The sequence below is a fragment of the Quercus suber genome, unplaced genomic scaffold (genome assembly GCF_002906115.3).
Source record: "Quercus suber isolate HL8 unplaced genomic scaffold, Cork oak 2.0 scaffold_1052, whole genome shotgun sequence".
In the NCBI taxonomy this organism is placed as follows: Eukaryota; Viridiplantae; Streptophyta; class Magnoliopsida; order Fagales; family Fagaceae; genus Quercus; species Quercus suber.
Window position 1 is genome coordinate 42,558 of NW_027070462.1, and position 72,089 is coordinate 114,646.

The following is a 72,089-nucleotide window of genomic DNA, read 5'->3' on the forward strand; positions in this document are numbered from 1 at the left end:
TAAGGGTCATCAAATAGCCCATGGCCTACGGGCCGACCCAAAAACCCGGTAGCCCATCGGGCTAATGGGCAGCCCAGCCCGTTGTTATTGAGGCCCATGGGTAGCCCACTAGCCCAGTGGGTTAAGCCGTGGGCTAGTTTTTATGCCCATGGGCACCCGATGGGCTAGCCCAGTAGCCCAGCCCGTTGGCCCAACCCGTTGCCCAGTCCAATAACTTAGAATTTTTAACAAAAATATATAAGAAGTGTATGAATGATTGATCTTGAGATATTGTAATAGAATTTCTTAAGAAAACTCTTCCAACCACTAAGATACTTAAAGTAATTGTGCTAAACTTAGTTTACTAAATATATATTTTTCTAGTAGTCTAGCAAATTTGAATTAACCATTTGATTTTTTATTATTAAAGATAAAAATAAAAAACTATTTGAAGCTTTATTTAAAAAAAATTAAATAGATTTGACGATAAAAAAAAATTGTAATTAAGTATTAAACTCTTTGATCCTTTCCTTTTACAAAAACTAGATTGATTATTCCCTTATTAAAAATTGATTATTTATTTTTAAAAATAATAAAATAATATGTTAACACAATCTCATGGGTAGCTCATTAGGCTCAACTTAGTAACCTAGCCCGTTAAAGACAAAATGGGCATTGCCCATGGGCAGGGTCATGGGTTGGGGTTTTCTCGTTCGGCCCAGCCTGACCCGGCCCGTTAACTAGTTAATAGCCCATTATGCCCAGCCCATTGTGCCCTTGGGCCAAGTAAAAATGGGCCGGACCAGCCCGACCCGGCCCATTGACGACCCTTACTATTGATTTGTATTAGGTCTAAAGGTGAAAAAAACACTCATAGTCATGTATTTATTGTTCACTAAAAACTAGTAACTATGTCATTAATTCTTCTTATTAAAAATAGAAAAATAAAAAACAGCATTAACTCTCCGCTCTCCATCATCATCTTCATCTTCTCTCCCTCTCTCACATGGTCTTGTGTTCTATCTTCAATGTACTTTCACCCTCAACAATGGAAAAACTTAGAGCCTTAAGTCAAGATGTGCCAAATTTTGGAAGGCTACTCAGAATCACATAGTTGGGTGAAGCTTGAAATAGTCTTGAGCTAACAAGAGTCCTTCCAAAGGTCATAAAGGGAACCAAAAACCTTCATACTGGTAGAGGTCAACTATCCAATTACGTCTATTACTTCTTGGGAGGGTTGCAATGATCTCTTTGTATTTTGATATGGGTTTCTGTATCAACCCTATCGTCCTTTTCTTATTACTTTATATACCATGGTTCATTTTGGAAGGATAGGACTCCATTGACAGAAAGCAAAACCATCTTAAAATATATTGGGAAATGGGAATGCATACAACTCATGGGTGGCGCTACACTATTCTCAGGGGTTCAAATGAACACCCTGACTTCAAAAAAAAAAATATATATATATATATATTATATATATATATATTAATTTTGTTAGTTTAATACCATAATTTTTTCTTAAAAATATTTTTGCACACCTTGAATTAAATTTTGCACACCTTTATTTTAAGTATTTCCAACTCTAAGAATAAAGAGTAAGTGTTTGTGAATGGTAAGTGTCACTATTTTTTATAAATATATATTATGTGTGTGAGTGTATCTAATATTGATTGTGTGCATTACTTTTTGTTATAATGTTATTTGTGTGAATTATAATGTGTGTGGATGTTTGTGTATACAATATAAGTATAATTTAAATTTATATAATTTAATAATTAGGAAATAGAGATGGTTTGTTACATATTTGTGTATTGTTATCATGTTATAATAACTTTTTGTTATAAAATTAGTAAAATTCAAGAAAAAAATCGTAAAGTTAGTGATTGTCCAAGCATTTGATTGGTTAAGTAGACACTGGTGTATAATTTTATGTATGAATGAGTGTGGTTGTATATATCAATAATTAATACAAAGTCAATGACTTTAGTTTAGTCATTTAGTTTAAAATATTTTTATAAAAACAATAACAAATAGATAATAAAAACTGCATAAAAATAAAAATGTTAGATAAACTTAACAAAATAAAATGATTGTAGGCTTATACCTACCCACATTGGCAATAGATACTCATAATTCAAAATTTGAATACTTGTAGAAGGAAATTGTAAAACTTCATGTATTAATTTTTTTTTTTTTTTGGTCGATAACTCGATATATTCAAGTTCTTTTTTTATTAAAATTTTTTAATGACCCTCCTAAACAAAATTCCTGGAGCCGCCCTAACAACTGGATGGGAAGGAGAACTATTATATAAACAAGAAGTTGAGTTCATTGCGCATTTCTTGTCAATCTACTTTTATGATGTTGTTGACCACTTGCTGATAATGTGCTATGCATTTATAGGGAACAATAAATATATGACTATCAGTTTTTTTTCTCCTTAAATCTAATACAAACCAATGGTCCAAAAATGTGTAACTCAAAAGAGTTACACCAGGTGTAACTAAATCATTAATTCTTTTTATTAAAAATAGAAAAATAAAAAACAGCATTAACTCTCTGCTTTCCATCATCTGCATCTTCTCTCCCTCTCTCACATGGTCTTTTTCCCTCAAAAAAAGGAAAATCAGCATGTTCATAATTTTGATAGTAATGATCAAAGTAAACTTCTTTAACAGTCTGAATATATAAATTATAAATATAAATACAAAGACACAACAACACTACCACCGGCCAGAAAAGAATGGCTCTGATACCATAAAGGGGGAAGGGGACACACAGCTGAAGGAAGAGATGGAGACGAAAGCACAGTAATATATATGTTGAAAGTAATGTAAGCAAAATAGATGAAAGCAATAATGTAAGGCGGTAGAACCAGCCAAGCAATATATAGCAAGATAATTCAAGTAAATAAAAGCAATTTAGAATCGTCCGGTATGGCAGTAATCCGTCCAAGGTGGCGGTAGCAACAAGTAGTATAATGAAATAAAATTAACTGAAAATACNTGTTTTAGAAGTCTTTGTTGAGTTGTGTGTTGAATCTTTTGTGAGATCTGAGAGGTGTTTACCTTCAAACACACATATAGAGCTATCAAGATCAAGATTCACATCAAGAACTTGATGATTGTTTCAGTTGCTGCATAAAGAACATTCAAGAAGATCCTAAACCTTTGAGTAGAGTCTCAAAGTCACAAGTAGGAGAACTTGTGCTGGTGCAGATTCAAGGAAAGAAGTAGTCCATGGACTCAGAGCTATCACGTGGTCGTGGTAGTGAGTTTTCTACACGGAGTAGCATTAGGATGTTAGGGGTCTAAGTCCTATTGTACAAATTTCAATTCTTTCATAGTGGATTAGTTTTTACCTTAAGGATAGCTAGGTTAAATTTTCCCTAAGTTTTTTACTAGTTTGATTTTCCTGAGTCATTAGATCTAAGCGTTCTTTACTTTCTACATTATATTTGTTTTGCTCACAATAGTTTTACCTAGACTTGAATAGAAAACTTGTTAATCAACTTGGCTTAATATCAAGTTAAACATATTGTGTTAAGGGGTTTAAGAACCTAACAAGTGGTATCAGAGCAGGTTAGCTCTTGTTTTAGCTCTTGTGTTAGATCTCTTGATCTAAGAGTTGATCTTTGGCCCCTGTTGTCATGGACCACAGTCACTCTTTTGTGATCCCTCCACACTTTCATGGAAATAATTATGCCTATTAAAAGGTTAGGATGAAAGCCTTCCTGAAATCTATAGATGAGAGAGTGTGGAATTCCATTGAATATGGAAGAGAAACACTCACTACTTCTGTTAGTAAGTAGTCAACTTCCCAAAAAGAAGCAGCCGCTTTTAATAGTAAAGTTATGAATGCTATTTTTAATACTGTTTCTATGGAAGAGTTTAGAGAATCTCAAATATTGAGGTTGCTTATACTGCTTGGAAAATTCTCCAAACTGTGCATGAAAGCACAAAGACAATTAAAATAAACAAGTTGCAGCAGTTGGCGACTAGGTTTATAAGCATTAGAATGTTTGAGGATGAAAGTTTTGATATTGTTAATTTTTCATATAATTTGGATGAAATTTATGATCAACCTAGGATAGTTAGGAAGATTCTTGGATCCTTAACTAAGGACTTTAGACCCGAAATAACTACCATTACTAAAAGCAAGGCCATCCTTGTTGATGAGCTTGTAGGATCTCTACAATCCTATGAGTTAGACCTACCCAAAACTAACAAATTCAAATCAATGGCTCTTAAGTCAGTTGATGATGTTGATGATAATGAATTTGATGATGAACTTTCTTTTACAAAGATTACATATTTTACCAAAAACTTTAGAAACTTTTTCAGAAATAACAATAGAAGGGCAAGAGGTAGAAACAATGCTGAACTTAACTCTAAGAAAAATGAATCAACTGAAATCAATAATACTAAAAAATCAAAAGAAAAAGTTGGTCAATCTTCTAGTAATTCTCTAGGTCAACAATGTTTTGGTTGTCAAGGGTATGGTCATGTGAAATCAGAATATCCAACATTTTTGAGATCAAAGGGTAAAGCAATGGCTATAACCCTTAGTAATAGTGAAGTTTTTTATCATGAGTCTGGAAGTGATGAAGATGAAAACTTCTTTGCTTTCATAGCTACTGCTGTAGTTAATGAAAGTGATTTGCTTGAAGAAAACCCTTTTGATGTGGAACTCTCTAAGAGTGCTGACTTGCAAGAAGCTTATAACAAGTTATGCAAGGTTGCTGTAATGGATGCAATGAGTGTGGATTTAGGGCTAAAGAAGATAGTCGTTCTTGAACAAGAAAAGAAAAACTTGTTGCTAAATTTTCTTGATGCTAATGAACTGGTAAATAAAGTGAAGGCTAAAAATATTAAGTTGGTTGAAAATGTTAAGAACTTAGAACTAGAGTTGTTTGTTGCTATAGAACAGTCAAATAGGTCTGCTAGTTTTAAACTTGATCATATGTTGAGTATTCAGAAGTCTTCCTTAGAAAAATCAAGTTTAGGTTTCGTTGATAGCATCTCTGTGTCTGAAACTCACTCCACAAACTTTGTTCCTTCTTCTAAACCATCTAAGATAGAAGTTGTTAAGCTAAAAGAAGAAGTTCCTGGTCCTAGGAAGATTAGGGTAGATCTTAAAAAGTCTAAGTCTAAGAGTCCTAACTTCCCTAAGGATAAGAAGCATGATAGACCTTTGTAGGTTTGTCATTTTTGTGGAAAAGCTAGGCATATTCACCCAAACTGTTTCAAGTTGCAAGCTACTAAGAGAGCAAATGAGCAAAAAGTACTTGTGCCTCAAGCACAAGATCCTATGGTACTTATTGGTGAATTGGTAAAGGTTTTAAACCTTTATACCAATGCTAGAGTTACTCATCATTCTAATCTGAATAATAACTCCAAAACCAAAGTTGCATCTAAGAGGTTATGGATGCAAAAGTCTCAATCTAATTGAGTCTTTCTGACATAGTCCTTGTGCTTCATCTCAAAATCCTTTGTGACCATTTTCCTGATTTCTTGTTTTCTTTTGTTTCTAAGATTTGCATTGCATTATATTCATGCATTTAATATTAGGTTGTTTTTTGTTTTCATAAAAAAAAAATGTAATAGATATATATATATATATATATATATACATATTTATATATAATGGAAAGAGGAATGTGGAAAGATGTGTTTTGTATTACCTATCATGGATGTGTAGTTAAGGTTGGCCATATTATCTTTGCATAACATGTGCCTATGTACCTTGGTTAGCTTGGATGAGCTATGTAGTGCATGTTGTGTGTGAGTTGTTTATAGTTTTTTATCACATAATCTTGATTTTGAAATCACATGCTTTTGATTGTAAGGATTTAAAAATCCTAAGAGAATGGCATAAATAACCATCTTGCCACTATTTACTAGCCAATCATGAACACCTTAGTGCATATCATAAGATTTTGTGCTTGAGAAAGTGTAGCACATGCACAAAAAGAAAAATAAGGTGTAGCCTTAAAGTAAAAAAAAATTATGATTGCAAGCTTGTTTTCTAGGAGATGTGGGAATTATATAATGTAACTCTTTAGATGATAGTCACTTTCAAATTTATATGATGAATAATGTAGAAATTGTGATTGATTACTACCTACACATCACCTCACATGTATCTCATACTGTTACTAGTTGTACACAGTTCACAAGTTATTCTTTTCTAAATTTAGTACATGAATTTTTGTGTGAATTTGGTTTGGCCATCCAAGATTATATATTCTATAATTTTGATACAAAATATGTTTAAGGGTTGAAAATTTGGGGGTAAAATGTTTGAAAATCTTGTTTTGAAGTTCTGGGTTAAAAACAAATGTTTTTGAAAAGCTTTTAAACTCATTCTTGATAGGCAAAAAATGTATTGACCCCTTGTGATGAATTAATTGATTAATTACCCAAGTTTATTAATTAATCAAATTAACATGCAAAGCGTGTGGTAGCACAAACAAATCACCAATAACTAAAGTATGCAGTAGAAAATAAATTGACACGGTGATTTGTTTACGAATGGGAAAAATCTACACGGCAAAAACCCCATCGAATGATTTTAAGGTCACCACTCTCGAAATTTCACTATTATCACAACAAACAATTACAAGTAAAGGAATCCTAGTACGGTACCTTATACCAAATTACAATTGAACCCTTATCCCAATACCCAATTGGACTTGTTTTGTAGTGACAATTTCTCCTTTTGATGCACAGCTTCCAAGTACATGACTAACTAATTACACGGATCCCAGTACGCGACTTCAATCACCAACTAAAGAGAGTTGTTGACTGCAAAGTTCTTCAATTCATCCACAATGAAGATCAAGAAGATGCTTGGTTAAAAAGTCCTACAGTGCACAAACACAGTAACTTTTTCAGAAGAGATGAACTAGGACAAAACTCTGTCTCCGGTCACAATTTGCTTAAGCAAATTTTTCTCGATGCTTGTGCAACTTGTGAACTCTTTGACGACCCTTGAAATAATCCTTTTATATATCTAGGATTAGGAGAAAAGAAGGCCCAAAGACATATCCACGAATCCTAAGAAAATCATATCAGAATTCTGAAATTCTTAAACCTCGACAGATAGGAGTTGTCGAGCAACTATCGAGAAGGTGTCAAGCACACAGGGCTAAAATAGCTTTCTCAAGCTTGATAGATGCAGCTATCGAGCCAACTGTCGAGCTTTAATGAATTTGCACTATTCAGCTTGTTTCATGGATAGATTTGAATTACTTTAACACTTGATCTTGAAACCTTGTTTCTTGAAGTATTAAGAACACCTAGATCTACCCAAATACAAGTAAAGTGCATTTTCTCAAATGATTAGCTAATTAAATAAAAGAATGACATGTGTTCTTAACAAGTAAAACACATATGTCCTAACAATTCTGTTTGTTTTTAGACCCTTTAAAACACAACCAGATTAACTTAGTTAATTAGCCAAGAGATTACTTAGTCAAATTATCAGATCTAGGTTAACACAAACATATCATATCAATGTAAAGTGTGCAAAATAAAGAACACAAAGATATGATGACTCAAGAAAACAAAACCGGTAAAAAACCTGAGGAGGATTTAATCTAGCTATCCTCAAGGTAAACAATAAACCCACTATAAAAGATTTGAAGTTTGTACAATAACAATTTAGACCACTAACATCCTATTGCTACCTTGAGTAGAAAATTTACCACCACGACCCCATGATAACTCTGAGTCCACAGACTACTTCTTTCTTTGGCCTTTGCAAAACGCAAACACCCATGTTTATGACTTTGAGATCTCACTCAAAGGTTTAGCAACACAAACTCGCTTGTTTGTGACTTCAAGACCATCCTTGAAGGTTGAGATCATCAGCACCTTTGATGACTAGAGAAGGTAGCAACTTCTACGACACTGGATCTTGAGATTCATCCAGTAACAACACCAGTAGAAAATATGAGAGAGCTTTTTAGGTACAAAACCCTAAATACAAAAGAGGCACACTCTTCTCTCTCTGAAAAATCTTATAAAAATGTGCTGAAGGTTTCCTTTATATACTGGGAGAAGTAAATCTGAAACCCTAATCCTTAATGGGCTTGAATTGCTGTTTGGGCTTAATTAAAATTTTGCAGATATGACTTTCAATTGGTTGAGCCTGTTCTTCGATCGGTCGAATCAGGCAAATTCTGAAATCTTCTTTTTGTAGCTTGTTTGTTCTTGCCTGTTCATGATTTGCCAATTGTTCTAAACTTTTAGAACCTAAAAATCACCCCATTTGGCAATTCCTGACAAAACTTTCATACAAAATGAAATGCTCAAATACAAGAACAATCCAATACAATAAAATGCCCAATTACATCACAAATCCCAATCTAAGACTCCTAACTTAGAAGTTACAAGAAGACGTAGAAGGTCTTGATCAGAATGTACCTGTCTTTCCTGAAACACTCAACAAACACATCACTGCATGTGTGGAAAGAAAGACATATAAACAATAATACGAAACAGAATATAAAAAACGAAAGTAAATTCTAACTCTCCCCCTAAGTTAGATACATCAAAAAGTTTTTATATTCTCCCCCTTTGAAAAACAATTTTATCTCACCCTAAACAAAACAAACAGGATTCCCACATATTCCTACATTTCATCTAAATCTCCCCTTTTTTGTCACGTATTGACAAAGACAACTCATTGTTGGCCCATTTAAAAATACATACGCAACAAAAGTTAAAAGAAGATAGAGAATTAAGGGAACAATTCTATTCTATAGAAAATAGAGACAACTCCCCCTATGAACAACAAAGGTTAGAAAACAAGCTTCTCTCCCTATAAAAATAGGAAAAACAAAATAAGTTTTGGGAAAAATAGTTTTGGGGAAAACATAGGAGGTGGGGAAAAATACACAAACCAAACTTAAAAACTAAGTTGAGGATACACATGAAGAAAAATATTCTCTCTTTCAATAAATGCAAGCTTGACACTATGTGACCCATAAACAGTTGTATGAGTAGAAAAAATATTTTCATATTGATTATCCATCATATCTCTTAAGAAAGATATTTTTTGCAGTTCACACATAAAAATAGCATATACTAAACTACATAACTTAAAAATTAATTAATCAATTTTTAGATCAAGTTAAGTACCAAATTTAGTAAAGTGTAGGCATGTTATATGTGAAAACAATGAGAGATATGACTGCAAAACTACAAGATGGATATAGAAAAACAATGTAATGCATGTGAATCCTAAACACAAATGATGCATAAAAAAATTTGGTCAAACACTTAAAAACTGAAAATTTTCAGTTTCGATCGGTCGAGCATCGATCGAATACCAATCGACTCAAGCAGATTCAAACCAAAAATTTTTATTGCAATTTCGATCGGTTGAGAGACAGATTCAATTGATTGAAAATTTAGAAAAATCAAAATTTTGAAAAACAGACCAGTTTAATGCAAAAACTCCTCAAAGCATAGTGTTTCATGAATGAAATGCATGTGTATGAGATTAAAAGTTTTTCAAAAACACTAGAATTCAACCCAGATCTTCCAATAACAAGTTTTTCAATCAATTTGTCCTCAAAGCTCAAACATTAAACACATTTTGCATTAAGATCAAGGGACATATAATCTTGGATGGCCAAAACAAATTCATACACAATATCATGTATCAAGTTTAGCAAATAGTAACTTGTGTAATGTGTGTAACTAGCAAAAACTTGAGATACATGTAAGGTAATATGTAGATAGTAATCAATCACAATTTCTACAAAATTTATCACATAAGTTTGAAAGAGACTATCACATAAAGAGTTATATCATATAACTCCCACATCTCCTAGAATAAATACTTGTAATCATGTAAGTTTCTTGATTTGCCTTATATTGTACACACCAATTTTATTTGATTAGAAACTTATTAAAATAACCAGGACAATATACACACCAATTTTATTTGATTGATTTAACTTAAAGTCAAATAATGTATACACTAATTTTAGTATTTAAATTGAGGCTACACTTTATATTCCTTTTGCACATGTGCTACACTTTAACGAGCACAGAATCTTACAATACGCATTAAGGTGTTTATGATTGGCTAGTAAATAGTGATAAGATAGTTATTTATGCTTTTCTCAATAGGATCAAGTCCGACAATTAAAGACATGTGACTTCAAAATCAAGACAAAGTGATCAAAAACTATAAACATCTTCCCACACAACTAGTAAGGTGCAATAAATAAGCTCATCCAAGCTAAACAAGGTACATAAACATGTTATGTAAAGATAAATTGGCCAACCTTGATTTCAAATCCAAGATATGTAATACAAAACGCAAAAATCTTTTTGGTTTTTTTTTTAAAAAAAAATTTATGACCAAAAACAAAAAGCACACATTATGCTAAATGAACAATGCAAAGCGATGCATGATAGTGCTTACTAACAAGGTTTTGAAACCCGTACCGGACCGGGCGGTCCAACTGGGAAAACCTTGAACCGTTCATTTCTACGGTTCTTTTAGCTTCAAGAACCGCTCTATGTGCAAACAGCAAGGACCCGTGCGAACCGCGGTCGGACCTCACTGTTCTAAGAACCGTGATCAGACTACTTCTCACAGTTCCCTACTTCCCTTTGAATTTGAACTAAAAATAAAAAATAAAATAAAAAACATTATCTACAACCTTAGAAAAGTAGATCTCCATTATTGTAGCTTCAAACATGCTGTTAGACGTTGAGACTTGAGATCACATCATAGTTTCTTCTCATTCTTCTTCTCTATATCACTCTCTCTTGTTCTTTATCTGTCTCATTATTCTTCATTTTCTCTTCTCTCTTGTTATTTCTGCATTTTTGCCTTCGCTGTCTTCCTCTCTTCTCTTGTTATTTCTTGTTTTTGCCTTCTCATTTACTCAACTTGACTGTCAACCACAACCTATATTATTGTGCTTCGATTTTAATCCAGTGGACAAAACAATGTTTCCCTTTCTCACTCTTCTAGGTTTCTAGCTTTAGTTTATATTTTATTTTAAAATTTTCATGGGGGAATGGGTCAAGTACCAGAGCCTTGGGTCTCTCAACAAAAGTTATTGGGAGACAAACTAGTAACCAAACTGGCAGAACTATTTGGAACTATTTTAGGTAATTTGGACTATTTGACTATTTCATGAGGGAATGTCTATTAACTTTCTTTTTTCCAATTAATTTTATGGGAAATGTCTATTAACTTTTATATTGGGTTCCATAAAAATAAAATAAAAAAGTTTATTGGATTGAATAGTCAAATATTTGGAACTATTTTAGGTAATTTTTCAATTTTTATTAATTTAATATATTTATTTATATTTTAATTAACTATTAAATTAACTATGACATCATCACGGTTCGACCTCGGTCCGACCTTAAAAACTTTAAACCTTTCCCTTTTACAATTCATTGAACGGTCCGGATCTGAAAACCTTGGTTACTAAGCTACAAAGGGTACACAAACAAGAAATATCAATATCTTAATTAACCCTTGAGTACATGTACAAACTAGTACATACTCGCACAAAATCAGAAAAAGCTTAGCACTTATATAACACATGCTATTCAAGTTTCTCCACAATGTCAAGCATGTTCTAAATCAAGAGAGAGATATCATAATTCATGTAATCCTCAAGAAAAATAAAACTAGACACAAAATAAAATATTTTTGTCATTTTGAAAATTTTCAATGTTTTTGGATTTAGAAAAATAAAAATAAAAACAACCTAAAAAAAACAAACAACCAAAAACAAAAACAAAACATGTCCATAAACAATTGAAAGAATTAAATCAGGGACAAGTAAATAACACTCACCTTAAGAGAATCTTTTCTCACCCATATAGCACGAGTCTTTGGCTTTGTAGGTGAAAATCCATGAGAAGCGGTGTTTATTTGAGGGTTTACACCAATCTTCTGAGAAAGACTAAAATCTTGCAAATTCCTTTCACAAACCAATAAGCTCAAATTTTTCAAAAGAATGTGAAACAATTTATATGGACTTATGGCAGGAGAAATATCATCACATATCCTAGACTGAAACACAAAATGCTTAAATTTCAATTTATGACAATTAGAATGAATGTGATCAAAGACACCACAAAAGTGACAAATATGAACAAATTTAGGAATATCAATATTCCTACCAGCAAATTTAGTCTCAGATTTTGGTTTTTGCCTGAACAAAGAACAATTTGGTCTAATATGACCAGCAACACCACAACAGTGACAAGTAGGCACAAAAACAGATTTATTATACTCTCTAACAATAGGTTTAGACGTAGGTTTAGAAACTTCAGCGTCTACATCAGAACTTTTACCTTTGTCTAACCTAGCAAAATAAGCTTTTTCTTTATTATTCTTCTTGAAATGAGGGATTTAAACTTTCTCAGTTTTAGGCTCAAAAGAAACAGAAACACTTCTGTTATCAACAGCAGGCTTGGTACTAGTCAAATTTTCAATTTTAGCTTTAGAATCAACTAACTCTTGTTCCAAGCTTTTCATCTTCTCATCTTGAGAGAAAATTTGATTTCTTAAAAATTCATTCTTTTTATTAGATTCATCTAATCTAACAACCAATTCTTCTTTTTCAAGATTAGCCAATTTTAACTCTTCCTTGAATTTCTTCGAAATTTTCTTAGAATTCAATAATTCCTTACGGAGAGTTTCATAGGCATCAATAAGATCAACAGAAACAACAGTGTCTTTTTTATTCAAATCATCAAAATCAAAAACAGTAAGACACTTAAAATTATCCATGAAAATATGGGTCAATGAGCAGCTCTTACATCAAAAGATCTAAAACCTGCTCTAATACCACTGGTTCGTTTTTAGACCCTTTTAACCTAGTTAATAAGCCAAGTGATTCCTTAGTCAAATTATCAGATCTAGGTTAACACAAACATATCATATCAATGTAAAGTGTGGAAAATAAAGAACACAGAGATATGATGACCTAGGAAAACCAAACCGGTAAAAAACTTAAGGAGGATTTAACCTAGCTATGATGACTACAACCTAGATATGATGACTACAACCACTATGAAAGAATTGAAGTTTGTACAATAGCGACTTAGACCACTAACATCCTATTGCTACCTCGAGTAGACAACTTACTACCACAACCCCATGATAGCTCTGAGTCTATGGACTACTTCTTTCTTTGGCCTCTGCAAAACACAAACACCCACATTTGTGACTTTGAGATCCCACTCAAAGATTTAGCAACACAAACTCTCTTGTTTGTGACTCCAAGACCACCCTTGAAGGTTTAGATTATCAGCACCTTTGATGACTAGAGAAGGTAGCAACTTCTACAACACCGAATCTTGAGATTCATCAAGTAACAACACCAATAGAAAATATGAGAGTGCCTTTTAGGTACAAAACCCTAAATACAAAAGAGGCACACTCTTCTCTCTTTAAAAAGTCTTATAAAAACGTGTTGGGTTTCCTTTATATAGTGGGAGAAGTAGATCTGAAACCCTAATCCTTAATGGGCTTGAATTGCTGTTTGGGCTTAATTAAAATTCTGCAGATACAACTTTCAATCGGTTGAGCTTGTTCTTTGATCGATCGAACCAAACAAATTCTGAAATCTTCTTTCTACAACTTGTATTTCCTTGCGTGTTCATGATTTGCCAATTGTTCTAAACTTTTAAAACCTAACAAATTCTGATGCATTTCATTCATGAAATTATTTGGGTTGAGTGGATTCTGCATAATCTTTTGCAATTTTTTAGAAAAATTCAATTTTTAAGAATTTCGATCTATCAAATGTGTTTTTTGATCGATTGAAAATCCCTTGTTTTTTAAAGCTTGGCCTCAGGTTGGTTAGATTAATCCTCGATTGGTACTCGATCAATCGAATCTAATTTATTTAGATTTCAATTGATCGAAGCCATTTTTCGAATGATCAAAATTTTAAGTGGTTTAAAAGGATACATTCTGTCTAGTTCTATTGGTACTCGATCAGTACTCGACTGATCGAGTTTCAAAAAGAAAGAAAAATAAAAAGCTTTTAACATCACGTATTCTTCACAATTTCAAAAAGTTCTCTTGTTTTCATCTTTTTCTTACCAATCCAATCCAAGACTTTCTTGTCATTTTCCTCCTCAAATATTCAAGGGATTTTGTCCTCAAGTGTAGGTAAGACCTAAATACCCTTTCTTTTTCATTTATTTTCAATTTTCATGCAATCTTCATGCATTTTTCACATAAATTTTCGAACTAAGGATTTTTGGGGATACACACAGCTCTCTAAAAGACTTCTAAAACATAGCTAGGAGTAAAACACAAAACCCTACATGTCATACGGGCTTGGGTTGAATTGAAAATTCTGTAAAAAATTAAATCTGCATGAGTTTCGATTGATAGAATCTAATTTTTGATTGATCGAGCCTTGCAGATTTTGTGCAATACTTTTTGCAATCACTCGATTCCAATTTTACAATTAAACACACTTTGAGCAAGCCTAAAACTAGACTCAATGTTCTGATCATGGTTTGCCAACGTAAGACAAATTGAAGTTCTAATAAATTAGTTCCTAAAGTCTTAGAACCTAACAAGATAGGTCACTTGACTTCATGCTATTTGTGTATTACTTGATTAAAATAATCATTAAAACTTCATACTAGACTATAGACTAATTCATACTTGATTCCCACACTTAACACACAACTCTAATGTTCAATAAATGCCAATTTCATTTGTGTGATTGTACGTGTTAAAATGTAATATGTGTATGCTCAATTGCTTGATAATCAAATGCAAAAAGATTTTTGAGTGTTTCGTGTGTTTCTAGAAGTGATTTTTGTCCCTTTGGTTCTTAAATTTTTTCCCAAAATGTTAATTTTTTAGTGTTGAGAAACTTTGTTTTTGGCCATTTTGCGACTGCTTTCGCAAGTGGCCTCTAGCCACGAAATTCATAAAAATTTCAATTTCTTAAAAATTTCAGGCAGAGAAATTCGCAAAGTCCCTCGCGAGTACCTTGTGACTCAAACTTGACTTGTGAGATTCTGCTCTATGCATTTGCATATTTTGCGAGTAAGCTCATGAGTCACTGACTAACAAAATGCAAAAGAAGACAGTTTTTAAAGGGCTCGAAGTGTCAATTTTCAAAATCCATGTCCTTTTGCACTCCATAACTCCTAGACACAAAAACTCACATTTTTCTTCAAAACTCAACCAAAATTCCTTGGATTTCATCTCTAAGACTTCTCTAAGGTAATTTCTAACCTTTTTCATCTTTCAAATCCTTTGATTTTGTCATAGATTTCTTAAAATCTAGGGTTGGGTTCATTTTTGTGTTTGGTTTGTAAAAACTTAATTTTTGCAAATTTTTTCAATTTTGTTGAATGGGCTTAGTCCCATTTTGTCTCTTGTTGATTGTGTTGGCCCTATGTGGCATTTTAACATGTATTTAGGCAAGTTTTTCACATGTTCATGCATTGTTCATCACATGTGTATAGTGTGTGCACACTAAATTTTTGATAAAATGTTTAAGGTATTTTTTCACTCTTTTGGACTTTAATGAGTACCAAATTTTGGGGTTTACCATATTTATTTATGTTTAACATTTTTTGATCATTGGTTGTGTGTTTTACATACTTTGCCCCATGAGTGCTTGTTCATGCATTGATCATGCATTGTGCATGCACCCTTTATGCACACACCCTATCTTTTGACATGTTTTGCATATATTCATGCTTGTTAAGTCTTTCTAGACCTAATAGCACATATAACATGTTCATGTGTCTTTGTTATGATCATTTGATCATATTTTAGAGCATTTTTTCTTATTTTGCTTTTTTTTTTTTGACTAACTTATGTCTAATCAAGTTTGTTACCATTTTTGTGTATGGTTTGTGCTTGTATGGCTATTTAGTAGATGCCTTATTGATCTTCAAGCAGTAAAGAACCCCTGATTGATCACACGTCATCCCCAATATCAAAGAGGACTTGCCAATTGTCGGCAAATTTCGATAACAAGAGATTCAAGTCTCTTCTGAATGCCTAATCCTTCAACAACAACTTCAAGAATTCAACTGTGGTAGAAAGGATTGTGAGGTTTGATACAATAGGATCAACTTTTATCCCTAAAGTCTTTGCTAACAAAGATTGGGCTAGCTTGCTTGGTGGCTCTGAAGATCCTATTGAAGAGTTGGTCAACGAATTTTACTCCAACGCATGGTTCATTGGAGCTGAACTGAAATGTTGGGTTCGACTTCGCCATCACTCTAGACTATCTAGCAAAGATCATTCACATAAATCGTCTGGCAAATGTGGATACATCCCCTTATGATGACAGATTGGCTCCTTTTGTTGAAATTCTTGATACATTAGGAGTGAACCATGAAGTCTCCTCCACAAGTACATCAATTGGCACTTCAAGGTTCTAGCTGTAAATGAAGACTCTTACCTTGATTATGCATTTAAACTTGTACCCTCTGACCAACACGGGCTTCATTAATCTTAGAAATAGCCCAATTCCTTTATGATCTCATTAATGGAGCTCAAATCGACATTTGTGCTCACATCTTTTAGATTTTGGGAAGGACTACAAGGCGATCAGCTGCAAGGACTTGTCTACCTTTCTATAGCCTTATCATGAAGATCATGACTCTCCAGGGCATCCATCCTCCTAAAGATGGAACAATCTTGCCTCGTCAAGGTCCAATTCCCCTGCATTCTCTCTAAAGCAGCAAGGTTCACTCCTTTGTTGAAAGGGCAAAGAAGAGTCTCTTCAAGCCTTTGAAGAGTGGATCCTCCTCTCATGTCTCTCTCATTGGGAAAAGCTCACCTGCTCCTACTATCTCCAAACATTCTGAGACATCTCCTCCTCACAGCCTAGATCATCTATCCCTAACGTGGATAGGATAATGAGTTTCATGGAGGGTTTACATGAACGCATTTCTGGACCTGCAAATATCATGTTTTCTCACAATATGTTCTTATATCTTTTATTTATCTTGATTGCATTTTACTTGCTCTTTATACATGCCTTGTCTTCTATTTGTCTCTTGCCTAATGAAGTTATTTGTTATGTAGAAGTGTTTTAGAATACAAGTGTATATGGTTCAAGTGCTTCACAAATTTTAGATTTAGGTGTGAGTGAGTTTTGTCTCAGTTCCTATGCTCATGTCTTAAGTCTAGAGTTTGTTTAAGGTTTTTGTCACAGAATAGTTAAAGGGGAAGATTGTGAATTTGTGATTTACAACTATGCATATGTTAGCTCTAATTCTGTGTCAAATTTGATTATATTACTATTCAATCATTTCCTTATATTTTTTGTGGGATTTTATGTAAGGGTTGTGTGTGAGAGTTTGGTGAAGAATCTGTGAAGAAGTGGTTTTCTTGACTTGCTCAAGACTACTGACCTGCGAAACAAGCCATGTGAGAAGCACATGTTGGAATTTGAAGAGTCCTTGATAGGTTGTATTTAAAGAGTGACCCGTGAAACTCACAACTTATTGCTTTTTGGAGTGTGACTTTTCCTATTCTTTACGAACACTATATAAACCCTTAATACCCACGAAATGTAAGTAAAAAGGAGTATTTTATGAACTTTGGAGAGAGAAACCCTAGCCAAACACTTGAGAGTTAGAGATTTTTTTTACCCACAATCATCTACATCATTTCTCTAAAGTTTCCATCTACACCCACCTCTCCATCTACACATCCTTCAGAGGTTCATAGCCCAAAAACTTACCTCACCCACTCTGAGTGTTGAGAGAAGTTTTGGTATCTTTGAGAAGTATTAAAAGAATTCATTGAGTGGCAGATGCAATTAGGCAGAATCGCGAGATCTAAATAGTTAGTGAAAACAAGACTCCAAGAAGTTTGTTGGTAGCAAGAGCTTGGAGGGCTTAAGTACACTAAGTAGATTAGGCTTGGAGGGTCTTTTTTATATTCTTGTATTCCAACTTATTCACTAGTGGATCGATTTCGGCTTAGAGGGTCACAGAGAGGTTTTTCACCGAGTACTTCAGTTTTCTCTTCAATAACACGTCTCAGTGTTATCTTGTATTTGCATCTCTCTTTCCTGCTCTTTAAGTTTTACATTTATTGCTTATTGTACTTGTTTATGGCTTAGAATAGTGTTCTGGTTTTTTGCGCTTGTTTTGTTCTTATTTCGCACTTAGATAATTCAGAGTAAAGCAATTAAGTCGTAATTTAAAATTGGAGGTCTAAACAAGTATTAGTGTTTTCACACTAATTGAGTTTTCACATATAATTCTTTTCCAGTATAATCAACATTAATTTAGTCGTCGAAAAAATACATTAATGATGACCTTAGTTTATCACAAAATGTATTTGGTCATCCAACTTCCTCATATGAAGAAGTATTTTCGACGGAAAAAATTGAGTGCTTACAACAACTTTTTACGGTTGAAAATGAGTGTTAGCGATAGCCTTGTCGGTAATAAATTATTACAAACAAGGCTTTTGCCGTCGGACATCGACGACCTTTTGCTATTGGCACTACTAATCTGCGATGACTTTTTGTGTTTTTGTGACGAACTCTAGCATTGCTAATAGAAATCTTTTTGTAGTGAAGTGTTATACATAATATGTAATTGTTGAGATTTGTTGTCACAGAAGTTTTGTTAGAATAATAAATTCATCACTTAATAAAAAGTATCTTGTCAAATAATCTATATATATATATATATATCTAAAAGTTGAAGTGTAACATTTATTATTGTTATGCTTCTGTTACACTACATTAGTAGCCACATTATCTACCTATTTCCCATTTCTCTCCACTACTTCCAACCATAACTTCCATTTTACCCTTTCCTCTCTCCATTATTCTCAACCTTATTGTCACTCTTTATATATCTCTTCCTCTTCCTTTTATTTTGACTCTTCTTATCTACGTTCTATTGCTATAAATATGACATTCTGTATCACATTCTATACATATTTTCTCATATGAAAAAGATTATTACTCTCTTTCTCTCTCTCATGTTTTATTTTTGTGTGAATTTTTTATTTTTTGTATCTCTACTTTAGGTTGATGTATTATGAGTTCTTTAGAATTTTACTTCGAGTTGCAATATGGTTTTTTGTTTTTAAGTTATTATCTTTTTTTTTCTTTTCTATGGTTGTTAAATGTTATTCTATTGCATATAAATATAGTTTACAAAAATATAATGTTATTCTATTATATATCATGGCTTGGATAATGTAGTGTTTGACTTATGACTATATTTTTTTTATTTTTTTTATGCTTCTTTTTCTCATTTTATTTTCTATTTCTCTCCCAAAAAGGTGATTACTCTCTCTCTCTCTCTCTCTAATATATGGGATAAATTTTTGTTTAGATGAAAGTTTAAGGGTTTTTATTTTTTTATGTTGTGATGGTATGACTTTTTATTTTTTTTTTATAAAATTATGTTAACCTAAGCAAACGTTTTCTAGTTTCTAGTTTACTTGTAATCAAAATGAAGGAATGCTTCATCAGTTCTAAATGAAGAATTTGATATTGGTTTTGCTGTCTTTTAAACTATAATGTTGTTAAATTTGTTTGATCAATATACTAATCTGTGTTATAATATTACTATAATATTTTTTTTATATATAATTTTATTAGTTATGCTTGTACCTGTATATTGATTGATTGATTTTTTTAAGCATGCTCTTTAATTGTTGCTAAGTGGTATAACTTGAATAGTTGAGTATAAAATTGTATCTTGATGTCTTTTGCAGCTCTAGTATACAAATATACAATTTCTATATAGATGATGAAATGGCTGATGATGATTAAGAATTTAAGACGATAGTTATAAGAACCTTAGAATGAGAATAATTAAATGTTCACTTCACCTTAATATTCATCTTACTTTTGGAATTCATATTTGTAAAGTTGTTATTTACAACTATGTATTTTGTTGATTTTTATTCCGTGCCAAATTTGATTGTAATCATTATCAATCGTTATACCCTGTATCTATTGTGGGATTTGTTGTAAGTGATGTGTGATAGAGAGAGAGTGTGAAGACTCAAGCATTTGAAGGCTGAAGAATTCTCGTGTGTATGTCGCGACCTAGCTTCCCGCGAAATGAATCATGTGCCATGCATATGCTGGAATGCGAAGAGTCAGGCCAGGTGGAGACAGCTATGTCTCGCGAGTATCTCGCGGGTAAGGCCTTCTCGTGAAACACCCGTGAGGCAATCTATTCTGCCAGCCTATACTGAATGACTCACTCTTTTTGTACCTATCCTATATATACCCTCATTACCCACAAATGTTGAAGAATACTTCAGAGAGAAAACCCTAGCCAAACACATTGGGAATTAGAGATTGGCATCCCCACCTTTCTCTATATACTTGCTTGTGATATTTCCTCAACTCTTCCCTCTCCATTTCCATACCATTGAGAGGTTGATAGGTTAAACACTTACCACATCCTTTGAGAGTATTGAGTGACGTTTTGGTGCTGCTGGGAAACATTGGAAGAAGCCTGGAATGGCAAATGCAACATGGAGCTTGTTGCGGGATCCGGAGAGCTAGACAAGACACGGTTCCGAGAAGCCTTGTTGGAGTAGGAGCTTGGAAGGCTTAGGTGCATCGGGTAGATTAGGCTTGGAGGGTCTCTTGCTAACCCATGTATCCCAACTAATTGTCTAGTAGATCGATTTCCGCTTGGAGGGCGGCGGAGAGGTTTTTTGCCGAGTTCTTCGGTTTCCTCTTCGAAAACACGTCTTGGTGTTTTCTGTGTTTGCATCTTTCTTCCCTACTCTTTTATATTCCATTACTGTTGTGTTGCTTAGTTTATGGATTAGAGTAGCTTATTTGTTCATCTGCTCACATTTACACTATTCCGTACTTTGTATTAAGTTAGTGTAAAATCTATCAAGCAGTAACTTTAATTGGGGGTCTAAATTGCTCTTGTATTTTTAACACATTTTGAGCTTTCAATTGGTATCAGAGTGGGTACACTTGCTGTGGTTTTAATACCTAAGTGTGATCCTAGACCCCTTGGTGTGTTTTGAAAAGTGATTTAGTAAAAACCACCATGAAGGACTGTAAGAGTGTTTGTGAAAATGACTCAATGAGCATATTTGAAGACTGTTCCAGTAATGCGCTCTTAGAGTTATTTAAATCAAAGAAACATGCTAGAATTTTTTGTCACATGCTGAAATCCTTAGTTCATAGGAATCATGATATACATAACAGCCTATGTGAGTCAAAGTCCTTAGTCTATGAATATGAGAGAAGAAATAGACAGTTATGTGATAAACTTGATTGTTTAAAAAGGAAACTTCACTCATCCTTGAATGAAATAAGGAAAAATGATTCTTGCTTTAATGGTCAAGAATGTCTCTCCCATGCATGTCTTTTTGTTCATACCGCACTGAAAGTGTTTAACTCATGTTTGTGGTATCTCGACAGCGGGTGCTCAAGGCATATGACTGGAGAAAAATCTTTGTTCAAAACTCTTAAAGAGAAGGAAGATGAATTTGTGACATTTGGAGATGGTAGTCATTCACAAGTTCTTGGAAAGGGAACGGTGGATATTCCGGGACTGCCTTTGTTGACTAATGTGTTGTATATTAAGGGATTAAAAGTGAACTTGCTGAGTATCACTCAGATTTGTGATGAGGATTTCTTAGTCCAATTTTCAAAGAAAGGTTGTCTAATCTTAAATGAAGGAGGTGTTCAAGTTCTGAAGGGACTAAGGACCACCGATAATTGTTATGGAGTTATTCCCAAACCCAGCAGCATGTAGTGCAAAAAAAAAAAAAAAAAAAAAAAAAAAAAACAAGAAGAAACCAAAAATTTATGTTTTTGGTAAGATCGATAGGATTCCATACAATCCTATGTATGACCTTACCATTTTTACAATCCTAGTGCGATCCTAAACGTTTTGGTGAGGTGAGATCATAAAATCGTGTGATCCTACGATTTAGATCGCAATTTTGACAACCATGCTCCTATCAAAAAATATAAATAAATAAATAAATAAAGGGTTCTTGTTTAGTTCCCATAAAGGATCAAGCTACACAAGTTCAAACATGCAGCTTAGGTCTAATGTTTGAGGGCAAAGAGATCTCTTCAATTCCTCCATATATTATGGGTATAAATACATGGAAAGGTGCACCGGATGATTCACTTTACATACACTCCAATACCTTCCTCCCCATCCTCTTTACCTGCACATTGGTACTCTTGCTTGCTTGATATAAGAGAATCTCTGGCTAGCTAATTAGCTCCCCAAGTTGATATATGGGAAATGAAAGACTATGACAAAAAACAGAATATATATATATATATATTCAGCTTCCTGAATCAAGAAACCAAATTTAAGCAATGCAAGCTTTGCTAGGAGCATAATGGTGTTCAGTCTATTGATGCTTGCAAACATGGATTTTATATTAATACAGGTGTAATGATCTTTTGCACAATTTCTTCTTTATTTTTCACAATCTCATAAGTTCTAGAAATTAGGGTAAATTCCTAACTGAATTTAGTTTCCCCAATTAACTTCAGCCATGTGACTACATTGACCAATAAAGCACATTAAATTTATTGTCATAAGGAGAAGATAATATCATTTGAGCTGCAATTGTCAATATAGTCACAGGGTTGAATTTAATTGGAGAACCTAACCCTATGTTTGAATATTCCAGCCACCTCCCCACTCCTCCGCTCTCCTCTCCCTCCATTCCAAATATACCATTAGACACTGCAAATGACACATGCATGCCATTATCTAAGTTTTGCACTAAAAACAGCAGTTCCTGTGGTTGATTCAACGAAGATTTGAACCTCGCCAGAGTCCTGGAATAATTGGATATGCTCGGTAGGGGGTAAGTTTTTTTAGACTTTTAGTAGCCAGTAATTGATTTGCAATTATATTTTAGATCTTGAAATAGTCCCCAACCTTTACTGCAAACAGTGGAACACCAGCCTATCTGGTTAATTTGATTTAGTTGTTTGGCTATATATATATATATATAGAATAGTCGTTTGGTTAATATTGATCCAGCCTTCATGTAATCATCCATCTTGAATTTCCTTATAAATAGACTTACTTTCCTTTTTTAATTTCCTCACATTTTATGTTCTATGTTCTGATGTTCTCATTAAAATTTCAAATTCTTAACCCCGTCCATCCCACCCAAAATGAAAGGTCCCCCCACCCCAATACATAATATATAAAGAAAGCAAAGAGAGAGTGAACACTTGACTCATCAGAGTGAACTCTGATTTTCTCCGAAAGGAAAGAGTAGCATGGAATGATTTTTGATGATGCCGAAAATCTCACCAGTGAATTGCACGATGCTTGCACGCTCAAAACGATTCCTGCACAACAAAAAAGAAAAGACCTAACAGAGGACACCGGTGTGGTGCCGGCCAAATACCCTCCGAAGGTCAAGTTAGAACTTCTTTCAACTCTAGAGTGCTAGAGAGGGGTTAATTATGCGTATCTCGGCTTATGAGGGTATTGGGGCTTTTATAGTAGTAGAGGGTGGACCTCTCTTCCTTGGAGCAGAAGTCTTTTCCTTATAGGAATCCTTATGCGCGTAGATTGCAGAATCCTTTCCTTATAGGACTCTGATACTGGGCGTGGAATACAAGCAACTTCCTTAAAACCCATGCGTGGTGACCAAGTCATGGTTTTCATAGAACCGTCGGCCTTGAAACCGTCAGCTTGCACTCTTCCCTTCAGCTAAGTTGGCGTCAGCTTCTCGCAACGTTGAGTAGCCCAGGGGCTTCAAATTACCGTCAGTTATACTTGGAGCCTTCAGTCCGTCGGCTTGTTTTAATCTAGTCAGCATGCCTTTCTCCACGTTTAGCCTATAATATCCATCACAATTGACCCGTCAGCTAAAACAGAAGCTGACGGGTTAAGCTCATGGTACTTGCTATAATTCTTCCATATCAGTTGCCCCCTACTCCATATCTCCGTCGGCTGTTCCTGGTGGGTTATGGAGTTTTCATTCATCACTACCCGTCACTTTGATCAGGAGAGAGAAAATAATTACAGCTGACACCCTAGCATTAAATGCTAGAACACGTGGCGTGCCTGGATTGGTTCCGTGTCTGAATGTGGGCGTCGCTTCGTCTTCCGTGCGTTTTCTTATATATATATATGGCCCACTTCTCCCTATTTTCACTATTTCACTTGCTGATTCCTGGAGAGCGCATCCGTCGCCAATATTCCGTCAACTTCTAGCAACATTCCTGTCGTCACTTCTTCAACCGTTACTCACTGAAAACTTGTAAGTTTCCTTTCTTTCCTCTCGTACTTTCAATTATCTTCTTTAAGTGAGGTCGTCAACCTAGGTGCTTAGTTTACGCCCGTCACTTGTAAGTAGATGTCGAGTGACGCGTCGAGTGACCAGTCGTCGGTCCGCGAAGGAGCGGGCTACGACGAGGTGTTTGGTTCAGGCTCAGATAGTGAGTCCGAGAGTTCCTCCTGGTCGTCAGAGAGGGAGACGTCAGCCCATGTTCCCGTCGAGGAAATAGGGAGTCAGGGGGACGGCGGCCAGGAGGAGGAAGTAGTTGAAGAGGGTGAGGCTGGATTAGGAGAGGGGAACAATGACAGGGATGAAGGCGACGAGGAGTCTAGTGAAGGGGATTCTGAAGGTCCTGAAGGTAGTCGTCCCTTCATCCTTCCCAAGGACTGGGCTGTGAATAAATTTCTTCCAAAGATGACGCTTAAAATTTTTAATGAACTACGTACCCGTTTTCAAATCCCTGATCATATTCCCATCCGTCTACCTATGGAGGGTGAAAAGTGTTATACGGGAAGAACTGCAGACGTTGGCATGTATGACGCCATGTTTGCTGCCGGGTTGAGATTGCCCCTGACGGCTTTGCACCGTCAGCTGGCTGATTATCTATTGTGATAGAACCACCAGTTATGGTGATAAACACAGTGCTATCAGTCATGGCTTATGACTATCCAGCTGAGAAGATAAGCGTTTATCTATCAGATGATGGTGGTTCAGATTTGACGTTCTATGCCATGCTGGAGGCCTCACGTTTCTCAAAGATTTGGCTGCCATTTTGCAAGAAGTTCAAAGTAGAACCAAGATCGCCGGAGGCTTATTTCCGCACAGCTGTTGAGCCACTTGGGGAGCCTGTCTTGGCCAAGGAGTGGTCAACTGTCAAGGTAAATCTGTCGCTATCATTCTCTCATTAATTTGCGAAACACCATTCATTGTTCGATGGAATAAGACGACCCTTCTCACGCTTGATAACTTTTTTTTTTTAATTATTTTTTTTTAGACTAATTTTTTTTTTTTGGCAATTCAAAATAAACAGAAAATAAAAATTGTTCTCAAAATTCAATTTATAAAAGAAATTGAAAATATAATAATTATTTTCAATTTCTAATTTTCAAAAGTTAATGAAAACACGTTTTAATTTAAAAAATCTATCTCATTTAATAAGTTAACATTAAATTTCAAATCCTAGTAACAACATATTTTAGTATTTTCTATTTTTTTCTTCAAAATACTATATTTTTAATTTCAATTAACCAAACATGTTTTTAATTTAAAAAATACAAAAAAATTTTTTTTCTTTATATTCTCCAAAAAAGGTTTTTGAAAATAGAAAATAAAAACTGTTACCAAATATAATCTAATGTTTTATTATTTCTTAGATCACAAATATATATATATCTATATATATATATATATATTATGAGAAATACTTCTTTTTTACAATGTAAATTTATATTGTATAGACAAAAAAAGTAGCAAATGTTGTATACCTTTGCAAAAATTGTACAATATTTACCACTTTTTGCAAAGGTGTATAAAATTTGTCACCTTTTGTGATTGACAATGTAAATTTACATTAAAAGTACAATGTAAATATATATAAAGGTCCTACATTTATATACTTTAATAGTTATTAAGAGTTTTGCAATTTAACTGATAGTTATCTTTCTTTTAAAAACAAAAAACAAAAAAAAAAAACTGATAGTTATCTTTTACTATTTTCAAAAAAAACATCCATACTTTAAATTCATTCACCTTAACTTAAAAAAAATAAATAAATAAATAAATAAATAAATAATAAAACTTAAAAATAAAAAATAAAACCTTACTAGCTAGGCCGACATGACCAAGAAGAATTAAAGTGAATAACTGTCCCAAAAAAAAAAAAAAAAAAAACTGTAGTGAAATTTATTACTTGTAGACGGGTGAAATACCATGCATAGAAGCAAGGATATGCAACTTGAGCAATATGCTATAAATACTTGTAGGTTGTGTTTAGGAACTTAGATTTGGATTTGGATTTAGATTTTAAATTAATAGATTTGAAATCCTTGATTTCAAATCCATTGATTTTCGGAGTTATTTCAAATCGAAAAATTTTAAAAGTTTAAAATTCTTTATGAATTTATCAAATCCAAGCCCTTGGCCTATTTTGAACTTCCCAAAAAAATTATTCGGATTTTAATCACTCAAAACCAAATCCAAATGCTCAAATCATATCATCCAAACACATTAGTAAAGAATTTTGTTGCTGTAGTCTCTCCAAGGTGTACATCTCTCTTGCTTCTTTAAACTCAATTTTAATTTTATAAGTATTATGCTCTTTTTATCAAGAGAAATTATCTTATTAGTTTGGCATACGAGACTCATGTGAATCTAACATGTGAGCTCCACAAACTTATTTCACATGAGTTTATGGAGCCTACATATCAGCCTCACATAAGTATTATACCTCAGTTATATACAAGATTTTTTTTCTCTTAATTAATGATGGTCTGGGTTGGTGAGAAGTGTAGACAAACATTAGGAGAAAAGTATTATTGTAGGGTACATGGAGTGTAATATTTTTTTTTGCGCTATAATTTGGCATCTGATTATTCATTCCAGTGATTGAGATAGAAGATGCCCCATTAGCTCCACCAAAATCAAACTTTGCGTATTTTATCTGGATAAGCACAGCCACACACACACACAAGTACAAAAGTTGTCTTCCGGGGTCAAAAATCTGATCATTTCATCTCATGTTCATTCTATATTCTTGGTCCGTTTTGGAAAAAAATGTTACAAAAACAGTGTCACTAGTTAACAAGAAACGTCGGTCAAAAAAAAGTTAACAAGAAACGACATCACTCAATGGACCCTCCAAAATTAACACTGTCCAAGTCCTCAGGTCAGTAGGTAAAGTCCACTAACAAGGATTGGGCTAATACAAAGCACCGAATGATGTCTAAGATATTTCAAATTTGATCCTTTTTGTTCCAAAAGTCAACTTAGCCCTCAAAAGAGTTAAAGAAAAATGTTAACTGACTTACTAGTATTTAGGGAATTAAGTTGGACTAATACTTTTACCATTATAAAATGGATATCTCTTGCAATATGTGAGTACGTTGCAAGTTCATATAAAATATAATTCATGTACAATACTTATTCATTATATAATATTTGATAATTAGTTATATCACATGTCATTAAAGAGAAGAAATATGAATTTTTGTGATTAATATAATTCATTTATGAACATGTTTTTGAATGAATTTCCAAATATTTAATTACTTTGACTAACTTATTTGCAAAACATTTTCTATATTTTACTTTTGTGCTTTTCTATTTAAAATTATTAAATTTGAACATGTGTGTCATATTTCAAATAAATTGTTTTTTGATATAAATCTTAAATAATAACCATATACTTTCCAAGAATAACCTAAATTTAAATCCCCCTCCCCACGTTTTGTGTGAAAAAGAAAACATATAAATTATCTTTTATATTAATAATTAATGGAATGCACATGTATCTCTAAAACACATAACTGAAAAAAATTAATATTAAAGAAAACACTATTATTTTTTTGCCGAATCGAAAAAAACTATAAATAATTTAAAAAATGGATAAAATTTTTGTTATCTCTTATTTTCTTGCTAATTAAGTAGTTGTCCAAATTTTTTGTAATTAAAAATATTAAACTAAAGAAATAAAATTATTTATCTTTGAATACAAATAAATAATAAAGATTAAATATTTTATTAAACCATTTTCTTAGTTAAAAGGTTAATAAATTAATTCATTAAAACCTTTACTTAATGGAAGAGGTTAAATGGATAATAACTATATCCCTTTCAAAGATGATTGATATATGGAATTAATTAAAAAGTGAGGTGGAATGTCAAATGAGAGAATTATAAAAATAAAAATAATAAAAATGTCAAATGATTTAAACCAAAAATGAAAGAATCCCAAAAATGAAGTCATTTATCTACTTTACTTAATTTCCATAATATCTGTCAATTATAACCAACCATTATAAACCCATCAAAAGGCTTCTAGCTAGGAAGGTTGTAATATTTATCTTGTATCTTTTTGATACGTGACATTTGCAAAGTCGTCTATGTAATTTGTATCTATTTTACGATTAGGTTGGAAATTAGTAGACAGGTATTTCTTAATTTTCCTCTTTGCTTTATTTTTCAATTCACATGTGATAATTAAAAAAAAAAAATCATGTTTCATGTATGTAGATGTTATATGAAGACATGAAGAAACGGATTGAAAACACCACAAACCTAGGTCAAATATCCGAAGAAATAAGCAAAGAACACAAGGGATTCAATGAGTGGATATTGGTTGCAAGCCGACATGATCATCAAACAATTCTTCAAGTACATACCATATATTCTCTTTTCTCATGAGCTGAATATACTTAATTGAATAATTAAATTTATTCGATTTCATGGCTTAGATAATTAATAATAAATAATTTATAGATACTTATTGATGGGAGAGATTCTGAGGCTATGGACATTCAAGGACAACCTTTGCCTACTTTGGTATACTTGGCACGTGAAAAGAGAACCCAATACCACCACCATTTTAAGGCAGGAGCCATGAATGCATTGGTAAGCCATAAGGACAACCTTTCTCCAAACTAGTTCTATTTTTTGTAGTCTCAACTCTCAATAGCCATAAAATTTATATGTTATAAGTTTTTTAAATATTTTGTACTCATAATTATTTTTCATACTCAAACATATTAGATAAGGGTGTCATCGAGGATAAGCAATAGTCCAATAATACTTAACGTGGATTGCGATATGTATTCAAACAATTCAAAGTCAGTGAGAGATGCTTTATGCTTTTTTATGGATGAAGAAAAGGAAAATGAAGTTGGTTTCGTACAGTTTCCACAAGCATTTGAGAACCTAACAAAAAATGATGTTTACAGTAGTTCCTTGAATGTAGCAACGAAGGTAAGCATCAAAAAATTACTTATACTAATTCCAATATGTTCAAATGAAAATGTGTTAGAGAAGACATTTTAACAAAATTTATACCCATGGTATACATTGAAATAAAGATGGAGATGCCAGGATTTGATGGGAATGGAGGGCCTTGCTATATTGGTACTGGGTGCTTCCACAGAAGGGAGACTCTTTCTGGGAAAAAGTACAACAAGAATTATAAGGAAGATTGGAAGAGATGGAGCAATAGAAGTGTAAAGGAGAGTTCAAGGGTACTAGAAGACACAAGCAAAGTCCTTGCAAGTTGTAGCTATGAAGAGAACACTCAGTGGGGAAAAGAGGTTTGTGTGTGTACAATTCATTTGAACCTCTCTTATATTCTTATTTGTGATGTTTGTGTACAATTCATTTGAACCTCCTATACATTTATTTGCAGATAGGTTTGAAGTATGACAGTGCAGTGGAAGATGTATTAACAGGATTAGCCATACAATGTCGAGGTTGGAGATCCATATATTTCAATCCAGAAAGGAAAGGCTTTCTTGGAGTTGCTACCACAACACTACTACAGTCACTTGTACAATACAGGAGATGGTCTAACGGTGATTTTCAAATATTTGCCTCTAGACATTGTCCCTTTGTGCTTGGGTATAAAAAGATTCCCTTAAAACTTCAACTTTCGTATTGTATCTATCTACTATGGGCTCCAACCAGCTTGACTACATTGTACTATGTTATTGTGCCATCTCTATGCTTGCTTAGAGGCATATCCTTGTTTCCACAAGTAAGAGACTTATTTTTTAAATTGAAGTTGTGTATTATTGTTGCTAAACTATCTTCTAAGAATAGAATCATCTTGCACTAACAGATTTCAGATCCACGGGTTCTCGCATTTGTATTTGTCATCTTTCTCCACCGTGCATACAGCCTTGGAGAATGTATTTGGCTTGGGGGCACATTCAAGGGTTGGTGGAATGATCAAAGGATGTGGCTATATAGAAGAACAACTTCCTACTTCTTTGGCTTGTTGGACTATATCCTAAAACGACTGGGGTTTACAAAGTCGGCCTTTGTCATCACAACAAAGGTGGCTGATGATGATGTGTCACAGAGATATGAGCAAGAGGTCATGGAGTTTGGTACTTCGTCTCCAATGTTTACCATTTTAGCAACACTTGCATTGCTAAATGCCTTTTGTTTCTTCGGAGGACTGAAGAGGGTGATTGCCGATTTGGAAACTATGGTTTGGGAGCAATTTGTATTACAGATACTTCTATGTGGTCTGTTAGTTTTTATCAACCTTCCTGTTTACCAAGGACTTTTCTTCAGGAAAGACGTTGCTAGCATGCCCACCTCAGTTTCATACCAATCAACTATCTTTGCTCTATTGGCTTGTGTAATAGCCCTATATTAATTTCTATGTTTGTGCCTCACAAAACTTCTGCTAGCTAAGATATACTTTGATGGAACCATATATTGTCATAAGAATTTATCATAATTTGATTTTTATCTTCGTTCTTCTTCTTTTTCTTCTTTTCCTTCCTTTTTTTTTTTTTTTTGCTCAAATTTATTAATATTTAGAAGTTGAAAGTTGATATTTATTATTGTTACGCTCTTGTTGAACTACATCATTATAGCATTTCAATCCATTTCTATACACTTATGAATGAAAAATGACTAGTTTAGATTGGGAGTGCATATTCTAAATCCAAATTTATTAAAAAAAATATAGATTTCAATCTTGTGGCATTAAAAATTCAACACGGAGAACTAAATGCTGAATTTGGCTAGAGATGGAAGTCTTGTTAGCTTTAGGGTATGCTTGTTTGGAGGGATTTTAGGGAAAATGAAAAATTGATGAGAGAAAAGTGGGGAGAATATTTTTAGTGGGTATTTGATTGGGAGGGATGGAGGAAAAAAAAAAAAAAAGTGGTGGGGGCTAGGTGTTTTATCTTAGGCCCACCAAATTGTCCTCTCTTCAAAATGGGGAGAAAACTAGAAGGAAATCTCTGTGTATGGAGAAGACAAAAATGTCCATGTACAGGTGCACATGAGTTTTCGTTTCTTTGCCAATTTGGCTGTTTTTTTTTTTTTTTTTTTTTTTCTCCTTCGATTTTACAGAGAAATAGATATGTGGTCATGGATCTGTTTTGTAAGTTCCAATTTTCTTACCACACCATCTGTGATTTTCCTCGTCTTTTTCAAATTGGGTCTTCAATCGTTTGAAGGACTAGTAAAGGTTGTGTAATTTGGTTGTGTCTTGAAGGGAAAATGAAGCAATATATGGTTGAGGTATATCTAGAGTAACTACCATTCCATGTGGCATCCCATACTGGATTGAAGCACTGTGGGAGGGATTAAGGGAAATGGGGATTGACTTATTGCCATTCATCCCAAGGTTTTAGTTTAGGAACCTCAATACATATCTTGGAATTGCTTTCCGGGGCTTAAAATTGCATGTTTTAGTTTACGATACATGTGTATATAATCTGTATTTAATGTAATCTCTTAATTTATTGCCCTGCACTGTGAAAAAGGAATCAAAGTCACGAGGAAACAACGTTTTTTGTCCTTTTTTTTTTTTGTTTTCTAATGACTCTCAAAACTAACGAGGTGATCATCATCTCTCCACAATTTTGTTGGCCAGCAAAGTTTGCACTTACTCTGACCACTATTTCATTTTGTCCTACTCTTGTCGACGTTTGCTCATCTCCTACCTCATTCTTTTTGTTCAAATCTTTTTGGCAGTACACGAGAGAGAGAGATGGGCAACAATGACAATCTTCCTCTTTTTGTAACAAAGTCAGCAAAGGGACCCATCCTTTTCCAGTTCTCTGCACTTTCAATTTTCGTGGGAATATGCCTGATCTCTGTATATAGACTGACCCACATACCAGAAGAAAAAGAAGCTGGAAGATGGGCTTGGATGGGATTGGATGAGATTGTTTCTCTCAGAGCTTTGGTTTTGTTTATATTGATTTTTCACTATGGTTGTCCGATTGAACCCCCATATATCGTTACACTTTCAAAGACCGCCTCTCTCTCAGGTACATATGAATATCTCTCACTTTCACATGTTGTTTAACATGTGTAAGAACATATGTTCTGGGTGCTTTACTTGCTAAGTGTGTTTGTGCAATTATCAGGTATGAAAAAGATTTTCTGGTCATAGACATATTCGTGTGCACTGCAGACCCCATGGTAGAACCACCAATTTTGGTGATAAACACAGTGCTATCAGTCATGGCTTGTAACTATCAGCGTTTATCTATCAGACGATGGTTGTTCAAATTTGTCATTTTATGCTATGCTAGAGGCCTCACGTTTCTCGAAGATTTGACTTCCATTTTGCAAGAAGTTCAAAGTAGAACCAAGATCTCCGGAGCCGGAGGCTTATTTCCGCACAGCTGTTGCGCCGCTTGGGGAGCCTGTCGTGGCCAAAGAGCGGTCTAATATTAAGGTACTTCTCGTCCTTAAAATCCACATACTTTCCACACTCGTATGTAAACAATTACAATTTGCTACAAAGTATTTGACATCGAAGGAAACGTAGTTTACATTCATATATGCCCGTACATCCGAACATGTGTATATCTAGGTTTCAAAAAAAAAAAAACATGTGTATATATAGTGTTAAAAAAAAAAAAATCATTATTAATATGTTAATGTTAAAAAAAGTTAAAACTTACAAAATTATAGAATATTGATTATATTTAATTATCTATTATGGGGTTTATTTTTTCCCAAGAATAAGTTGTTTAAGATATTTTTGATGGAAAATTGTAATTTACCACCCTAAACTATACATATGATTACACTTTGCATTCTAAATTTTTCAAATGCATGTTATGCATCCTAGACTATGATCTGTGTTATCCTATGCATTTTGACATCAAATTTGCTATTAACTTGGATGAAAAAAATATAGCATCACGTGAAAAGACCTAACTGCTCATCTTCTTAATCCCTTAAAAACAAAAGAGAAATTATATTTTATCACCCTAAACTATACTCTTTATTACATTTTGCACCATAAAATTTAAATTTTCATCCAAGTTAATAGCAAACTTAATATTGGAATGCAAAGTGTAATAAAAGTTATAGTTTATGATGCAAAATGTGTATTCAAAAAGTTTAGTGTGTAAAGTGTAATATAAGATATAGTGTAAGGTGGTAAAATGTAATTTCTCATATTTTTTAAGTCAAAATTCGACTTAGAAATGAAAGAATGTTTAATAATTACTTAGATGGATATCAAGTACTACTTAGGTTCTTATAAATAAACAAAAAGGTACAACTTGGGTAAACTTAATTATACAATTATGAATTATCTAAATTTTTTGTCACTTTTGAAATGTGTATATACATATATTATCTTTTCTTCCTAGATTCTATATCTTCCTTCTTTTTTTTACCTTCATTTTCCTTTTATAAAAGTTGAGCTGAAAGTAAGGGTGTGCAGCCAACCCGCCAACCCACCAAAACCGACCCAACTCATCCCAACCCGCTAGGTTGAGTTGGTTTTTAGAGCTTGGTGGGTTCAGTTGGGTTACAATTTTTTTTTTTTTTTTTTTTTATAGCTGGTTGAGTTGGGTTTGGGTCATAAAATTCCAAACCCACCAAACCTAACCTGACCCGCCCATATATTTAAAATATATTATATAATTAATAATTTTTTTTAAAATAACTAATTCTTCCTATCCTATATAAAAGTCAATTAGTTTACACAAACCCTAGTAAATTACTATTGTTGTTTAGTCATTAGTGTTGTTCGCTTTTAAGGAGTTATATTGATACTAATCTTTAGGTTTTTTTTAATATATTTGTATTTGTATTTTTTTCTATTCAATTTAATAATAATAATAATAAAATTTGTCCAACACATGGGTTCAACCCGATCCAACCTGACCCATGTGGGTTGGGTTAGGTTGGACTTATGTGATAGGTTGGGTTGAGTTGATTTTTTTGACCCACCATGGTGAGTTGGGTCAAAAAATCTCCTTAACCCAACCCAACTCGACCCATGCACACCCCTAGCTGAAAGTGTAAATATGAAAGATTTTCTTTCTATTTTTGAGCTATAACTCTCACTAAATAAATTAGCATGACTATATTTTTTAAAGTTTAAGCGTTAAATTGCATGTTTTTTATATTTTTAAAACATATACCAAATTTTATACCAATCGGGTGCTATTTACTATTTGATTCATAAACTTATGTTTTATATATAATTTTAGACTACAAAAATTTGAAATTTAAACATTTAATTAATGAAATAGATATTGATCTTTGATCATTATTAAATTTTGTAAGCACGAAAGATATAAAAAGAAAATGTAATCCAATAGTAAATTTACCAAAATTCACATATAATAAAGTGAAAAAAAAAAGAAACAAGTGGAGTTGTAGTCTTAAACTATAGCCAAGTTTGTTGCCAAATTTTGTCCATAATTTAACTATGTTAAGCTTAAAAAAATTTAGGTTGGTCACAAATTTTTTAAAAGTAAAAAAAATCATATATTTTTTTAAATATTATATATAATAATAATTTTTTTCCGGGTTAGGGTGCTATTATGGAATTTGTGACTGTGACCACCCTGATTTTAATCTGGAGCTACCCTTGGTTTTATATATAGACTATATTAACTTCATTGCTACCCATTGTGGTGGGCCTTTTTGTGTTTTTTCCTTTTTGGGCAGGGCTGCTTCCTGCAGCATTATGGCCCAATGATTCTAGGGTAGGAGAGTCAGGACCCTCTTAATTGAAACCCACCTCAAGCCAGCTTGTGCGCAAGCTAGGATCCTTTCACCAAGATCTTGATCACTCGCTTATAGTAGAGGACACTTGTTAGGTTCTAAGGAATTAAGAACTAATGTATTAGAACTTCAATTTGTAATGTTGGCAAACTATGATCAAAACATTTTAGTCTTGTTTAGACTTGTTCAAAGTGTATTTATATATAAAGTTGGAATCGAGTGTTCTGCAGGATTTACTATATAAATCTGCCTGGCTTGATTGATCGTAAAATAGGCTCGATCAATTGAAAGTTGTGTAGATTGTTTTTTTGCAGAATTTTTCAACTCAACCTAAGCTCGTTTGATGTGTAAGGTTTTATGTTTTGTCTTAAGTATAGAAGGAAAAACCCTAGCCACGTTTTAAGATGGCTCTTTATGCTGTGTGTGTAAATCTTTTGTGAGATCTAGAGGTGTTTGCCTTCATACATAATTAGGGTTATCAAGAATCAAGATTATGTCAAGAACTTGACGATCATTTCAGTTGCAGATTCAAGAGCTTAAAGATACATAAGAGAGAGTGCTTGTACTTGCTAGGAATCCAAAAAAAAAGTAGTCCGTGGACTTGGAGCTATCATGGGGTTACGGTAGTAAGTTTTTTACTCGAGGTAGCAATATGATATTAGTGGTCTAAGTCGCTATTGTGTAAACTTCAATTCTTTCATAGTGGATTCGATTTACCTTGAGGATAGCTAGGTTAAATCCTCCCCAGGTTTTTTTACCATTTTTGTTTTCTTGGGTCATCATGTCTTTTTGTTCTTTACTTTCCTTACTTTACATTGATATGATATATTTGTGTTAACCTAGATATGATAATTTGACTAAGTAATCACTTAGCTAATTAACTAGGTTAATCTAATTGTGTTTTAAAGGGTCTAAAAATGTACAAAATTGTTACATAAAATGTTACAGCAGGAGGCATATAATGCAACAATGGTATGTATATAGACAGTAAAAGATAACACTTAAATCATTTTTCTTAACAAGAAAACACGACGAGAGTATGGTTACTTCTCAATTAGTTATAACGGAAGAAAGGAAAGGGGGAATAAGTTTGTAGTACTTAGTTCCTTGGCAAATTAAGTCCAAGAAGGGAACCAGTCTTCAAAGTGAGCAATCTCGCATGGAACTCCTGCCATAGAAATTGCTTACTTTGAAGAAATGGACCTAAATGACTTGATCCTGAATCTTCTAACTTACTAAAGAGTAGGCTATTGAGAAGGAGAGAAGGAAATAGCCTATTGGTGCATGCCTTGTCACACATTTTTGTATTCTCCCTTTTCTTTTCTCTTTATTTTATTTATTTATTTATCTTTTTTACTCTTTCTATTTACCTTGTTGTTTTTCTCACTTGTTTTCTTTCCTCTTTGCCTTTTTCGCTCTTGTCTTTCCTCCCTCTTTTGTCGTGCATAACCAAGGCCCTTTTATATTGTCTGCCATGATGATTTTTACTATTTTATCCCTTAACTACTTTTGCCTCGGTGTGGGTGTCCTTCTTGGACCATCCACTAGTTTGCCGGTTGCTCAGTCAGCACCACTACCCTGCACTGGTTGCATCATGTCTTGATTCCAAACAAAAAAGTTTTTTGTTTTACTTTCTTGACTTCTGTGGCATTACCCTCTGGATAAGAATTGGGCATTCTCTCTAACTAATTCCTATAGCACGCACCTAGTGATTCTAGCTCATCTTTCCTCCTTTTAAGTGATATGTCATCCCAGCAGGACATTTCCCAAAAAAGTTTTGAGCAAGAATCCCAATATAGACTTTTTCCTTCTCCCCATCGCTAGACCGTACCCTCTTTTACCTCTGACTCACGGCCCACCATGCTTGTAATGGCTAGGTACAAGTGGGTGGTGCCTGAGCCTTTTGTGTGCTCCATTCCCATGTAAGTCTAGAGCTTGTTTGTCGTGGCCTGTGGATTGATCTCATCCTTCTGTGCATCCTACTTCTTACTTTTAACCCTTTATGGCGTAGAGGAGTCACTTGGTCTCCATTCTCTGTATCTCATTCCTTCCCTGGGCTGGGCTTTGCTCATGCATGGATTCTTTCCTTCTTCAATCCAGCCCCTGCCTAATTTGTTGGTCGGTTGACACTTCTGCCATACTGTCTCATTACTTCTGCCGTGTTGTCGTTTGACTTGAGCTTGTTGGGACTCCTTTAGGTTTGCTGTACACTTTCCCTTTACTCAATTCATATTCCCTAGTACTTCTGCTGGGCTTATTCTCATACTATTTTGGGCTTCCATGGCCCATTTCATCCCTTTGGGGCTTCCCTTGCCCACTTCATTTCTTTGGGCATCCTTAGCCAATTCCATTACTACATTCTCATGGGCTTTTGCTAAATCTTTCGGGCTTCCTTGTCCCAATTACCATACCACTTTACTAATTCCTTCCCTTAGGCTCCTTCGGCCCATTTTTGCTTACTTTCCATTTCTTACGATACCCATAGGCTTCCTACTCCTTCCTCTGGACTTCCTTGAAGCCCGTTTACTTTCTTTGTGGCATTTTTACTATTTTATAGGCCTATGAACCATTATTCCTGCCACTCAGGCTTAATGGTTTTTTTTTTCTTACTTTTCTGACTCTTCTTTCTTTGCCATTTCCATATTGTTGGGCTTTTTCTTGTTATTGGATCTTTTTACCAAAGTGGGCACTATCATTCAGCCCCCTGAGCATATGAATTTCTCCTACGGTTCATATGCGGAAAAAAAAATCTTCTTCTTCTCTCTCTCCTTTTTTGTGTTCGCGGGTTTTTTCAAACAATGGGCTCCGTCCCATCTTCTTTCCTGCTGTGAACAGTGTTGTCTCTTCGAATTTCCCAATTTAGCAGTTATTTTGAAACACAGCTTTTGCCTCATTAATACGATGCTCCTTGGCGGCTGACCCATTGTATCCTTTCACATCATCTTTATTGTCATTAGTACTTAAACTCATTCCCTTTCCATTATTCGCATAGAACACCTTTTCACTCTTTCTTTTCTTCACGGTGTTTCTTTTTCAAACACTCTTACCCATCCACTTCAACCAAAAGCCTCATCATGACACCAACGAAAGGCGAGGTTTCTTCCCCCTATAAGGGGAAAGAAGTTGCTGCCAATGATCCTGCCACCAAAATCATAAGCGAGGATGCTCCCTTCTCTGAATTAGAATGCTCCGAGAAGGAGGAATTGGGTCGCGATCCGAATAGTGAGTGCGCTCCTCTCATCAATCCGTCGTACAATACCCACATGCATTTTTCGGTGGTACCCAGTGAGTATTTTCCTTCGCTGCCGAGTCGCGTGTGGCTTTCCTTTTGCCGTCATGACACGAAGGTGTCTTGGGCCCCTTTGACTTCTTCAATTCTTGATCTTGATGTATGCCAAGGAAACTCGCTCCTTGTGCCCATTCTCTTCGAATTCAGGTAAGGTACTTCTTTGGGTTGGAAGGAGATAAGTAGTTGTCCAATACGGGTTTTATGGCGGTGTTGTAGCAAGCCAGTGTATTGAAAGCTATTGTCTCGTCGCATTGCTTGTCCAACTATATGGATTTGTTCAATCTCTGCCATTTGGTTCGCTGATGATGCACCGCAACCCATACCTTCTTTCTTTCCTGCAATGAGATCACCGTGACTTTGGAGGATATGCAAACCAATTGCTGTTGCCCGTCCTTGGCAATGTGGACCCGAGCGACATGGAACTCTCTTCTGAGAAGGAGGCCATGGTGGCCGAATTGAAGAAAGGGATGGGCGGGAACGCAAAGTTGTCGCATTGGGTTGGGGCTTTCTCCAAGGCTTCTAATGTAGTTTGCCGTGCGGCCTTTGTTGTGTTTTGGCACTGTAAGTTCGTCTTTGCCTCTCACCCTCATTGTGCTATAAAACCTCTTTATTTCCGCTTAGCCATGAAAATTTATGTCGGGGTGAGTCTGCCATTAGCCCCTATGTTTTTGGGTCATCTATATGTGCAGTTAGATATTCTATAGAGTGATGAGAAGTAGGCAAGCTCCTGCCATATAGTTACTACTTCAGCCTATAGTACTATCTTGTAACATCTGCTATGGGAATGTTGTGCTAGGCACTTGGTAAAGTGCAAGTCTGTCCGCTTTGCCAAAGAGAAGTATCGTTCATGTCCGAAGGTTATTTCTAACTTCTATGATAGTTTTGTATTTGACTTTCTGTTGGCTTACCACTAGGTCAGGTTGAAGTTGTTTGGGCATCCTGTTGTGGAGTTCTTTGATAAAGGAGTTGGTTTTTGTTGGAGAGCATATAGAAATCTAGGCACCGGTTATACATGTTCTAATTCGGTTATGAGTCCCTTTACTAATACAACTGGGACCACCACCCCATTGATTGCTTTTAATGAGAGAGGGATTGTGTATTTGGTGGCTACTAATGTTGGGTGGCTACCTTACCTTGCTGATGAGGGGGTTCGGTTTGTGCACTATTCTGCCAACAGAGTGAATAGATAGTTTGGATTGGATCAAGACATTCCTGATGATTTTTCTGCCATCCTAGAGTCTGCCAATTCTGTCTGGCCATTCCTGCGGCCTAGTGCCTTTGAGTTTTGGAGTAGGCGCTTTACAGTAGTCACTATACTAGGTTCATAGAAGAAGGGTCTTTGCACTGCAGCCATGCATGGATATTGGCAAGCCGTGATGACTTCAATTGAGCATGAGTTGTTGGGTAGCCGTGGGTTTTCTCTCATTCCTCTTGATGGCCATCACACTATCATCTCTGCCAACCCTCGGTTGTTACTTACTACCAAGTCCGTGGTGGCTTATGCTAGGAAGCAAAGTCAGTCTGCTATATTTGAATGGCAGGCAAAGGAAAATGGGTGGTATTTGTATGCTAGTGAGTACCCCACTGTTTGAGAGAAGAAAGAGAAGGTGGTGAACCTTCCTGTGCTTGCAAAGAAAGGTTCGGTGTCTTGGTCCGCCAAGCCTAAGTCCGCCAAGAGAGGTGATGACTCATCTAAGACTTATTCTGATATTGTTCCCCATGAGGGCAACCTTCCTCCCATAGGTAATATAGTCCTTGAGGGTTCTCCTCCCCCTTCTACTCGCACCAATTCCAGCAGGTGCCCCACTGTAAGCAAGCCCAAGCCTGCTGCTCCATGGCCATTCGCAAATGCCCCATCTTCTAGCAAGACCCGAGGCAGCAAAAGGAAGACATCCTCACCACCTCTGTTTGCCACCATTAAGAGGAGAGTATGTCACCTCTAACTTTTCTTCTTCTTCATTTTTTTATAGGATCATTCCTGCGGTATAATTGTACATGCATGCTTACTTATCTCCCTTTCTTTCTCCATTTTTTTTTTTTTTGTTACTTCTTGGTAGTCTAAGTATAAGGAGGATACTTCTGCCACCCATCCTATTTTGCTTGACGAGCCTGAGTTAGAGGTACATCCCTTTCTTTTCCATGCATTCCCTTCGTCACGTGCTACCGTGTGCTCTCCCTTCTTTTTTTTTTTTTTTTTTTTTTTTTTTTTTTATACTTTTTCTCTTGTTATTATTTCATTCTTCTATATTCTCTCTTCCTTTCTTCTTATTTTCAAGCTAACCCTGAGCCCCTTTTTGTTTACCAAGGAGATTTTGCCACTATGGGTACCCCCATGGAGGTTTCTTTGATGGGGCAAACAGGGTGGCTGAGGCCATGGCCTCTGCTTCTGCTGCTGCGCAAGAGGTTCCTGCCGAGGGTCCCAGTCCTTCGCATAAGCTTGATCCCATTGAGGAGAGTGCCCAGCTGAGAGAGTTGGTGAGTTTGTACCCATTCCTATCGAGATCTCTACTCCTTAGAAAGGAGTTACTCTTGTGGGTACACCTCAGACCAAGAGCGTTTCTCTTGCTACTCCTTCTATCTTCTCTGCCAGCAATCCTTTTGCTACTTTCTCTCAGGCCGTGAAGGATGACTCCTCACTGGTGGTCATGCCTTCATCTATCCCCAATTTTGCCACTCAAAGGCCCGATGCAAATTTATCTTCTAATGAGAGCTTCGAGGAGGTTCTTGAGGATTTTGAGGACAAGCCTATCACGAAGAAGAGGGTTTCTAACTCTGATGAGGATGATAATAGTAACCATGAGACTGAGGCTATGGGTATGTGTTTCTTGCCCTTGTTGGACCTTCTCTCTTTCTTACTTTTTTTTTTTTTTTTTGGTAACTTCTCAATGTAAATTTTTATTATTTTACATGTTCTTTTCTTTAGTCACAGATATTCCTAAAAAGCCCAAGGCTACAACAGACACTACGATGCCTACAACCCTTACTTCTGCCGCACTTATAGCCCCTATTTCTACAGGTCTTGGTACTTTTTCTTTCTTCCATCTGTTCTCTAATCTTCATTATGAATTCATTTCCTTTGTTTTATCCATCCCTCATGCCATACTTCATGTTTCTCTTTAGGTCCGATTTGAGGTAGGTAGCAGTTCTACCACAGTTCCTACTCCAGCGGGTGAGGCTACTGCTTTCTTCATATGGTTTGACTAGCCTAAGGTCAATGATCTTGATCTTGCGAACTTCTACGGTGCTGGAGCTCCTTATGTTGATTTCCATGGCTTTCGGGGTCCTAAGGAGTGCATTCCCCATTTGGAGGCAGTTTATAACAACCATGGAGACTTCATACAGGGGTTTCTTCTTGGCTGATCTACGAGGGAGCATTTCCTTAAGTTATTGGGGAGCGTGATGAATGATATTGAGCATATCAATATTGTGTCAACCGAGAGGATTTTGCAATGGAAGGCCGCAGTTCAGGAGTTGATTAGAGATGGCTTTATTATGGAGTTCATGCTAGACCACTTGTGAGAGATTGCTCAAGCCTTCTTCGCGAAGAAGGTTTAGACTTGGAGGCACGTCGCGAGTGCCTTCTTTCTGGTGTTGCTAGCCCTATCCGCTTTGGAGATCAGACCCTTATTTCCGGCCTTCGATGAGATTACATTGCGTAGTTCCCTTCTTCTTTTTTTCCTTTCCCCTTTTGCCCTATCTAGTACACTTTTTATTTTCTCTAGTACTTATTTGGAAAATCTGACATGACTTCTGTATTTTGGGTTTGTAATCTATGATGCTACATCTGCTACTACTTTTGCTACAGGTATTACTATGACTATGATACAGTATGCTTTCTTTTGCTAACACCTCATAGCTTTTTCATTACTTTCCCAAATAGAAGCATGCTACTACATTTTCTTGTGACATCATCCCTTGCAAGGGGGATCACTTGGAGGAAAAGGAAAAAAGAAACTAGCTAAACAGGAAGAGAACTACACAATGTTTCTTAGGCATAATATTGCTTTAACCATTTGCCATTAATGGGGTCCATTAAATCTTTTCCATCCATCTAGGCCAAACGGTGATACCCACTCACTTGTGCTTCCCTTATCACAAAGAGTCCCTCCTATTTTTGTGAGAATTTAGATGGTCCTGCCATACCTTACCCGACGTGGTCTGCTGCTTTTAGTACAAGTTGCCCTTCTGAAAATACCATTTCCCTAGTCATCCTACCATAAGCTTCAATCATTCTTCGTTTGTATATGCAGCTACGATCTTGGGCCTCTTCCCTTTTTTCATCTAATCCTTCCAAGTCTTCACATCTTTCTGCTGTGAAGACTTCCTTTTCCTTTTCCTTCTTTTGCACCTATATGACCCTAAAGAAGGGTGTCATCACTTCAATTGGCATCACCTCCGTTCCATAGACTAAAGAGAAGGGTGAGAATCCTATGGCAGACTTTGGTGAGCTTTCGTAGGCCCAAAGGGCGTCCGGCAAATGCATTGCCTATCCCCTAGTATATTCTTAATTCATCTTGCTAATGATCTTTATAAGAGTATTGTTCGTCNGAAATAGAAAATATAAAAAACGTACTAAATAATAAAACCCTAAATAAAAGTTGATTTGGTCTGAAATTAGCAGATCCAAAATAGGAAAAATAGCTAAAAACGTTCTAAATAATAAGAGCCTAAAATTAAGGTAGATCTAGTCCAAAACTGGGTGCTCCAGTCTAGGAAAATATCTATTAACTGATATGGAGCTGGAAAATCAATCAACCATTAATCCACACCATAAATCATACCCAATTAAGCCAGATTAGCCTCAATAGCTTGGATTAAATTTATTACGCCTTCATCTTCCTTTGGGCCAAGCTTGGAATGTCCTCCGTTAGAATCAGCCCAAATCTCTTGAACAAGCCCATTAAGTGCTTTTTTGATCTTCTGGATCTTGCTTTAGTAATAGGCCCAACTGGAACATGCAATGGATCCTTGAATGCTTGTTGATTCTCATCAGTGATCTTGCAAGCTAGGTGCCGGTGGAGATCGGCGTTGTTTGGACTTGATGAGAGGAAGAGAATGGAGGGGCAGAGAGGAAGAGAGAACCATGTGTCTGGGTATTGGGGGAGAGTGATGAAAAAAGAAAAAAGAAGAAGAAGGAGAAAGGGGATTTATGGGGAGAGAGAGGATACATGCGGGTATGGTAACTGTGAGCTTGACATGGTGCTCAGGTAGTGGGTCCCACAAAAGTAGAAATATTTGAGTGATGAGAATTTGAAAATAGTGTGCCAAACAGGTGGGGTTTAGAAAATTGGGGTATTTTAAGTGATGAGTGATGAGTGATGGTTTTTTAAAACCAAATAGCCCCTAAGCTTTTATCTATCAGACAATGGTTGTTCAAATTTGACATTTTATACTATGCTAGAGGCCTCACATTTCTCGAAGATGTGGCTTCCATTTTGCAAGAAGTTCAGAGCAGAACCAAGACCTTCGGAAGCTTATTTCCGCATAGCTGTTGCACCACTTGGGGAGCCTGTCGCGGCCAAATAGTGGTCTACTATTAAGGTACTTCTCATCCTTAAAATCCACATACTTCTAGGGATAACAATTTTGTCCCGTCTCGCTTAACCTGCCCCTCCTAGCTTCACCTCGCGCGGGTTTTCCCCGCCCCACAAAGGTGATAGGCAGGAATGGGTAGGATTTTAGCCCCGCACCACAGGGCGAGGTGGGGATGAATTTAGACTTTTTAGACCCACCCCTCCCCGTCCCCGCCTTGCCTCACGTTGCTAAGGTTTATAATTGTAAATTTTTTATACCCTAAAACCTTACTAATTAAACAAACATATCTATATTAGCTTATTTTATTCTACTTAATGTGGTTCTCTACCTTTATTTGTTACGTATCTATGAGATATATATATATATATATTTTTTTTTTTTTGTGATTGTCTTTTAAACACTTAGATATATTATTCAATTTTTTCTAAAAATTGATTTGATTTGATGGGATAAATTTAGTTGTAATTTCAAGTATATTTTTATGAATAAAATAGGTTTCATTAAAAAAATTGTACTAGTTGTAGGGCAAATTAACAAAAAGTAGAGTTTTACGGGGTGGGGCAGGGTTTCGAGGGGCCCCAAGGGGCGGAGATGGGGTGAAAAATTTTCCCCATCATGGGGCGGGGCGGGGATGAGGTAAGACTAAACCATGTGGGGCGAGGACAAAGACCCATCCTTCGGCCCCGCCCCGCTCCATTGCCATCCCTAGCACACTCGTATGTAAACAATTTCAATTTGCTAGCAAGGATTTGATGTCAAAGGAAACGTAGTTTACATATATATATAGTTTGCATGTTCTTTATATTTTTAAAACATATACCAAATTTCATACCAATCAGGTACTATTTACTATTTGATTCATAAACTTATGTTTTATGTATAATTTTATATTACGAAAATTTGAAATTTAAACATTTAATTGATGACATAAATATTGATATTTGATCTTATTAAAATTTTTCAAGCATGAAGGATATAAAAAGAAATGTAATCCAATAGTAGATTTACCAAAATTCACATTTAATAAAATAAAATAAAATAAACAAGTGGAGTTGTAGCCTTAGACTACAGCTAAGTTTGTTGCCAAATTTTGTCCAAAATTTAATTATGTTGGGCCTAAAAATATTTAGGGTGGTCACAAATTTTTTAAAAGATAGAAAAATCATATGTGGGGGTAAAAGTCCAAATTTAGATAGTGGGCCTTGGGCCTTGTCCGAGGACTAGAGTACGTCCGAGGAGGAGTAAATGGTTTTTAGAGACTTCAAAGTTAAGAACCACGTGGGAGATGAATGGGGAAGTGTTGTCCGAGGAGTATCCCCTCGTCGGATATGAAAAACATCAATCAAACCTATATTTAGGCGGTGTAGGTAACCCTTCATGAGATTCCAATGATAAGGATGAACTTCAGGCATATACAAAGAAGATAAGAATGCAGAAATATTTTAAAGAAAAGCTACCACCACCGCATTAAGTGTACTGTAACAACTTTTCTGGCCGCATTTATGTGGAGAAGACCCTGAACAGTGTAGTCTCAACCACCGTCACTCACAGAAAGCCAAAGAAGGTGACTAATGGGACATGCACTCAAGTGAAAGCTTAGATGATTAACAAGTGTACGATCAGAATAGCCTAAAAGGAACTATATAATGTAAAAGACCTCCCATAAGAGAGAGGGCAGAACGACTAGGGGAGAAGGAAGAGAAATAGGATTACTATAGCATTAAGAATTATGTTAACTTTCAAAACTATTGGTTTAATTCATAATTTATCTCCTCGGACAATTATTTCATCAAATCTTAAGTGTGTTTTAGTGCTTGCTCATCTCTTAACTCCTTACTAGTTGTTGTCCAATTCGCAAAAGGTCCAGTTCTTTCACCCACTCTCTACAAATTCATTGTACTAAGCTCATTGGGCTCATATCCCATTTCTTTTGGGCTTGGGCTAAAATTTGTGAACCTACATCATATATTTTTTAAATATTATATATAATAATTATTTTTTTTCCAGGTTTGGATGGTACTATGTGAGTCTGTGACTGTGACCACCCTGAGTTTAACCTGGAGCCACCCTTGGTTATATATAGAGACATTATTAACTTCATTGCTGCCCGTTGCAACTATTGAATTTATAAAATTCATATATGTGTGTGTGTGTGTATGTGCGCACGTGCGTGCATACTCCATAGGATTCACGTCATTATATGTTCCATCAATCAATATTATCCACGTGTTTTTTCTCAAAAAAAAAAAAAAAGAAAAAAAAAAGAAAAAAAAAAGAAGAAGAAGAAAGAATTAAAACAGATTTTAAAAGGTAACCCTAACCATCTGGTCCAACCTATTTTCTAGTCTTTCACATATTTCTTTGCCAAAACAAACATATTCCTCTTAGTCCGTCATCCTTTTTTCCAGACATCAGTGAAGGTTAAGCCCACTTTTGAAATTCGGGTATTCAAGTTCAGTTGACGTAGAACACACAACTCAAAACTTTCCTTGAATAAAAGGATAATCTCAAGTCCGATCATGCACAAAAAGTTTAGAAAGTAAAAGACACTAATAAAAATGGTATAGAATCATGTGATATTTGGTGATATTTGGTAATACCTGTTTTGTTATCATCAAATCCTTCATTTAAGTCTCCATTTTATCGATTTACTATTTTTAGTAATTTTTGCTTTTTGTTATAATTTTCAAATCAAAGTTCAAAATCAGGTCTTGTGATCAGTTTTATGATGTTTCTTAGAGTCTGTAATAGTAGTTTATGTAGTTTTCCCAATTGTGTCAATTTTTTCTTCTTCTTTTATAATCCTTCACGTTTGTTAGTATAATTTCATGCCTAACACAAATTAGGGTTTCACTTAAGGTTTCTTAATCCTCTAAAAACTGCTTAAGATATCTTCTAATATAAATTACTGGTTGTAGCCCATTGGATCCCCAGGCTATTCAGGATTAAAATTTTTGAGAGTGTCACTTATTTTTCTAGTGGATTCCAAAGTAGTTTTCCTTGTCGCCCCCAAGGATTTAAGGGATTTTTCTTAAGATAAATGTATGCAACTTCTAGAGGCTATCTCGTTGTGTCAGGGCCTAGACTCTCTAATGCCCCATGCTGCCAAGGCTCTAAGGCAACACCTTAGAAAAAGTTATTTTAATGAGGTGAAGTGAGATTGTAGATCCAACCCCTAATACTTTAGTAGGGCAATTTCTCTTGGGTGAGAAATGCGACAAAGAAAGACTAAAAGAGATGTGAACAGTATGTGAAAATTAATAAAAGCTACTGTTCTGTTTGAGATTAGATTCTTATTAACATTGAATATGTGGCTGATTATGATTGATAGAATACAAAATAGAGTACAATCCGTGGAATAGGTTATTACAATTCCATATAGACTAGAACTTAGCATGTAGTAAGTGTGCTGGTATCTAATGCCGCCATCAAATAAAGCTAACCAGTTTTATTTTGTTCGTATTTAAGGAAAAAAGAAATAGACAAATAAATACACCTAAATAAAACCCTATCTTTGCCATTATAGAAAATCGAACCCCTCAAGGTTAGACATCACCAAAAAGCAAATGATAATCATTAATCACCTTGAACAAGGCTATTGATGCCCCCAAAATAATAATAATAATAATAATAATAATGTGACTAGTCTTGAATGTAAGGTGACTAATTAGAAACACACAAAACATATTTTGGTGATGGTTATCCAAAAAAGAAAAACATATGTTGGTGAATGGTGATAGCGAACAATCATAGTTGATGATGATGGTGGTTGATACCAATTGTCAAATACAGTAGTAATAGATGTAAGTATCGCGTATATATGGACAAAGGTGTTAATTAGTGCCTGCACTAAATGCGTTACTTGGGGCGCCTCTAACCTCAAAAGGTTAAAAAATGATCAAAGTTAAGGGGTAATTTGAGATGCTTGTGCATAAGAGCATAAATGATCATCTTTTGTTGGCATAGGGACCTGTATGACGCTAAAGGCTCATGGGCTTACAAGATGATGGAGATATGGCATATGGGCTTAAGTGAGACGCTGACATCATAATTGGTGTGACATTTATGCTAACATGACATTAATAACATGATGCGTGATGTGACACACTAATGTCCAATTGACATGGCAGAACCTTGTGCAACTTTTTGCAAAATAGTCACGATGTGGCAGTCGTGAAACCAAAATACTTCTTGATGCATGCTCTAAGGGCAGTTGTGAAACTAAACCCTATATAAAAGTCAAGAAAAATTCAAAACTTTTGAAGGTTGCGAACTTCTTGATGTTCTTCGCATGGTCATAATTGGGTCTCCATATCATATGAGCTCAAAAAAATATTGAATATAATTAATAACGTGACATTAAACCATGCGATAGTTACAACCCTCATAACTCAACTCTTACCTTCTAATATTTCTAACGAAGACACCCAAGATTCAAATCTTAGTTAAGTGAAATTGTTGACACAATAGTTTTAGAGAATACACATGCAGAATATCTAAAATAGGAAGAGTGATGAAAATATGTTTTGTGTTGAAAGCACATGTGTTAGAATGTGTATTCATGTTAGTATGAGTATGTCAATAAAGGATTGTGTGTGGTGTTGGTAGCTATGTGTATGTGACTATATGAGATGCTGCATGGGAAGTGCTGGTGAGATGCTAATGAAGCACGCAGGATGAGTTGATGAGCTGGGCAGCAGGAGGTGCATGCATCAAGTAGTGTTGAGTGTTATTGCTTAGTTGGCACATATGCTGAGCTGGCAATAGTGATTCACCAAATAAGAGTAGTTAATTACGGTTAGTTTGTTAGAGTAGTGGCAGCTGGTTGACAGCTGGATTGGCCATTAGGCAGTTAGAAAGCAAGGCTTGGAGAGTGTATTAAAAGGCTAGGCAGAGAAGAGTTTCAATAGACTTGATTCTTAATTCCAATTCTTACATTCTCTTCTCAATTTTCTCTCTAACTTCTTCTCTATTTCATAATCAATTCTCTTCTCTGTTCTTGGGAATTGATTGACCTTGAATTCAACTATCCAGCAACTCTGTTCATAACATTTGGTATCAGAGCAAGGCTTTCCTCGGCCATGGCAGAAACACGTTCAACTACTGCTGCAATTCAGGAGGCTCTAGCTTTACTGAGAACTTCAAGTGATCATCATGATAAGGAGATTGAAGAAATGCGGAGCCATCATGATAAGGAAATTCAGGAAATTCGTGTTATCCAAGGAGTACATACACGTACAATGAATGAGATGAACCAGCAATTGGCAATCCTGGTGCAGAGAAGTGGTTCTGATCAAGGTAGAAGGCCTCAATCTCCAACAATTGGTGAAAACAGGAATGCAAGCTCGTCCACACTGGCTATGGCTCGCACGATGAGATTGGAATTTCCAAGATTCTTTGGAGAAGATCCTGCAAGTTGGATCTACAGAGCCAATCAATATTTCAAGTACTATAATACACCAGCTAATGAGAAATTGATGTTAGCTTCGTTCCATATGGATGGAGAGGCTTTAATCTGGTTCCAAGATAGTGAAGAAGTAGGTCTGTTTGTGGATTGGGAGTCACTAATCCAAGCATTACATATTAGATTTGGTGCAACCGCTTATGATGATCCCATGGAAACATTGACTAGGTTGAGACAAACTGCTTCAGTGTCTCAGTTTAAAACTCAGTTTGAAATGTTATCTAATAGGATTAAAGGTCTATCTGCTACTCACAAGTTGAGCTGCTTTTTGAGTGGGTTAAGGGATGAGATAAGGCTGCCCGTGAGAATGCTGAGTCCTAAGTCCTTGAATGAAGCTTTTGGTTTGGCAAAAATCCAAGAAGAATATAATTGGAGTTGCAGGAAGTTTTCCAAGATTCAAGGTGATCAAGGAAAACCTTCGATTCTAGGAGCTCCTCCAAAGGTTCCTCCTCTGTCAGAGTTCAAACCAAGGCTCCCTATTAAGAGGATCTCTCCTGCTCAAATGGAGGAAAGGAAGAAGAAAGGGTTATGTTACAATTGTGATGAAAAATGGACTCCTGGCCATAAGTGCAAAAGTGCTATGTTATTCTTGCTGGATTATGTAGAAATGAATCAAGAAAATTCCAAGTCTGGGGCTCACCTAACTGAATTGGAGGAAAATGGATATGCAGATCAGATGGGACATGTTGGAGAAGATCAAGAAGATGCAGAGATTACTTTCTATGCATTAAGTGGCACTCCTACTTCAGGAACAATGAGGGTCATAGGAAAGATTAATCAGAAGTCCTTTGTGATCTTGGTTGATTCAAGGAGCACTCACAATTTCATTGATGCTGTGCTGGTTTCACAATTGCATATGCAGATAGATACTTCTCAAATTCTGGAAGTAAAGGTTGCTAATGGTGAGGTAATTAAAACTCAGGGTGTGTGTAAGGCAGTACCTATCTTGCTGCAAGGGAAGGTATTTTTGGTACACTTACATGTGCTATCAATGGGGGGTTGTGATTTAGTCTTGGGCACTCAGTGGTTGGAAACCTTAGGAGTAATTCAGTGGGATTTTAAATTGCTCACCATGAGTTTTTCTTATGGTCACAAGCATGTTCAATTACAAGGGTTGAAGAGGGCTAATTCCCAACTGCAAGATGGTGATGTTTTTTTGAAACAGACAGTGAAGAAGGGGTTGATTCTCCAGATTTCAGTTCAGTTGCAGTCTCAATTGTTGACTGCAGAAAGACAGTTACCAATTCCTGGAGCTGTTGCTGATGTGTTAAGGGATTACCAAGCTGTGTTTGCTACTCCTGAAGGTCTACCTCCCTTAAGAGATCATGAACATCCTATCACATTGAAGGAGGGAGCTCAAGTTGTATCTCAGAGACCTTACAGGTATCCCTATTATCAAAAAAATGAGATTGAGAATAATGTTAAGGAGTTGTTGTCTGTGGGGTTTATTAGAAATAGTAACAGTCCATTTGCTTCACTTGTTCTTCTGGTGAGGAAGGCTGATGGCTCTTGGAGGATGTGTATTGATTACAGAGCCTTGAATCAAGAGACCATTAAAGATAAGTATCCCATACCTGTCATTGATGAATTATTAGATGAACTCTTTGGTGCCACTGTGTTTTCTAAGCTAGATTTAAGATCCGGATACCACCAGATTAGGATGAAGGAAGAAGACATCCCAAAGACAGCCTTTAGAACTCATGAGGGTCACTATGAATTTCTAGTGATGCCATTTGGGTTAACCAATGCACCTTCAACTTTTCAGTCACTTATGAATTCAGTTTTCAAACCTTACTTAAGGAAATTTGTCTTGGTATTTTTTGATGACGTACTTGTGTATAGTAAGGATTTGGCTGCTCATGTTGGTCATCTTAAATTGGTGCTGGAAACCTTGCTGCATCATCAATTGTATGCCAAACAATCAAAGTGTGTGTTTGCTTGTAAGGAGGTAGAGTATTTAGGACACTTAATTTTTGGTGAAGGGGTGAAAACTGACCCAAGGAAAACTGCTGCTATGCAGCAGTGGCCCATTCCTCATGATGTAAAGGCTTTGAGAGGGTTTTTGGGTTTGACTGGCTACTATAGGAAGTTTGTAAAAGGGTATGGTTTAATTGCAGCCCCTTTGACTGCCTTATTAAGGAAAGATTCATTTACATGGACTCTTACAGCTTCACATGCATTCCAATTGCTCAAAGATACTATGTCCAGTCCACCTGTGCTAGCTTTACCTGACTTCAGCAAACCATTTGTGGTGGAATGTGATGCCTCTGGGTTGGGAGTGGGTGCTGTCTTGATGCAAAACCAAAGGCCCATTGCTTTCCACAGTCAAGCTTTGAAGGGCAAGGCACTTGCTCTTTCCACTTATGAAAAAGAATTGTTAGCTTTAGTCGTAGCTGTGAAGAAGTGGAGGCCTTACCTGCTGGGAAGTCCTTTTGTAATCAAAACAGACCATCAAAGTTTAAAATACTTGCTAGAACAAAAGATTGGCACCCCTGCTCAGCAAAAGTGGATCACCAAATTACTTGGTTATGCCTTTATAGTGGAGTATAAGCATGGTAAAGAAAACTTAGTTGCTGATGCCTTTTCCAGAAGAGAATCTAATGAGAATGTTGATGCTAATTGCAGTGGAGTTGGTACTCTATGCATCATCTCCTTCCCTACTCCTAGTTGGCTTGATGATCTCAAAGCTAGTTATGTCACTGATCCTGTCATTCAACCAACAATTCAGGCCATTAAATCAGGGCAGAATGTTCCAGTGGGATTCACCCTTTGTAATGAATTGCTGTTTTATAAGGGTAGACTATACTTGGGAAGTTCAAACCAGTCCTTGAAGACTCTTGTCTTGCAGCAAGTACATAATAGTCCCTTAGGAGGTCATTCTGGATATTTGAAGTCTTTCCATAGACTTAAAAAGGACTTCTACTGGTCTGGAATGGGAAGGGACTTGAAGACTTTGGTTAGGGAATGTGATGTATGTCAGAGGTTGAAGAGTGAGACCTGTTTTCCTGCTGGGTTGTTACAGCCCTTGGTCATTCCAGATAGGCCTTGGCTTGACATTAGTATGGATTTCGTAGAGGGGCTGCCTAAATCTCAGCAGAAGTCAGTGGTATTTGTGGTTGTGGACAGATTCACCAAATATGTTCACTTTATTCCATTGGCTCATCCTTATACTGCTGCTAAGGTGGCTCAGTTGTTCATGCAATTCATTTTTAAGCTACATGGACTGCCTTCCACCATTGTAAGTGACAGGGACCCAGTATTTACCTCTAAATTCTAGTCTGAATTAATGAAATTGCAAGGTATTAGTCTAGCTATGTCCTCTTCTTACCACCCTCAAACTGATGGCCAAATTGAAGTTGTGAACAAAAGTTTGGAACATCATTTGAGAGCTTTTGCTGCTGACAGACCTTAAGCTTGGGTGGATTGGCTTCCCTTGGCAAAATTCTGGTTCAACACTAATTTTCATTCCTCTCTTAAGCTGACTCCATTTGAAGCTTTGTATGGATATCCTCCTCCTAAGTTTGTAGATTATGTTCCAGGAACTACAAGAGTTGCAGCTGTTGATTCAATTTTGCAGGATAGGCAGCAACTGTTTTCATTACTCAAGCAAAATCTGGTGGCTACACAAGAAAGAATGAAGTGGTTTGCTGATAAGAAGAGGGTGGATAGGTCTTTTGCTGTGGGAGATTGGGTGTATCTTAGACTGCAAACTTACAAGCAGTCCTCAATTCAGTCCAAGAACTTTGGCAAGCTAGCTCCTCGTTTTTATGGACCCTACCAGGTTGTGCAGAAAGTAGGAGAGGTTTCCTATAAGCTTGACTTGCCTGAAGGTTCTCAAATCCATCCAGTGTTTCATGTCTCCAATCTCAAAGCTAAATTGGGTGCTCTGGTGGTTCCTAGGCCTGCCTTACCTGCTGTGAATGTGGATCAGGTTCCTAATCCTGAACCAGTGGCTGTTTTGGCAACCAGGTCACATCAACTGAGGAGTAGACTTATCACTCAGGTGCTAGTGCAGTGGCAAGATGAAAGCAAGGATGATGCTACTTGGGAGAGTCTTTTTGGGTTACAACAGAAATTTCCTCACCTTGTGGGCAAGGTGTTTGAAGGGGAGGAAATTGTTAGAATGTGTATTCATGTTAGTATGAGTATGTCAATAAAGGATTGTGTGTGGTGTTGGTAGCTATGTGTATGTGACTATATGAGATGCTGCATGGGAAGTGCTGGTGAGATGCTAATGAAGCACGCAGGATGAGCTGATGAGCTGGGCAGCAGGAGGTGCATGCATCAAGTAGTGTTGAGTGTTATTGCTTAGTTGGCACATATGCTGAGCTGGCAATAGTGATTCACCAAATAAGAGTAGTTAATTACGGTTAGTTTGTTAGAGTAGTGGCAGCTGGTTGACAGCTGGATTGGCCGTTAGGCAGTTAGAAAGCAAGGCTTGGAGAGTGTATTAAAAGGCTAGGTAGAGAAGAGTTTCAATATACTTGATTCTTAATTCCAATTCTTACATTCTCTTCTCAATTTTCTCTCTAACTTCTTCTCTATTTCATAATCAATTCTCTTCTCTGTTCTTGGGAATTGATTGACCTTGAATTCAACTATCCAGCAACTCTGTTCATAACAACATGTGTGTGATTGGGATTTGTTTTGTTTGTTTATTTTGGGTTTTGCTAAGAAAGAAATTCAAAGACTTGGATTTTTTTTTAATAGATACCACGTTAAAGTTGTTAAGTGAATACAAAAACAAAAACAAAAAAAAAAAAGAGAGAGAAAAGCAAAAGTAATATAATTTAATGTTGTACGTTTAATCTACATCTATATAAGAACTCCCTTGATGACTACATTTTTGTTAATAAAGAGTTCAAATTATAATGAATTTAATGTAGAGTTTTTATACTTAATTTAATCTTAGGCTAACTAGAAATTAATCCTAAACTAACTTAGGGTTAGTTTACATGTGCTATAAGTGCATGGGTCTAATAATATACTCCTTCCGTCCAGTTTGTTTGTCCTCTATTCCATTATGAGATGTCCCAAAATATTGTCCTGTTTCTAAAAATAAAAATCATTAATTTACTAATGTTCCTATTATACCCCTACTTTATTTTCAAAACTATTTGAAAAGAGAACTAACAAATATTTAAAAAAAATCAATCTAATTGGAGCCCATTTCTAGTTGCCTCATTAAGTATAAGTCTTTTTAAAAAAAAAAAATTGATAAATTTAATTAAGGGTAGTTTTGTAAACTTATATATTTTTATAAGATAGTAGACAGACAAAACAATAAATAATGTTCCCTTAAGAAGTTTGACTTTACAAACAGGACAAATAAATTAGAACAGAAGGAGTAGGCTTTTACCTCTTAGACAATAGTATATCCAACAAAAATTAACCATGTTTGAAAAACAGTCACATGTATACTTGATCAAGATTTGTCCAGTCAGTTCTTAGATCGACACCTAACCTATAGCCCAATTATTAAAACTTGTTGCACCAATATATATATATATATATATATATATTATTAAAACTTGTTGCACCTTTTAGGGAATCGAGTCCATCGGCTTGTCAAGTTGAACAACCCTAATACCATGCTAGCAACCACAAAATGAAACTAGTGCTTTCTTTTTTATAATTTGAGAGTTATAATAATTAGAGGGGATTCGAATCTTAATTCTCCTAATTAAGAAGAGTAAACTATGCCTCTAAGCTAGGTAACTCTTAAATATATCCAACAATTGCTGATATATCATGAAACGTTGTGAGTCATAGAATATATAATATGATTTCAATCTATTGTGTATAGAAGTCAAATAAATTATACTAGTGTTTCTTTTTCCTATCGTTGTTGGTCTTAATAGTTAATATGATAAAACATTAAGACATAAAGGTATCACTGTAGTGTACATAGATGTAAGTTTTACTTCTTCTTCTTCTTTTTTTCCTCCTTTTTTGTGTGTGTGTGTGTGTGAAAAAGGACCAGTACCATCTACGATAGTAGACTGAATTGGTATTTTAGTCAAAATTAAATACTGTTTATCTAGAAGCACAACTTTTTGTACTTGGTTCTTGCCTTCTTTGTGGAAAAGTCTAAGATGAGGATCACATAATTTTTCAGTACAAATACACTGTCATAATAATAAGTTGGTGCTCAAAACAGAAGAAAAACGCGTATGTATGAGACAACATAATTCATTTAGGAATTGGGACCCTCCAGATTTAATGCCATCAAATTATCGAGTCATAAGAAAAGCTCAGTTTTACTTTCTCTCTCCTGCTGAGGGAGAGAGAAAGTTTTTTCTCTCTCCCTCAGTAGGAGTTTTTGTTTCTCTTGCCTTGGTACAAGCCCTCTCTCCCTCTCCCTATTCGGGTATTTTCTAAGTCTCTGTAGCCTTCAAGGTCCCCTCAGCAACATGGATCAAGCTACCACTTGAGGACTTCTGCATTTTCATCTCACCACGTTTGAGGATGATGAAAGCTCCACTTCAGCCATGAGATCGGACATCCTAGAGGAGCACGTGCGAGCTTTCAAGTCCACTCTAAGATTTGCCTGGAAGATGGGTTTGGATCTAAGGTATGTAGATAGAGGAATAAAGATCTTCCAGTTTTATTTCAGATCTAGTCTTCAAATGGAGTGGCTTCCTTCCTTTTGCTTTATTTGTGGTGTTTTGGGTTTTGGTGGGTTTCTTCAGTCTGGGTCTCAAGATTTGTCTGATTCGAGGAAGGGGGTTTTTGAGAAACATTGTGCTGCTTGCCGAGGTAGGTCGGAGGAAGAAAGAAGAGAGGAAGATACCACTTTTCAGATTCTGGTGGCTGTTCGTTCGATGAGCCTGGGTACGGAGAAAGGCAACAGTTCAATTGTGCTGGTAGTGGTTTGGTCCTTGAGGCCAGCGCCCTCTGTTGAGCACTCACGTGTTTCCCAATGGTCGTTTGAGGCCAAAAATCGATTTTGGGCTTTCAAATGTTTTCTTCTCTGGCCCAAGGACTTCCCAGCCCGAAAACCACAAGTAATATCTCTCCTTTTAATGAGCCCACCACTAGAGCCCAAGAAAAGAGACCCCAAAAATGTTAATATGCAAACTCAGAAATATTTCTGGGCTCTCGGGTTCATTGAGGAGAGTGGTGTGTAATTGTTTATGATTTTCTCCCAGTGTTTGTATGCTTTCTCTTTTGTAACTCTTTTCAAGTTTGTTGGGGACATAATTTTTATGTAATTGGCATATCCTTTGCCAAAACACATTTTACCTGTATTTGGGTAAATCTAAGTAGGTTCAAGATGATCATTACAAGTGGTTAAATTGAAGACATGAAGACTACTCAAGAACTGCTCAAGAAAAGTGCAATTTGCAGGTCTCGATACCTCCTCGACAGAATCTCGATCTGTCGAGATTCATTAAATCTCGATAGATGTCTCGATCGATCGAGCTTACGGATTTTCAAATTATAGCCAGCAATGTTTTATTCTAAAAGGGTATTTGTTTATGGGTTTGTATAATCCTTATTGAACAAGGAAAAGCCCAAGGCTTGTGTAAACTTATTTGGAATAGGAGAGCCCATTAAGCTCTTATTTAAAGGAGGTGGGAAAAACCTAACCCTAGAGAGCTTCATAAGGTTTTCTTTTTGAAACCCTAGCCTCCTCCTACAGAAGAAAGAGTTCTTGCTGCGTGCAAAGGAGTAAGCCACGTACTTGGGAGCCGTGCATCAAAAGGGGGAATTGTCACTACAGATCAAGTCCAATTGGGTATTAGGGTAAGGGTTCAACTGTAGGTTGGTAAGGTACTTGAAATTCCTTTACTTGTAACCGCTTGATTTGATCATCTTGAACCTACTTAGATTTACCCAAATACAAGTAAAGTGTGTTTTGTCAAAGGATATGCCAATTACATAAAAATATGTCCCCAACAATCTCCCCCTTTGGCAATCCGTGACAAAACCACAAGAGTACATTGAATGTCCTAGAATACATTCTACTCAAGATTACAGAATAAATAAGCCTAGTCTAAAAGATCTGAACCTTGGAAGTTGCTGCAAGAAGAAGGTTCGGAATCTTGACTTGGCTTTAACTTGTCTTTCCTAAAAGGCACTAAACAAAACACATCAAGGTACCATGTGGAAAATAATGACAAGTTAAATAAACAAGAAACATGTGTATAAAGAGAGAAAAGAAACAACAAACGTGAGATAAAGAGTGAAACACATACATCATCATCAAATATAGAAACAACACATGATGTATGTAAATGCTTACAAAACCAAAAGATACACAACACAAAATATATGTCAATATCAAAGTGTATCAAACTAACTCTCCCCTAAGTTAGTTACATCATAAACTTTCTTCCCTTAACATGAAGTTCTCCCCCTAAGTCTATTACTCCCCCTGAGAAAAGACATTCAATTCTCAATAAATATTTCATGCTTCTTATCAAAAAGAAAAAAAAATTATCGAGTCATATACCAGTGTGCTTTCCAGTTTCCACCGCTTGACTCCGTCTGGATCAAAAAAAAGTCAAGACTATAGAATATTTTACAATTTTTTTTACAATTGTGACATAGTGAAATGTAGCTGCACAAAAAAAAGGGGGGGAGGGGTGGGGCAAGTAATGATAATTAATCAGCATTCACAATTTGTCACAATTTACCATACCAGAGATGTATTAAAAAAATTGTAGATTAATTTGTGATCTTCTAATTCATTCAAAAATATCATGATTTTTTTCCCCCACAAAAAACACAGCCCCAGANGTGTGAAAAAGGACCAGTACCATCTACGATAGTAGACTGAATTGGTATTTTAGTCAAAATTAAATACTGTTTATCTAGAAGCACAACTTTTTGTACTTGGTTCTTGCCTTCTTTGTGGAAAAGTCTAAGATGAGGATCACATAATTTTTCAGTACAAATACACTGTCATAAAAATAAGTTGGTGCTCAAAACAGAAGAAAAACGCGTATGAATGAGACAACATAATTCATTTAGGAATTGGGACCCTCCAGATTTAATGCCATCAAATTATCGAGTCATAAGAAAAGCTCAGTTTTACTTTCTCTCTCCTACTGAGGGAGAGAGAAAGTTTTTTCTCTCTCCCTCAGTAGGAGTTTTTGTTTCTCTTGCCTTGGTACAAGCCCTCTCTCCCTCTCCCTATTCGGGTATTTTCTAAGTCTCTGTAGCCTTCAAGGTCCCCTCAGCAACATGGATCAAGCTACCACTGGAGGACTTCTGCATTTTCATCTCACCACGTTTGAGGATGATGAAAGCTCCACTTCAGCCATGAGATCGGACATCCTAGAGGAGCACGTGCGAGCTTTCAAGTCCACTCCAAGATTTGCCTGGAAGATGGGTTTGGATCTAAGGTATGTAGATAGAGGAATAAAGATCTTCCAGTTTTATTTCAGATCTAGTCTTCAAATGGAGTGGCTTCCTTCCTTTTGCTTTATTTGTGGTGTTTTGGGTTTTGGTGGGTTTCTTCAGTCTGGGTCTCAAAATTTGTCTGATTCGAGGAAGGGGGTTTTTGAGAAACATTGTGCTGCTTGCCGAGGTAGGTCGGAGGAAGAAAGAAGAGAGGAAGATACCACTTTTCAGATTCTGGTGGCTGTTCGTTCGATGAGCCTGGGTACGGAGAAAGGCAACAGTTCAATTGTGCTGGTAGTGGTTTGGTCCTTGAGGCCAGCGCCCTCTGTTGAGCACTCACGTGTTTCCCAATGGTCGTTTGAGGCCAAAAATCGATTTTGGGCTTTCAAATGTTTTCTTCTCTGGCCCAAGGACTTCCCAGCCCGAAAACCACAAGTAATATCTCTCCTTTTAATGAGCCCACCACTAGAGCCCAAGAAAAGAGACCCCAAAAATGTTAATATGCAAACTCAGAAATATTTCTGGGCTCTCGGGTTCAATGAGGAGAGTGGTGTGTAATTGTTTATGATTTTCTCCCAGTGTTTGTATGCTTTCTCTTTTGTAACTCTTTTCAAGTTTGTTGGGGACATAATTTTTATGTAATTGGCATATCCTTTGACAAAACACATTTTACCTGTATTTGGGTAAATCTAAGTAGGTTCAAGATGATCATTACAAGTGGTTAAATTGAAGACATGAAGACTACTCAAGAACTGCTCAAGAAAAGTGCAATTTGCAGGTCTCGATACCTCCTCGACAGAATCTCGATCTGTCGAGATTCATTAAATCTCGATAGATGTCTCGATCGATCGAGCTTACGGATTTTCAAATTATAGCCAGCAATGTTTTATTCTAAAAGGGTATTTGTTTATGGGTTTGTATAATCCTTATTGAACAAGGAAAAGCCCAAGGCTTGTGTAAACTTATTTGGAATAGGAGAGCCCATTAAGCTCTTATTTAAAGGAGGTGGGAAAAACCTAACCCTAGAGAGCTTCATAAGGTTTTCTTTTTGAAACCCTAGCCTCCTCCTACAGAAGAAAGAGTTCTTGCTGCGTTTCTTGTACGCCTTTGGGTTTTGTAACCAAGCAAAGTCTCTTGCACCAACATTGAAGATCTTATTGGTGTTTCTCTGTGAAGCTACTGCAAATCAACTACAACAATCAAAGGGTTGCTGTGGAGTTAGTCACTCTTGGATTCGTGCAAAGGAGTAAGCCACGTACTTGGGAGCCGTGCATCAAAAGGGGGAATGTCACTAAGATCAAGTCCAATTGGGTATTGGGGTAAGGGTTCAACTGTAGGTTGGTAAGGTACTTGATTCCTTTACTTGTAACCCTTGATTTGATAATAGTGGAGTTTCGGGAGTGGTGACCTGAAAATCACCCGGTGGGGTTTTTGCCGTTAGGGTTTTCCTCATTCGTAAACAAATCACCGTGTTATTTAATTTCTGCTGCATATTTACTTTTTGGTGATTTGTTTGTGCTTCCACGCAATTGCATGATTAATTGATTAATTAACAACTTGGCTAATTAACTAACTAGGGTAAACACAAGGGGTTATTCAAATTATGGCCTATCAAGTGGTATCAGAGCAGGCACACTCTGATTAGGTTTTAATCTTTGCTGTGTGATCCATTGACCCATGTTGTCATGGAAACTCTTGATTGTTTTGATTTGCATGATCTTATGTTGAATGATGCTGATAATATTCAAGATGCCTATTGCAAGCTTTATAATTTTTGTATGAAATCTCTTGAATGTTCTGCAAAATTAAAAGCTAATTTAAAAAGGTCAAACTTGAAAAAGATTATTTGATTGCAAAATTGGATGAAGCTAATAATTTGAATGAGAATTTTAAAAATCAAATTTCATCTCAGGTGGACAAAATTAAGAGTTTGGAAGAGCAACTAGTTGAATTTAAAACTAAAGTTGAAAAATTAACTAGTGCCAAACTTGTTGTTGAGCCTAACTCAAAAGAAAAAGATCTTTATATTCCCCCAATTAAAAGGAATAATGAAGAGTTGAAGGCTAATATTGCTAGGATAGACAAAGGTAAAAATTCTGATGTTAACGCTGAAGTTTCTAAACCTATGTCTAAAACTCCTCCTAGGTTGAATAAAAATTCTAAATTTGTCCCCATTTGTCATCATTGTTCAACCTTTAAGGTTAGACCTCCTTTTAGGAAGACGAGTAGCTTTAAAACTACTCATGTTTGTCACCATTGTGGTGATTCTGGTCACACTCGCCCTAATTGTTTCAAGTTGTTTCCTCATAAGCGAGTGTCCAATAGGTCTCATCCTTTGTCTAAAGGCTCTGTTCCTATTCTTGGTGAGTTATTAAAAGCTTTGAGCTTTTTGACTCAATTTCAGGGGAATTCTAATTCCTCTATGTCCTTTAGTAATCATATTAGAACATGTGCCTTTTCATCTTCATGGCCAAAGACTCGTGCTGTGTGGGTGATAAAGGATCCTAAGACTTAATTGTCTTTTCTGTTTGTCCTCTGCTTTAATTCTAGTGAGATAAAGAGTGAAACACATACATCATCATCAAATATAGAAACAACACATGATGTATGTAAATGCTTACAAAACCAAAAGATACACAACACAAAATATATGTCAATATCAAAGTGTATCAAACTAACTCTCCCCTAAGTTAGTTACATCATAAACTTTCTTCCCTTAACATGAAGTTCTCCCCCTAAGTCTATTACTCCCCCTGAGAAAAGACATTCAATTCTCAATAAATATTTCATGCTTCTTATCAAAAAGAAAAAAAAATTATCGAGTCATATACCAGTGTGCTTTCCAGTTTCCACCGCTTGACTCCGTCTGGATCAAAAAAAAGTCAAGACTATAGAATATTTTACAATTTTTGTTACAATTGTGACATAGTGAAATGTAGCTGCACAAAAAAAAGGGGGGGAGGGGTGGGGCAAGTAATGATAATTAATCAGCATTCACAATTTGTCACAATTTACCATACCAGAGATGTATTAAAAAAATTGTAGATTAATTTGTGATCTTCTAATTCATTCAAAAATATCATGATTTTTTTCCCCCACAAAAAACACAGCCCCAGACCAAAATTAATGGTCAATTTATTTATTTATTTTTTTTAATCCTGTGTTGATGTGAGTTTTAATATTATCTTTTTGACAACCTTCCTTTAGTTAAAATATTTTTTTAGGCGGAAATATTATTTTAGTCATTATGTTGAGAATAATTTTATAGTTTTGGGACCAAAATAGGTAGGGAAAAAAAATTGGCCCAAAATGGAAATCAGACACAAATAGAAGGACCAAAATGATGTTTCTATCTATTTTTTAATTAATTCGGGTACACAAAATTTTTACAAAAAACAATTGAAGGACAATTATTTTCACATCCAAATTTCACAACATAATTAGGTATTAGCTTATGATTGATGCACCCAAATTCACTTTTTCACAATTACCAATGTTGGTTTATGTGCAAGTGATGATACGTAGCCATTAATTAATATCTGAACATGTTATGGATTTAGTTGTGAAAATAGTTGTAACGTAGACAATTTCATAATATGTTAAAGTGGTTAATTGTGAGTAATTGACACTTTCTTCCTATTAATTTTTATAAAAATTCATGATTTACAATTGTGAATAATTGACACTTTCTTCCTATTAATTTTTATAAAAATTCATCATTTACAGTTAACCACTTTAACATATTATGAAAATTAAGTATGAAATTTGGCATATCCATAGTATTATTGTTAATTATTTTTCTATATGTCATATCCTTTGCTATCAATGTAATAAACATTATATTTTTTACTTTAATCACTGATATCATGATATTTTTTATGACTAACAATTTGTCATGTCAACGATTATGAAAAGTGACGCATTGCAGTCACGGCACTCATATAAAAAGGTTGAGTTGGATTGAAGCAATAATCAACCTATTACATGAAATCATTAAAACTAATACTTTCTCCCTCCCAAAATAATGAAGTGCTTTCCTTATAAAACAATCTCAACGTATATGTGAAAAGTGTCCCTAATAGTGATCAGTTATCCATTGAACCACCTTGCTTCCTTTGGGCTTTTATGAAAATTTGAACCCACAATTTCTCCTAGTACATATGGGACCAAACCCAAACAAATGTATTCCCTATTTGGATATCAGCCCAACAATGGCCCACTTTAGAGAAGGGTAAGAGAAACTTTGGCACCCTTATTTCAATTGCAGAAAAGATCCCCAAGAAGGAAAGAATTTTTTCTCACACCTTTAGTATCACTTTTATATGAAAGAAATCAAAATAATGTGATTTTAGTAATGTCACTTTATATGGTCCACCATTAACGTATATTTTTTTTATTATGTACCAATCACAACAGTATTATGAAAAAGAAAAAGAAAATTAAGTTTAGATTTATTTGTATTAAGAATAAATTTGATGGACCCTAAAGAGTTAAGTTTCACTCCTAATTGCAAGATGAATATGGTTGGATTCAGGCCTACCATTGGATGAAAAGAACAAACACATTCCTACTCATCCCCCTATTGTGGTCATAATCATACTACACTCAACACTTACAACAAAAGAAACTAGTGCCTAGAGGTGTGTATCTAACCTACCAATCCAATGAAATTGAACCCAATGAAAGCTACCCAAACCCAACCTATTTGGATTGGGTTGGTTTTTCAGGAGTTAATGGGTTAGGTTGTGATTTTATTTTGAGCCTCGAGTTGGATTTAGTTCAAGTTGATAGTTTTTTCAACCTATCTGACTCAATACATATAAGTTTATTTTATTATGCATATTTTAATTTTAATTTTTTTTTTTTAGTTTGATTTCTTGGTATTTTAAGAATTGGCTTCTGATGGATTTCAAAATTTGGAATATAATTTAGACTTACATAAATTGTAATAATTTATTGAAAAAATTTCGTAAATAATTGATGAAAGTTCAACAAAAAAATTCATTAAAAAAGGTCCAACTTTTTACAAGGCAGAAAAAAAAATAACTACAACGCACTGACCCATTATTAGATTGGTTTTTACAAATATGATTGGTTGGGAATTTTTAAACCCAACAAGGGTTGGAAAAAAAAAAAAACATCCAACCCGCCCTACTAGGGTCCAATAAACATGGTTTTCGATTAGTAGTACCTAAACAACTTTTAGATTTCTGTTATCATCTTTAATACGAACTTTAGCATAGCTATTGAGGGATGTCTTGCCTATTTTGCAAATGACAATGATTGTATTATATGAGTCTCACATTTGAGAGAGTTATTATTATTATTGTTGTTGTTGTTGTTGTTTGTTAGGACTGATATGATTCATATTAGGAACATTTGTCAACATTTTATGTAGTTGGCTAATCTTTTGACAAAACGCACTTTATTTGTAATTGGGTAGATCTATGATGTGTTTAATACTTTAAAGAACAAGATTTCAAGTCTAGTATTGAAACTATGCAAATTGTCCAAGAAACAAGTGAAGAAGTGTTGATTCATTAAAATTCGACAGCTGCTTGATAGATATCTATCGAGGTTTAATGAGGGTCGACATATACTATCTATCGAGGTATTTATAGAGAATTACGAAAATCAGTTTTTCAGATCTAATTTTCAACCCATGCTTATGTATTTGTATAGGGTTTCTTTTTTTACAACCCTAGATATATATAAGGCTTATTTTAGAGGTCGTCACATAAGAGAATACAAGGAGAACATATGCAAAAGGTGATCGATGCCTTATTCTTTCTGAAAGAAGTTATTGCATCTTTACGTCTTAGGATTTTGTAACCAAGTGCTTCTTGATCTTTATTGTTGATGAAGTGAAGAACTTTGCAGCCAACATCTTCTTCAAGTTGGTGAGTTAGTCACGTTCTAGGAGCTGTGCATCATTGGTTAGTCACGTACTGGGATCCATGCAAAAAATGTGGCGTTCATATATTGAAGAGTTTAGAGGTTCTGAAGCGGTAGAAAGTTTCTACTGTAAGTTCATCTACAGGGATTATAGAGTCTAGGGATAAAGATTTTGTACTAGATCTGAAACTTCTCTTTACTATAGAAAATTGCTTTTCGGGAAGGTTTCTCCCTAAGTTTTTTATTGTGAAACTAGTTGATTTCATTGGTTTTCCTGGGTCATCATCATATCTTGTCTTATTTAATTTTCTGTTATGCATGATATTGACATGATATTGATGTTTGTTTGTTTTAACAAGTTTTATTCATAATAAATCTAATTAACAATTTGTGTTTAAAACTTATTAATTCTATCAACCGAGGTCTAAATTTCCCAACATTGTTGTTGTTGTTGTTATTGTTGTATTGGGTTTAAAAAATAAGCCCTATAAAAATATGATTATTAAAAAAAATAAAACTTTAAAAGATTTGTAAATAAACTAAATAAGTTGAAAAAACAGGTTAAATTCTTCATAACACTCATCCAAACTAACACTCAGTTGTTATTGCTTTGCTGTGGCAATGTAAGATAGTGTTTCTATAGTTTTGGTTGGTTCTAGTGTTTTTGCTAATTTGCTATACTTAATATTCTGTTGTTATTAATAATTTTTTTTTTCCATTCATTAAAAATAATAAAAATAATAGTATTGGAAACAGGAAAGTATGTGAAACGAGTATAATTACTTCCCGTTTTAAGGTTGAAAATAAGCTTCCAAGCATCTTGTAAATTTATTTTTCTTTTATTTTTCAATAAGGGTACGTGACAAAATAAAATCACATTTCATGTTGTAGAAATTATATGAAAACATGAAGCAACGGATTGAAACCACCACAAAGCTAGCTTGAATCTCAGAAGAAACATACCGAGAACGCAAGGGATTTAGTGAGTGGACATGGGTTTCAAGCAAACATGATCATCAAACTATTCTTCAAGTACTTCCTACATTCTCTCTATCTCATGGAAGTGAATACTTTCATATACAAATTGTATTCAATTCCTGGACTTCGTTAATAGAGTTGTAACTAATTCACAGATCCTTATTGATGGGGGAGACCCCAAGTGTCATGCCCCAAACCCAAAAAGGTCTAAAGCATGAGAAGAACATCCCAAGCGTACCTATAGATTTTTCCTTTTTGGCAAATCAAACAATAGGAGATCTTTATTTTCCTTTCTTTTCCAAATGATAAGAATATATAGCCATACTAAAATCTCCACATTACAAGTCAAAGCTCTATAACACATTTACGAACAATAACTAAAAATCATGTGCCTCCACATAATACATGAATATATTACAAAACTTTGATTAAATTACACAAAGTCACAATCTTATCAAGAATAAATACCTTAACATCGAGTCTAGGCCTACCACGCCAAAGGCTAACAAATTTCAAGTGACCAACCTCCAATACAATTAATTAAGGCATCATTGAACTTAGCAAGATTTAGTCACCAACCATTTACAGCAAAAGTCTCCAAATTTAACATAACACTCCAATCATCACCAATGATGTAAGCTCTATATCCAAGGTATAGCTAATAAATCTAAAAAACTGTTAGAGGGTGGAATGAGCTAACGCCCAGTAAGTAGCATAATTAATGGGGGAGGGGGAAATGCAAGTTTCATCTTTAATAATAATAGTATGACAAGAATGATTTAATAATGAAATACAAGTTTCCCAAAGTAAATACCTTGAAACTATATACTATGATCTGTGAGTACTAACAATATAATTTTCATAGCCATAAAATTTAACATATGGTAATTTATCTCAAATATACCACACTACCATATAGACCGGTCAGGGGATCCACCCATTTACAACTGGCATTATATTGTCCTCTCTGGTATGCAGACTCTTGGCCTCATGGACAGCAGCCTCACCTATACCCTCAAGGTTTTTCTCTCCGCCCATGGGCAGCAGGGAGAGTGTGTCAAATAGGACCTCTCTTGCATGTAGTCTCTTGGCCCCATGGGCAGCAGTCTCACCCATACACAATCAAGGAACCTCTTCCCCCCATGGACAACAGGGAAGAACGCGTCATCCAAAGTGAAAGGGCACTGACCTGGATTTATTCTATTGTCACAAAGACTACGGAAACCAAATCGGGTGATCACCAGGAAATCACACATGGCACGGTGCTAAAACCACATAAGCTCATAGGTTACATTACTTTGAAACACATAGTTCATATCCAGGTAGTTACAGAAAACCTTAAATAATCTAACTTCTACAAAGTTTGTAAGGTTTTCAATTTCGTTCTTGTCAAGAAAATTTCTATCAATTTCCTAAATAATATAGGACAAGATAAGCATCTTTAAATTTTTCAGTATACCATAAAATCAATGATTTTCTTATCAAAGATTAAATAAAATATGCTCATTTTTTCATATTAACAATTCATGCATTTCCCCAAATGCAATACCAAATATGATGCATTTCATATATAATCATACATATATTAAGGTTATGACACAATAGTTTTAGGAAAATATAATTTCCATAGGTAGTTTCCAAAAGTGTGTCTAACCCAAAAATATCATTTATGCAATATGTTTATTTTTCAAAAATCCCATTAAAAAACTACTTACCTTGCAACCGCAAAAGCCTAATTCTCCAAGCTCCAAGGGGATTAGCTAGAACCTAAACAATATTAAGTAAACCTATCACAATAAACATAAAGCTTGAAATTGTATCTAGTTGAAAGTTCAATATATGTATAAAACATCCTTGAACGTTTAGAACCCAAATTATAAAATATCAATTCAAGCTTATAATCACACAATTAATGTGCAGAACATGAACATAAACCAATCACAGAATTGAAAACAAATCTAAGTCAAATATAAACACATCTACAACAGTAAATATACGGCAAAGATAAAGGAAAGGAAGATGTAAACACATGGACAACACACGATGTGTTATTGAAGAGGAAACTGAAGTCCTCGGCGTAAAACCTCTCCGCCGCCCTCCAAGCGGTAAATAATCCACTAAAGAATATAGTTGGGATACATGAACAGCAGAAGACCCTCCATGCCTAATCTACCCAAGTACGTAAGCCTTCCAAGCTTCTTGCTCCAACGAGGTTACGCCGAACCTATTTCTTCTTTAGCTTCCCGGATTCTGCTACTATACCATAGCATCAACTAATGTATATTGGTTCCTTCCAAACTGCTTCCCTTAGCACCAAATGAACATTCTCACAAACGTGGGTGTGGTGAGATAAGGATTTGGTCAATGGCCTCTCAAGGATTTAACAATGGAGAGGAAGATAGTAGAGAAATTTGAAGAGTCTCTAAGGTAAAGATTGGGGATGAGGCAATCTTGTTTTTCTCTAGAGTTTCTCTCACAAAATTCTCTTTGAAAGCTCTCTTAAAATCGCGGGTATAAGGGTCTATATATAGTGGGTGAGAAAGGAATACGAAGAGACAGTTTTTGCCAAACAGGGTAAATTGGCGGCTTGGTCTCGCGGCTTGTCCAAGTCGCGAGTTCAAGTCGCGACGTAACAGCCTGGCCAGCTTGAGACTTTTGTCCTGTAGTGCGACAGCTGATGCGATCCTTCAGCTTCCCTGTGTGCATCTCACGTACCTGCATTTGGCGGCTTGTAGCCGCGAGCCACCCGCGAGTCCTAGCCGCGAAGCTCTGCTTCTTTGCACATACTTGAACTTTTCTTCACATCTTCTTACACACTACCCTTACAATAATCCCACCTAAATACATGGTTACTAAGTGCTAAATTACAAGCAAATTGGCACGGAATAAAGCCCACAAGATGGTTGATAATTTTCAACCTTACACTAGCTACGATTTAGGAATTGCCAAATGAGCACTACATTAGGCAAGCCTAGTATTTAACCTCACCAATAATAATATATTCTACTTCCAAAGTTTCTCAACAAATTGATTCACAAGGCATAAACTCCAATTTATAAAGTTCACCCACATTTAATATCATCTCCAACATCATAATTAGCTTCCGTAAAATTTACACTACATCATTAAGAGACCCATGAAAGCAAAATCAAAATATAGTCCAAGATAAGAAATTTAGAACTTCAACTAATTCCAAATAAACCCAATAGCAATGGAAAAATTAAATTTACCAACCGTCACATGTTATAACTTAAAACTCCTAAACTTTTCCACCATGTACAAATTATATACCCACTCATCAAATAATTCCATCAATACAAAACCCATACATAAAAACACATAAATATCACTTTCAATGCTCATAAATCACATGAGTATCATTATTAAAGCTTAGATAAAAATAACCTCAAGCAATAATGTAAAACCCACCAAAAAGATTAGAAATTTTTACCTCAAATAAAAGATGCGAAGGTGCTTATAGGTTTACAAGAATTTTCCGGTGATCTTGCTAGAAAATGATGGTGGAAATGGTGGTGGTGGCAATACCGGGTAGAGAGAATATGAGAGTAAAGTGGTGTACGAGAGAAAGAAAAGAAAGAAAAGAAAAGAAGAAGAAAGGATGGTTGGTCAAGTGATGTAGTGGTATTGTGAGATGAGTGATGGGTAGTGGGGTTAGGTGGGGGGCACGTGGGAACTCAAAAATATCTGCTCTTGACTTCTTCTTTTTTTGGGATAGCTGACTGGGACGTTACACCAAGGCTATGGACATTGAAGGAAAATCTTTGCCAACTTTGGTGTACTTGGCACGTGAAAAGAGACCCCAATATCACCACAATTTTAAAGCAAGAGCCATGAATGCATTGGTAAGTCATATATCAACAAAATGTTTCCTTAAAGGTCTGTTTGGGATTCGCTTATTTTGTTGAAACTAAAATTTTTTTGCTAAATGTACTGTAGATAATGGTAAAAATTAGCTAAAATAGTATAGTGAGACTCATGAATAATAGCAAAAGTACAGTGGAGCCCGTCAATAGTAGCAAAAATAAGTTAAATAGTAAAATAAGCTGGCTTTTTAAACTAGAGCCAAACCCACACTAAGCTAACTACAACTTAGTTCTATTTTCCATAAGCTCCCATAACCACAAGTCAATGTGTTAACAATTTTATAAATGTTATAATCATAATAATCTTTTTCATAAAAAAATATAAATAAATAGATAAGGGTGTCATCAAGCCTTGGAGAATTTGTTTTGTGTGGGGGCTCATTCCAAGGTTGGTGGAATGATCAAAGAATGTGGCTGTTCAAAAGAACAACTTCTCACTTTCTCGGCTTCCTTGACACCATAATAAAACTACTGAGGTTTACAAAGCTAGCCTTTGCCATCACAACAAAGGTGGCTGACGATGATGTGTCACAAAGATATGAGCAAGAGATCATGGAGTTCGGTTCTTCTTCTCCAATGTTTACCATTTTAATTAGCTACAATTGCATTGCTAAACTTATTCTCTTTTGTTGGAGGAATGAAGAGGTGATTGTGGATGTGCAAACTTCGGTTTCAGAATCATTTACATTGCAGATTCTTTTATGTGGTCTGCTGGTTTTAATCAACCTGCCCGTTTACCAAGGTCTCTTCTTTAGAAAAGACAATGGCAGCATGCCCCTCTCAGTAACATATTCATCAATTATGTTTGCTCTATAGGCTTGTGCAATAGCCTTGTATTAAGTTCTATCCAGGTGCCATGCAAAACATAGAGTATTGCTGCCAAATAAAAAATAAAAAAATCACAACAAATGAGTTGGCAAGTTATTATTATTCACGATTAAATTAGTTGACATATCAGACAATTGTGAAATTTGTCCACTCTATACAAATTTCAAAACTTCTGCTGGCTAAGAAATGCGTTTGCATTTGACAAAAGTTACAAAACCATATATTAATTTATTAGTGTTTTAGAGTAATAATAGAAACTGATCGGATTATATTAATTTGTATCTCCTTTTAATCAAATGGGTTTAGAACAACAAGAAGAATCAAAATGTTTACCATCACTCTATCGGGTAGGTCAGACGTACATGTCAAATTGTCTAAGGTTAAAATTTAAAAATAATGTCACCTAATTCGATAGGTAGAAAAATAAAAACTACCGAGAATGGTCCGAAAGACAGATGTAACATTTTTAATAATTTAGAGACAAAAAACAAGAATTTTTTAAACTTTAGGAATGAAAATCAAAATTTAAGCAACTGAATGAAATTTTTGTTCTAGTTCAACAACCAGTAAACGAAATAGTTCAATCTTCTTATCCTCACATTTTTCCAAAACATATAAATCAAGATCATTAGATATCAAATTGACAGAGAACAAAAAACTCAGAACATGGCAACAGAACTAGCAAAAGACGGACCCAAAAACTATTATGGAGAGTAAGGATTCCGAAAAACTTTACCTGGGCACAATCACAGGAGTCACGAGGGAATGGTGATAGCAAGGGAGGCAAGGCAATGGCTTGGGAATTGGGATGAAGTAGGCGACAGCAAGGGACAAGGGAGTAATTTCACCAAACCTTTTAAGCCTAAACCTTTTAAGCCAGGAGCCAGTTTCACAAAAATCATATACCAATGATTATTTGTACAAGGCAAAAGATGATAGTCTTCCTCTTCCAATTCTATTCGCTTTTAATTTTCGTGGGAATATGCATGATCTTTGTGTATAGACTGAACCACATACCAGTGAAAGAAGAAGCCGGAAGATGGGCATGGATGGGATTGTTTTTCTCAGAGCTCTAGTTTTGTTTTTATTGGTTTGTCACTACGGTCGTCCAATGGAACCCAATCTATCTTAACACTTTCAAAGATCACCTCTCTCACAGGTATATCTCTCTATTTCACATGCTTAGCTAATAAGTGTATGTACATATTAATCATGCTAACAAACGTGCTATAATATGTGTAGGTACATGTGTATTGCATACAAACTTGATAATCTATGTATGCGTTTGTGTGTTTACACTCTTTTTTTGCTGAGTGTGATTGTATATATAATAAACAGATACCAAAAGGCTTTTCCAGGCATAGACATATTCGTTTGCACTGAAGATCCCTTGATAGAACCACCAGTTATGGTGATTAACGTAGTCCTATCAGTCATGGCTTATGCCTATCCACCTGAGAAGCTAAGTGTTTATCTATCGCACGATGGTAGTTCAGTTTTGACATTTTATGCTATGCTGGAGGAGGCCTCATGTTTCTCCAAGATTTGGCTTCCACTCTGCAAAAAGTTCAAAGTAGAACCAAGATTGCCGGAGGCTAATTTCCACACAGCAGCTAAGCCACTTGGGAAGCCTATTAGGGGACCTCCATTATGGTATCCACCTTGTTATTGTTATTAAATTTGTGACTGTAGCATTACTCAATATTTATTGTGATATATATATCCCTCAGACTCTCACCTGCTAACATCAAATTTTCGGGAACAGCATGACCAAGAGAAATTGAAGGGAATAAAACAATTGCAATAACAACCAAGTTTTAGACTTAAACTTTAGGGTCCTCAAAAGACTCATAATAAAAATGATCATATCTATTTTGTTATGTGATTTTACTCTATT

The 72,089-nt window shown here is 35.4% G+C and overlaps 1 protein-coding gene, 2 long non-coding RNA genes and 2 pseudogenes across 8 annotated transcripts; 4 read left to right on the forward strand and 1 right to left on the reverse strand.

Annotated features, from left to right (window-relative positions):
* Nucleotides 1-24,880: 24,880 nt before the first annotated feature.
* Nucleotides 24,881-30,669, forward strand: LOC111987892 (cellulose synthase-like protein E6). Of its 3 annotated transcripts, XM_065769100.1 has the most exons (7): nucleotides 24,881-25,139; nucleotides 28,492-28,632; nucleotides 28,738-28,869; nucleotides 29,008-29,220; nucleotides 29,328-29,552; nucleotides 29,648-29,995; nucleotides 30,080-30,669. In XM_065769100.1, the coding sequence occupies exons 1-7, from the start codon at nucleotides 24,888-24,890 to the stop codon at nucleotides 30,623-30,625; spliced, it is 1,857 nt and encodes a 618-aa protein (XP_065625172.1). In that variant the 5' UTR covers nucleotides 24,881-24,887; the 3' UTR covers nucleotides 30,626-30,669. The 3 variants fall into 3 exon arrangements, with proteins under 3 accessions (XP_065625172.1, XP_065625174.1, XP_065625173.1); XM_065769102.1 differs by lacking the exon at nucleotides 29,008-29,220; XM_065769101.1 differs by lacking the exon at nucleotides 28,492-28,632.
* Nucleotides 30,670-31,151: 482 nt separating this feature from the next.
* Nucleotides 31,152-35,612, forward strand: LOC136061204 (uncharacterized). Of its 3 annotated transcripts, none has more exons than XR_010627241.1 (4): nucleotides 31,152-31,255; nucleotides 31,960-32,258; nucleotides 32,358-32,671; nucleotides 35,495-35,612. It is a non-coding gene; the product is annotated as an uncharacterized LOC136061204 (long non-coding RNA). The 3 variants fall into 3 exon arrangements; XR_010627240.1 differs by lacking the exon at nucleotides 35,495-35,612 and adding an exon at nucleotides 34,912-35,217; XR_010627242.1 differs by lacking the exons at nucleotides 31,152-31,255; nucleotides 35,495-35,612 and adding exons at nucleotides 31,344-31,363; nucleotides 34,912-35,217.
* A 30,578-nt stretch (nucleotides 35,613-66,190) lies between these two features.
* On the reverse strand, nucleotides 66,191-69,131 carry LOC112020796 (uncharacterized). 2 transcript variants are annotated; one of them, XR_002883807.2, is made up of 3 exons: nucleotides 68,932-69,115; nucleotides 67,196-67,247; nucleotides 66,191-66,669 (listed from the first exon to the last, which is right to left on the reverse strand). It is a non-coding gene; the product is annotated as an uncharacterized LOC112020796 (long non-coding RNA). The 2 variants fall into 2 exon arrangements; XR_010627239.1 differs by having other exon boundaries at nucleotides 66,191-67,247; nucleotides 68,932-69,131.
* Nucleotides 69,132-69,241: 110 nt separating this feature from the next.
* Nucleotides 69,242-70,204, forward strand: LOC136065616 (cellulose synthase-like protein E1; annotated as a pseudogene).
* An 870-nt stretch (nucleotides 70,205-71,074) lies between these two features.
* Nucleotides 71,075-72,089, forward strand: part of LOC136065617 (cellulose synthase-like protein E6) — a 19,110-nt pseudogene continuing 18,095 nt past the window's right edge.

Coding starts and splice junctions, on each gene's coding strand:
- LOC111987892 (XM_065769100.1), top strand. CDS start 24,888: ATGGTGATAAACACAGTGCTATCAGTCATGGCTTATGACTATCCAGCT. Junction 25,140..28,491: donor AGGAGTGGTCAACTGTCAAG/GTAAATCTGTCG, acceptor TCATGTATGTAG/ATGTTATATGAAGACATGAA. Junction 28,633..28,737: donor ATCATCAAACAATTCTTCAA/GTACATACCATA, acceptor AATAATTTATAG/ATACTTATTGATGGGAGAGA.